Source organism: Lolium perenne, chromosome 7 (assembly GCF_019359855.2).
Source record: "Lolium perenne isolate Kyuss_39 chromosome 7, Kyuss_2.0, whole genome shotgun sequence".
Lineage (NCBI taxonomy): Eukaryota > Viridiplantae > Streptophyta > Magnoliopsida > Poales > Poaceae > Lolium > Lolium perenne.
In genome coordinates, this window is record NC_067250.2 from 247,036,598 (window position 1) to 247,097,545 (window position 60,948).

A 60,948-nucleotide genomic window follows, 5' to 3' on the forward strand; every position below is an offset into this window, starting at 1 on the left:
TAAGAATTGCCAATTCTCAAAGTTGTTTGACTCGAGTAACGGTGGAGAACCATGCGACAAGATATGCGGCATCAGTATCGGAACGTTGATGGTGTAATCATTTGGTGGTGGCACCGCATGATAACCCCCTTGATGTTCCGCTACCGGTGTGTCATCATCCTTCCCTTTTGATGAAGTGCCGATATCCCCAACCCCTTCCTTTTGTGAATCTTTTGTCGCTTCCGCGACAAAATCAACAAGAGGAAGGGAGTTAGCTTTTGGTGGCGGAACCTCGGCACTTGCTATTGGTGGAGGGTTTGGTTTTTGAACCACCAACTCCATCATCATCGCCTTCATTTGGGCAACGATGGATGACTCCAATTTCTTGAGGTCATCCAACGTAGCCGTAGTGCTATCGATGGGAGATGATGGAGCGGGTGGCTCAAGGGAAGGTGACCCATTCACAACCGTCTCTTGTTCGGCCATTTCTTAGGCGGTAAAGCCCGAGCAAGAAAACCTTGCTCTGATACCACTTGAACGGATCGTAGCGAACAAGAGGGGGGGTGAATGGCGCTACGACAATTTTTAGTCTTTTTCAAGTTTTATGCAACGGAAGGTAAAGGTGTGACTTTTAGCAATGGGGGTGATCCTACAATGAAGCTAGAGCATGTGCAACAAGTAAAGGAATCAACAAGATAGTAAAAGTAAGGAGCGAGACAACCGGGGGCGCGAGGCGAGTCGAGGTTTGTTTCCCGCAGTTCCCTCCACTAAAGGAGGTACGTCTGCGTTGAGGAGGTGCTAGTCTCACACAAGAGACTAGGCGGCCACACCACGAAGGAAGGCCTCACCCTCTTCCTCGAGAGAGCTCCACGGAGGTGCTCTCCCTCTTCCACTAAGGCACCGGTTGAGGCGGTGATTCCTTCACAAGGTTGGGGCGAGCTCCACACACACAAGGATGCTCCCAACACCATATGGAGCTAGTACATCACCAAGCTAGACTCCATAGCTGCTCATCTCCAATGCTCCACCATAGGAACCCATCACCAATGCTCCACCATAGGAACTCCTCCAATGCTCCACCAAGAAACTCTCCAAGGCTCCACCAAAGGTGGCCGGCCACCCCACCTAAGGGAAAGGTGGGAGTCCCACCTTGGGTAGGACTCCCCCCTTGAGTAGGTTTCCCACCTATGGGAGGTTTTGTTGTTGGGGTCTTATTCGAAGACTTGGACTACAACTCTTGGGGATTTCCACCTATATAATGAGGAGGAGAGGGAGGGGGCAGCCACTCTTGGCCGCACCACCTAGGGCTGCCCATGGCCGGCGCCCTAGCCACCCCCTCTCCCCAAACCCTAGCCTCTCCTCCTCCACATAATACTCCCGCAGCGCATAGGTGAAGCCCTGCCGGAGTTCTCCACCACCACCGCCACCACACCGTCGTGCTGCCGGGATTCCGAGGAGGATCTACTACTTCCGCTGCCCGCTGGAACGGGGAGAAGGATGTCGTCGTCAACACCGAACGTGTGACCGAGTACGAAGGTGCTGCCCGATTGTGGCACCGTCAAGATCTTCTACGCGCTTTTGAAAGCGGCAAGTGATCATCTACCGCAGCAACGAGAGCCTCCTCTCGTAGGCTTTGGAAATCTTCAAGGGTTAGTATCATTCATCCCCTCATTGCTCCCATCTTCTAGATTGCATCTTGGCTTGGATTGCGTTCTCGCGGTAGGAATTTTTTTGTTTTCTATGCTACGAATCCCTACAGTGGTATCAGAGCCGTGTCTATGCATAGATGGTTGCACGAGTAGAACACAATTGTTTTGTAGGCGTTGATGCTTATGTTGTCTTTAGTTTGAGTACTTTCCATCTTTATGGCATAGTGGGATAAAGCGGCTCGGGCTAAATTTACATGACCGCGTTCATGAGATTTGCTCCACGCTCGACATGCAACTTGTATTGCATAAGTGGCTTTGCGGGTGTCTGTCTCTCCTACTATAGTGAAGATTCAATTTACTCTTCTATTGACAACACTAGTATCACCGTTGTGGTTCATGTTCGTAGGTAGATTAGATCTCACTCGAAAACCCTAAACCACGTAAAATATGCAAACCAAATTAGAGACGTCTAACTTGTTTTTGCAGGGTTTGGTGATGTGATATATCCATAATGTGATGATGAATATGTATGAGATGATCATTATTGTATTGTGGCAACCGGCAGGAGCCTTATGGTTGTCTTTAAATTTCATGTTGAGTAGTATTTCAAAGTAGTTGTAATAGTTGCTACATGAGGTGAACAACCATGAAGACGACGCCATGGACCTTGACGCTACGCCGACGATGATGGAGATCATGCCCGTTGATGATGGAGATCATGTCCGTGCTTTGGAGATGAAGATCGAAGGCGCAAAGACTAAAGGGACATATCATATCACATATGAATTGCATGTGTTGTTATTCCTTTATGCATATTATTTTGCTTAGAACGCGACGGTAGCATTATAAGATGATCCCTCACATTAATATCAAGATAATAAAGTGTTCTCCCCTCGTATGCACCGTTGATATAGTTCGTCGTTTTGAAGCATCTTGTGATGATCGGATGTGATAGACTCAACGTTCACATACAACGGGTGTAAGCCATGTTGCACACGCGGAATACTTGGGTTTGCTTGACGAGCCTAGCATGTACAGACATGGCCTCGGGACAACGGAAACCGAAAGGTTGAACACGAGTCATACGGATGATATGATCAACATGTTGATGTTCACCATTGAAGCTACATCATCTCACGTGATGATCGGTTTTGGTGTAGTGGATTTGGATCGTGTACCACTTAACAACTATGAGGGATGTTGTATTAAGTGGGAGTTCATTAGTAATTAGATTAAAACATGAACTAATTATCATGAACATAGTCTGAGTAGTATTTTGAATTAATTTTGTAGTATTGGCATCCGTTTTCTACCATGCGCTAGTCTTGTAATTGAGATAGATATACTGTTGAGTCTGACAAGAAACTTTACGGACTGGTACCGTATTGTTAAAGAATCAAGAAATGTTTAAGTCCTGTTGCAAACTTTTAGTAAACCTCACATTGTTGATTCAAAGAGCTATGGTTTCAATTAGTACCTAAAGTCATCTTGTCTCCGTGAAACATGAAGTTCAAATCTGTTTGAAAAGTAAGGAGCTGAAAATTTAGTTTTCAGAAATAATCAAGGTATGATATGTATGTGATATCTAAGACCTTATTGCAAGATGATAGAATATAATTTGGTGAGACTACATAAACTCATAAGTTTTATGGGAATGTACGAAGGTTGAAGACGCAAGGCGTCCCAATCCTCCAACTATTGGGGCACTAACGATATTCGCATATCCATGAAGTGATCGTCCTTAGTATGCACCGTTGCTAAGACTCGTCGTTTCGAAGCATCTCGTGATGTTTGGGTGTTATAGATTCTACGTGTGCATACAACGGGTGCAAGCCAGATTTGCACATGCGAATACTAAGGTTAAACTTTATGAGCCTAGCATGTACAAACATGGTCTCAGAAAGTCGTCATGAATTGAAGGATAAAATTATGAGTGAAATTGTTCATCATATTACAAAGTTACTAATAGTGAAATCTAGAACACTTGTCATATGATGATCAACTTCAAAATAAGAACCTCAAGGTTATTGGTATTTGACCAACAAATCTAGAAGTTATTGATGTTGAAGTGTTTTTCTGAATAATGAGGAAAGCTAAAAGAGAAACTACAAAAAATTATTGGCAGAAAGAAAGAAAAGACTAGAAAGTCTAGCTCAGGTGTATATAAATGATATACATGTTATGGATGTATTCCTTGTTTGGTCACATAATGAAATTCTTGGGTAGAAGTACTAGGTTGGTTGGTATGAGATGTCATACAATACAACGCAATACAACAATACAATGGCCTAAGTGACTAATAAGGAATATGGCAATAATGCACGTCTGGAACATAATAAAGTGTTATCATGTTTGTCGTTGGCATTCTACCTAGCCCTTAGAATTTATAATAAAGAACTTAATAATTCTTATTTTGCTCTGGTCAAATGAAGACAACGAGTTGTTCAAATTATGACATTACTCCATGTACGATGGATAAGTTATTATAAATCTTAATGGTGAAACACACACACATAATACTGACGCTAAAATGCCATAAGGCAAATGATTTGAATTCCACTTATTTGTGGAACCGCCATTTAGGTCATGTTAGAAAGGAACACAGGAAGGAACTCCATGCAAATGGATTTTTGGAGTCATTTGATTTTTGAATCGTTTGGCACTTGCAAATCTTTTCTAAAGAGAATGACTAAAATACCGTCCATAGGCCAAGAGTTGAACGGGCAACTAACTTAGTGAAAACATACATGATGATATATGTGGTTCACTGGGCATAGTTGTGTGCGGGAGATTCTTCTACTTCATGAAAATTTCCAACAATGAATTGAGTATATATATGTGGATATATTCGATAAGGAAGAAGTTTGAAACATTTGAATGGATTCAAATAAATTTCTGCATGAAGTGGAAATCATCATAATAGAAAAGTCAAATATCTATGATTGGATCATTGGGAAAATATTTGAATTACGAGTTTTAGCAAACATCTAAGAGGGTTATGAAATTATTCCACAACTCACATTTCTTGGAGTATCATAGTGATGATATAGTATCCAAGAGATGTATCCAAACCTTGTTGGGTCAATGATGAGATAAAATATTGATGCCATTATATTTTTGTGGATTATGCTTTAGTGACTACTGCTTTTACACTGAATAGAGCATCATCATGATCCGTTGAAATGACACCATACAAGTTATGGCATGGGTATAAACCCTAATAGTCCTTTCTTTAAATTTTGGTCTAAGAGTTTACAACCAAAATCGGATGAATGTCTTTGTTGGTTATCCCAAAGAATTGATTGGGAATTCTTTCCACTATGAAGTAAAAGACAAAAGTGTTTGTTAATGTTACTTGCTTATTTCCAAGAAATTGTTTTCTAGCGAAGTATTTGAGTGGGAGGACGATAGAATTTGATAAGGTTTATGAACCTGAGCATAATGATCAGAGTAGCGCAGCATCGGAAATTGGTTCCGGAAGCGGCCACGACGATCATGGCTCCCATGACTACAAAGTGTTTTAGCCATGGAGATCGAAGTACTTATTGAACCTTGTAGGTATGGTTTACTTTGTGATCAAATAAATGATTTGTGGACAAAAGATTGGTTACGAACAATGATAAACCAACTACATACAAAGAAGTTGTGATGGGCCCTGACTCCGTTAAAATGGCCATGCGCCATGAAATCCATGATAGGTAATTACTTTTTTGAAAGTAAATGGATCTATAAAATTGATGGACTTGGATGGAATATCCTTGAAGAAGCTTGACTTGTCGAAAAGTTGTTTACGACAAAGTTCAAAGAGTTGACTACGATAAGATTAGATTTTCCGTAGCAATGCTTATAGTCTATGTGGATTATTCTAGTAATCACTACATATTTCTTTTATGAGATATGCTAGTAGGATGGCAAAATACATTTCTTATCAGAAGTGTGTATTAAAGGTGTATACAAGATAAAACCAAAAGTTTTGCTGGTCCGTGGAATACTAGATAGGTATACAAACTTCAATTGGATGAAGTGAGTATCGTGGAGTTGGAATCTTCACCGGATGAAATAGTCAAAGAGTTTTTGATTTCATCAGAAACGATGAAGATGCTTGCATTTGCAAGAAATTAAGTGGGAGCGCTGAGACATATTTATAATACTTATGTAGATGACATATAGTTGGTTATAAATGATGTAATTATATACTTGATTAAAAGTTTTCATTGAGAAATTAACTTTAATGAAAGGATGTGGACTGAAACATATTTAGTGTCAAGATCTATGAAGATAGATTGAAACACATAATAAGTTTAAGTCAAAGTACATAGAATGGATATTGAAGTAATTCAATATAGAAATATTAAGAAGGTGTACTTTTCATGCGAAGGTTTAACAAGACTTGAGTGTATTTGACACTCGATGAGTAAAAACACATGAGTGATTTTAGATCACGAATAATATGTACAAAATTAGATGTCCTATGCTCTAAAAAGTTAGAAGCATATACCAGAATGATTCATGTGATGATCATTGGACAAACAGTAAGAATATCCCTGTGTGCTTTAGAAGAACCAAGGATACATATATAGTTTTATATGGGGTAATAACAAACAAATCGCTGTAAGGTGTTGCACCGATATTTTTTTAATCATATAAAAATGAAATTCAAATCTCAATTAGGCTAAGTGTTGTTTAAAAGGTAGCACAATGCTAGATTTAGAAGAGTTCTAAATATTGTGACGGATTCTACAAACGAAGGCAGAGTATGTCATTGTTTTGACAATGACTGAGGATGTTTAAGTCAAAGAGTTCTTTGAGAACATGGTGTAGTTCCGATAGTGTCAGAACTTTTAAGCTATATTGTGTATGCCAATATTAGTGACATATTTCAGACCGCGAAATTAAGGGTCCACCAGAGGACTGAACATATATGATTATGCCGACTCATTTAGAAAATGAGTGATGCATTGAGACGCAAATGAATTGCAAAATACATACGTTTCTGAGCGTGTCAGATCCGTTGACTAAAACCTCTCCCGTGAGCAAAACATGATAAAACACTGGAAGGCCAAGGTGTTATATCTTTACAAATGTAAACTAGATTATTGACTCTAGTGCAAGTGGGAGACTGTTGGAGATATGCCCAAGAGGCAATAATAAATGGTTATTGTAATATATCTTTGTGTTTATGATAATGTTTACATACCATGCTATAATTGTATTAACCGAAACATTGATACATGTGTGTTATGTAAACAACAATGAGTCCCTAGTAAGCCTCTTAACTAGCTTGTTGATTAATAGATGATCATAGTTTCATGATCATGAACATTGGATGTTATTAATAACAAGGTTATGTCATTATATGAATGATGTAATGGACACACCCAATTAAGCGTAGCATAAGATCACGTCATTAAGTTAGTTGCTATAAGCTTTCGATACATAGTTACCTAGTCCTTTCGACCATGAGATCATGTAAATCACTTATACCGGAAAGGTACTTTGTGAAAGAACATCTCTCATATTATGTTTTGTGTGCTTGATGTCAATGTATGTGATACACTAATGTTTGTCTAAGTGATACAGGGTTTATGTAGATACATTTATATGTGTGTTGGATGTGGTCAGTTCTGTCAAAAAGAAGCAGCAAAAAGATCATCAGGCCGGATAATCCGGGCCGGATATTTCCAAAATATCCGGCCCCCAGTTTTCGGCTAAGGACTCGAGGTTTTGTGGCTCAGTATGCCTCTGGATAGGGGCCGGACATTTTCCCGGATATTGTCCTGGTTTTGTCCCAAGGCCGGATTATCCGGGCCGGACATTTCCGAAATATTCGGCCCCCTCGAAAATGGCTAAGGACCTGAAGAAAAGCAAGTCAAGATATAGGCCAGATATTTGGCCGGACATTCTCCCGGTTTTGTACCTGAGGCTGGATTATCCAGGGGGGGATTATCCGGCCCTTACTTAGGCCGGAATATCCGGCCCGCCGGAAGCCCCAACGGCTGGATTTTGGGGAGGGGTATTTATACCCCTCTTCTTCTTCCTTCCTCCTTTGCTCAATCATTGCACAAGAAATCTGCCAAGCTTCACCTCCATTAGAGCCACCTCAAGAAACACAAGATTTGCAAGATCTCCTTCCTCCCCTAACCAAAGCTCTTGATCTTTGGAGATTCGAAGGAGAAGACACCGATCTACATCCTCACCGAAGCGTTTTTCATTTCCTCCTCATTTGTTTGAGGGATCTCATGCTAGTGTTCCTATTTGGTTCCCTAGTTGATTTGTGTTGATGTGTTGTTGTTGATTGTTGTATTGTTACAGATTTGGGAGCCTCCAATTCAGTTGTGGATGTGTGCCCCAAGAACCTTGTAAAGGCCCGGTTTCCGCCTCGAGGAAATCCCTTAGTGGAAGTGGGCTAGGCCTTCGTGGCGTTGCTCACCGGAGATCTGAGTGAAGCCTTCGTGGCTGTTGGTTTGGCTTTCGTAGCAACCACACTCCTCCAAACGTAGACGTACCTTCTTGCAAAGGAAGGGAACTACGGGAATCATCTCCGTGTCATCGCGTGCTCCACTCTCGGTTACCCCTATCCTACTTTATCTCTTATATTGCGTAGCTATATCTTGCTTAGTTGCTTACCTTGTCATACAGGTAAATTCACTTAGTTGCATATCTAGAGAATTTACCTTTGTGTCAAGCCTAAATCGAAAAAGAACTAAAAATTGGTTAGCACCTATTCACCCCCCCTCTAGGTGCGTCATACGATCCTTTCAATTGGTATCAGAGCCTCGGCTCTTATTTCGGGCTTAACCGCCTAAGAGTATGCCAGACGATAGACCTACGGAAGGGGAGGCTAAGATGGTCACCATGGATGATATCAATTCGTTGAGGTCATCCATGGATGCTCAAATGGAAAGCATGAGAAAGATGATTTCCGAGCTTTTGACTCCGCCCCGTCCCGTGGCTCCCACCAAAGAGGGTAATGTCACGGATGTGTTAGAAGTGGGTGATGCTTCGGTATTACCCTCCTCTACCACACCCGTGGATGGTGATAACATAAACACTATCAAATCTACCATTGCATCTCCTAGGGGAACTAATGGAGATGAGAGCTGATACGTCTCCGACGTATCGATAATTTCTTATGTTCCATGCCACATTATTGATGATATCTACATGTTTTATGCATACTTTATGTCATATTTATGCATTTTCCGGAACTAACCTATTAACGAGATGCCGAAGAGCCAGTTGCTGTTTTCTGCTGTTTTTGGTTTCAGAAATCCTAGTAAGGAAATATTCTCGGAATTGGACGAAATCAACGCCCAGGGGCCTATTTTCACACGAAGCTTCCAGAAGACCGAAGAGTCAACGAAGTGGGGCCACGAGGTGGCCAGACCACAGGGCGGCGCGGCCCAGGTCTTGGCCGCGCCGACCTGTCTCCTGGGCCCCTCGTGTGGCCCCCTGACCTGCCCTTCCGCCTACAAATAGCCTTCGTCGCGAAACCCCCAGTACCGAGAGCCACGATACGGAAAACCTTCCAGAGACGCCGCCGCCGCCAATCCCATCTCGGGGGATTTAGGAGATCGCCTCCGGCACCCTGCCGGAGAGGGGATTCATCTCCCGGAGGACTCTACACCGCCATGGTCGCCTCCGGAGTGATGAGTGAGTAGTTCACCCCTAGACTATGGGTCCATAGCAGTAGCTAGATGGTTGTCTTCTCCTCATTATGCTTCATTGTCGGATCTTGTGAGCTGCCGAACATGATCAAGATCATCTATCTGTAATGCTATATGTTGTGTTTGTTGGGATCCGATGAATAGAGAATACTATGTTATGTTGATTATCAATTTATACCTATGTGTTGTTTATGATCTTGCATGCTCTCCGTTATTAGTAGAGGCTCTGGCCAAGTTGATGCTAGTAACTCCAAGAGGGAGTATTTATGCTCGATAGTGGGTTCATGTCTCCGTGAATCTGGGGGAGTGAGAGAAACCTCTAAGATTATGGATGTGCTGTTGCCACTAGGGATAAAACATTAATGCTATGTCCGAGGATGTAGTTATTGATTACATTACGCACCATACTTAATGCAATTGTCTGTTGTTTTCAACTTAATACTGGAAGGGGTTCGGATGATAACCTGAAGGTGGACTTTTTAGGCATAGATGCATGCTGGATAGCGGTCTATGTACTTTGTCGTAATGCCCAATTAAATCTCACAATACTCATCATATCATGTATGTGCATGGTCATGCCCTCTCTATTTGTCAATTGCCCAAGTGTAATTTGTTCACCCAACATGCTATTTATCTTATGGGAGAGACACCTCTAGTGAACTGTGGACCCCGGTCCATTCTTTACATCTGAAATACAATCTACTGCAATTGTTCTACTGTTTTCTGCAAACAATCATCATCCACACTATACATCTAATCCTTTGTTACAGCAAGCCGGTGAGATTGACAACCTCACTGTTTTGTTGGGGCAAAGTACTTGGTTTGTGTTGTGCAGGTTCCACGTTGGCGCCGGAATCCCTGGTGTTGCGCCTCACTACATCTCGCCGCCATCAACCTTCAACGTGCTTCTTGGCTCCTACTGGTTCGATTAAACCTTGGTTTCATACTGAGGGAAAACTTGCCGCTGTACGCATCACACCTTCCTCTTGGGGTTCCCAACGGACGCGTGCTGTACGCGTATCAAGAGCTACAATCGAGTACCTCCACCTTTTCAATCTCATGATATACCGGTTCCCCATCCTCATATAAACATCCGGGGCGACCCACCTAAGTTTTCCATTAATGATTACGATACTTGGCAATTTGAGTTTAGCTCTCATGTTCGCAGTGCCTCCAATGAACTTTGGAGAATCATCGTGGAAGGCTTCAAGCCTTACAACCCCGACAAGTTGACTAGAAGATAAGCGGTTGATAGTCAACTCAACAACACCGCCTTGCACATGATTCAAACTAGTGTGGGGACAAAGGAGTTGTCTCGTGTTCGGCATTTCACCACCGCCAAAGAAGCTTGGGATGGTTTGGCCGCGAGTTGCATTGGAAGTGAGAGCACAAGAAGGAACAAGTATAATGCTCTTCGGAATAAAGCCGAAGGATTCATGAGGCTACCTGATGAAGATCATGAAGACATGTATGGAAGACTTCTCACCTTTGTCGGCTCCTTTCGGAATGTTGGTGCCACTCACATTGATGACTCTTGGATCAAGGAAAAGTACATTGATTGCATGATGCCGTTTGAGCCTATTGATGTCAAGACTCTTGTCTGTAGAGAATGCTATGCCTCTCTCACCTCTCAACAAGCCGTGCACGAGATGCAAGCTCTCAAGGTGCTTGAGCAAAACTCTCACGATTCTCGCAATCGTGCCCTTGGGATGACAAAAGGGTCCAACCTTGCCTTGGCGGTCAACTCCGTGGAAGAAGTGATTCCTCAAGAATCTTATAGGGCATCTTGGAGCATGTCCTATCCGGAAGACTTGGAACACCACTACCATGACCATATGGCGTTCCATGCAAACACCTTTTGGATTGATCCATCCAAGGCCAAGGAAGACAACATCAAGAGAAACAACTCAAGGGGTCCCTCAAGAGCGGGCCCAAGAACAAGATCTTGCTACAATTGCAATGACAAGCGCCATTTCATTGCCGAATGTCCCTATGAGAATAGGGAGACTCATGGTGGAAGGCTCATCCCCAAGGACAAGAGCAAAGACTCAAAGGGCAAGTATTCAAAGCCCCCCAACAAGAAATTCTATAACAAGAACAAGAAGGGCAAAAGGCCCTCAAGGATTGTGCTAGTGACTAAAGAAGAATACTCTTCCGATGAGATTGAAAGTGCTAGTGATGATGAAGAGGAAAGCTCAAGAGAAGTGGCCGCCATTGTCACTACCAACATTCCCTCTTCCTCTCTCTTTGATTCACCCAATGAGAACCCTCAACGCAAGAATGCACATTGCTTCATGGCAAGGTCCACCTTGGACACATCTATTGTGCTATCAACTCAAGAAGAGTATACCTCCGGAGATGAAGATGTTGATGATGAAGAAGATGCAAACTCAAATGGATTGATTGCTCTTGCCTCTCTCTCCACTAACTTGTCATCAACAAGTGAATCTCCAAATGAGGTCATTCATGTGGAGGAAGAAAGTTGCCTCATGGCTAAATCTTCCGAGGAATCATCTCCTACCCCCTCTACACCTAACACTTCTAATGATTTAGGGGTTGATCTTGCTAGTCTAAAAGTGAAACAAGAAATGCTAGAGTTTGATGATTTCATTCGTAACCTACAAGGTAACACTAAGAAGCATGTTTCAAGTCTCATGGTTCGTATAGCTCAACTAAATGGTACTCTTGAGAAAAAGTGCCAAATAGAAAGAGAAGACTCTCTAGAAATACATGCTCTTAAAAATGCTCTTGAGGAATGTCAAGAAACTATAGCATATCTTGAAGAGAGGCTAGAAAATCTTGAAGAACCTCAAGATAAACTTAACAAGCTCACTAAAGCTAGAGATCTTGCTAGAGCTAAGACTAAAGTGCTTATAAAGGAAAAAGCCAAATTTGGTGTTGATCATGAGAAACTTGTGAAGGATCTAGATGAACTAGACAAGGCTCACAAAGCCTTGAAGAGTGAATACTCTCTCCTCTCCGAGTCTTATGAGAAACTTCAAATTAGGCTTGCTTCATATGACATACCTAGTACCTCTACTCCCTCATGTGATCATGCAAATATTATTGAGGAAAATGCTAGGTTGAAGGATGAACTTGCTAAGGCCTCCTCTCCCCAAAGTAAACTTTCCTTGGATGATCTTTTGAGTAAGCAAAGGTCAAACAATGGGAAGGAGGGACTTGGCTATAATGCCAAGGCTAAAAAGGGAAATAAGAAAAAGGCCAAGCCCGCACATGAGAAAGTCACCACTAATGGTGAAACCCCAAAGGGCAAAACCATTAATGATGATGGTGCGGGAATTGATAACCCTCACTATGTTCTTTTCAAAGATTATTATGGTGATGTCTATGCTAAATATGTTGGTCCATATGATGGTTATGTTGCTTGGTCTATTTGGGTCCCAAAGACCCTTGTTGCTAACAAAAGAGGACCCATTGAAAAATGGGTACCTAAATCCAAGAATTGATCTCATGTAGGACTATGCCGCCGGAGGGTCAAAATGGGTACTTGATAGTGGATGTACAAGTCATATGACCGGCGGCAAGAATCTCGTCAAGGAGTTGAGGCCCAACGTAAATAGTATCACCGTATCCTTTGGCGATAATTCTACATCCGAGGTATTGGGTTTTGGCAAGGTTGTGGTTGCACACAACATTACTCTTGTGGATGTCATGCTTGTCAAAACCCTTGGTTACAATTTGCTTTCCGTTTCCGCCCTTGGCAAGATGGGTTTCGCCGTCTTTATTGATAATGATATTGTGGTCCTCTTGTGGAGCAAGACTCTAAAAGTCGCATTCGTTGGGTATCGCGAACACAACTTGTATGTGGTGGACTTTTCGGGGACCACCACGACAAGTGCGATGTGCCTATTCGGAAAGGCGGACGTGGGTTGGTTGTGTCATCGCCGCCTAGCCCATGTCAACATGATAACTTTGCAAAGTCTTCACAAGGGGAACCATATTGTGGGACTAATGGAAAATGTGTCTTTTGCCAAAGATCGTGTTTGTAGGGCTTGTGTTGAAGGCAAACTGCATGACTCTCCGCATCCAAGCAAGACCATCATCTCTTCCAAGAGGATCTTGGAGCTCCTTCATGTGGATCTCTTTGGTCCCGTTACTCATGCAAGTCTTGGTGCGAAGAAACATTGCTTGGTGATTGTTGATGACTACTCAAGATACACTTGGGTCTACTTTCTCAAGACGAAAGATGAGACTCAACAAATATTCATTGACTTTGCTACCGAGGTGCAACGCCAACACAACCTCCTCATTATGGCAATAAGAAGTGACAACGGCTCCGAGTTCAAGAACTACACTCTCAATGATTTTCTTAGTGATGAGGGGATTCGTCATCAATATTCCGCTGCCTACACCCCTCAACAAAATGGTGTTGCGGAGAGGAAGAACCGGACTCTTATGGATATGGCAAGGTCTATGATGGCGGAGTATAAATCCCGCTATAACTTTTGGGCCGAAGCCATCTCCACCGCTTGTCACTCCTCTAACCGGCTCTATCTCCGCAAGGGCTTGAAGAAGACTCCATATGAAATACTCACCGGGAACAAGCCTAACATCTCATACTTCAAGGTGTTCGGGTGTAAGTGTTTCTACAAAATCAAAGGGGTTCGTTTATCTAAATTTGCTCCTAAAGCTTTGGAGGGTATATTTGTTGGTTACGGTGCCGAATCTCACACTTATAGACTCTTTGATATAGCCTCCGGGATTATCATCGAATCTTGTAGTGTGAAGTTCGAAGAAAATGATGGCTCCCAAGTGGGGCAAGTTGATGTATGTGCAGGTGATGTATGGGGCCATAGTAAGAATGGGTGTGGGATTTTTCCACCCCGTTGAGGGACACGGTGTGGCGTCTCGGGAAGAACTATGCTCTACCACGGTGGAGCCCTAATCTTCTCAACATCAACAAACCCCATCAAGTGAAGCAAATGATGCACCAACCCAAGAACAAGAACAAAACCCTCCCTCTTGTGTGCAAGATCAAGGACAAGATCAAGGACAAGATCAAGGTCAAGATCAACCAAGAATTCATGATGGCTCCGACGAGTATCCATTTGATACTTGCTCCGCACCAAATGATGTCCAAGATCAAGAACATGAGGTTGAGCACTCTCAAGAAATTGAAGTTGCTCAAGTTTAAGGTCAAGACGGGGACCCAAATGATCAAGTTGATCAAGTGACACCTCCAAGGCCAAGAAGAACCAAGGAGGAGATTGAGGCCCGTCGTCTAGCAAGAAGAGAAAGGCAACTTGAGCGTCTTGAACACACACATGACAAGGTTCTTGGTGATGTAAGGGCAAAGGTTTCCACAAGAAGGCAATTGGCTAACTTTAGCAATCATCATGCCTATATCTCCTTAGTGGAACCCAAGAAAGTATTTGAAGCCCTTGAAGATTCGGATTGGTTGGAAGCTATGCACGAAGAACTCAACAACTTCAAGCGCAACAAAGTGTGGACCTTAGTAGAGAAGCCAAAGGGGTGCCGCAATGTTATTGGCACTAAATGGATATTCAAGAACAAGCAAGATGAGTTTGGAAATGTTGTGAGGAACAAGGCAAGATTGGTGGCTCAAGGGTTCTCTCAAGTTGAAGGAATTGACTTTGGAGAAACCTATGCTCCCGTGGCTCGCCTTGAGTCCATCCGTATCCTTCTTGCTTATGCATCGCATCATAACTTTAAGTTACAACAAATGGATGTGAAAAGTGCATTTCTTAATGGCCCTTTGCATGAAGAGGTTTATGTTAAGCAACCTCCGGGGTTCGAGGATCTCAACTTCCCTAACCATGTCTACAAGCTTGATAAAGCGCTTTATGGTCTCAAACAAGCTCCTAGAGCTTGGTATGAGCACCTTAAAGAATTATTGGTAGACCGTGGGTTTGATGTTGGGCTAATCGATCCCACTCTTTTTACTAAGAGGGTCAATTGGGGAGCTTTTCGTTTGCCAATTATATGTTGATGATATTATCTTTGGCTATACTAACAAATCTTTCAATGATGATTTCTCAAAGCTTATGACCGATAGGTTTGAGATGTCTATGATGGGAGAGATGAAGTTCTTCCTTGGTTTTGAGATCAAGCAATTGAGGGAAGGAACCTTCATCAACCAAGCAAAATATCTCCAAGACATGCTCAAGAGGTTCAAGATGACCGAGATGAAGGGTGTAGCCACTCCTATGGTTACTAAATGTCATCTTGCACTTGATCCCAATGGTAAAGAGGTGGATCAAAAGGTATATCGCTCCATGATTGGATCCTTGCTTTACCTTTGTGCATGTAGACCGGACATAGTGTTGAGTGTTGGTGTGTGTGCAAGGTATCAAGCTTCTCCTAAGGAGAGCCACATGATGGCTCTCAAAAGAATCTTTCGGTATTTGGTTGATACCCCAAGATATGGTATTTGGTACCCCAAAGGCTCAAGCTTTATTCTCAATGGATACACCGATGCAGATTGGGCGGGAGACAAGGATGATAGGAAATCAACTTCCGGGGCTTGCCAATTTCTTGGTAGGTCCTTGGTGTGTTGGTCTTATAAGAAGCAAAATTGTATATCTCTCTCCATCGCCGAAGCCGAATATGTTGCCGCCGCAAGTGGATGCACTCAACTGTCATGGATGAGGCAAACTTTAAAGGAATACGGTGTCATTTGTGACAAAGTGCCTCTATTATGTGACAATGAAAGTGCCATCAAGATTGCCTATAATTCGGTGCAACATTCAAGAACGAATCATATTGAGATCCGGAATCATTTCATTAGGGATCATGTTGCCTGTGGTGATATTGAGCTTATCTATGTTCCTACCAAAGATCAACTTGCCGATATATTCACGAAGCCTCTTGATGAAGCAAGGTTCACTTATTTGAGGAATGAGCTAAATATCATTGATTCAAGGAGTATAGCTTGACCATCTTGCAAACACACCTTCATCTCAAAACTTTATTTGGTTTAGATGTGGGCATGGAAATAGGGGGAGTGCGGTTTAAACTATTGAGCTATCTCTCCCCCCATAATGTCAACATTAAGAAATCATTCTCTTTATATCATATGATGATATGTGAGCTTCAATGATGAGTAGTGGCTTGGACCCAAGATATATCTTCGCGGTGCCATGTCACAACACTCATATATGGTGGCCTAGGCCACCACACTCTTCTTTGTGAAGAGTTGGAGTTATTTGGGTCTTATCGCCTTTTATTTGTCAACTCCATGTTCTTATGGGAAATCACTCTAGTTTGGCCTTATTTGCTCATGTCTTGCAAACTTGAGTGATCATGTACCATTAACAGTTTGTACTCTCTAAACCTAAGCCTACACTCTCCTATAAGCCACTTCCATCTTGCTCATTTGTCATGTTTGGTAAAAACTTGGAGTTTGAGGCTTCTCAGTCGGATGATCTAGGTTGCCCCATCTTATTGGTAAATATGCATCTTATATGTGACGTGATACATTATTGCATCACATATGAGTTCACGCAAATAACCAACTAAAGATAGGCAGGATTTCCGGTGTTCTGGAATTTTCCAGAAAACCGGATAATCCGACCCCCTGGCACCCCGGAATATCCGGCCAGGCCGGATTATCCGCCCCTACTTTGGGCCGGATTATCCGGCCTGGGCGATTTGTGAGAGGATTAAGAGAGGCCGCAGGGAGAACGGTTGCCACAGCAATCACTTCACCCCACGCGCCCTCCTCTTCCTCCTCAAGCCGCCGGAGCTCCTCCTCCTCGCCGGAGTCGCCCCGTCCGCTCCCTCTCGGAGTTTTTGGGTGGATCGGGTGCCTCTCCTCCCTAGCTACCTTCTCCTCCAAGCGGCTTCCACAATGGATGCGGGTATGACTCACAATCCCTAACCCTAGGTGTTGTGATTTGTATGTGCTATTTTCTTGGTGGAGATGGTGTCTAGTTGTTCCAAATCGTGTGTAGTATACTCCTCTTGCATTCTATGAGGCCGATCTGGTCATAGACACGCTTTTGATTGGACGAACTGCAAGATTCGCAGGGCCGGATTATCCGGCCCCCGCGTAGACCGGATTATCCGGCCTGACCGGATTATCCGCCCCCAGGGGACACCGGATTATCCGGCCTGGAGCTTCATCGTCGCTGCAGTTTTTTGTTTCAATCTATCTTGTCTAGACTTGTACCGACTTATAGTATGTTTCTAGAGTACATTACTGTATCATACATGACTTATGAGCATTATCTTCTCTTTTGCTATCCATCTTTGCTTCTCACACGTGGTGCTTCTCGGGGTGGTCGGAGACGCCCTTGGCATGATCGATCAAATGACGAGTTTGCACCCAATGCACGTCGCAAGTCCTCCGCATCTGGGCAGAAGAACAAGGCTACAAGGGAAAACTACAAGACCATGGACATCATCTCTTATTCCGCTATCCGCATGAAGAACTGGTATGAAGACCTCCCAAGAGATGAAGAGACTGAGGGCAGGAAATTCTGGTGCATGGAGCAGGAGTTCATCTACAAGGACATCTATGAGCCCATGAAGAATCTGAGATCCATGCAAGCTATCGATGTGGACCTTCTGGCAGTCAACAATCATTTTGAAGATGCAATCTGGGTAGCTGGCAGGATGGTCTTGAAGGATATCATGAAGATTCAATGTGACTATAGTCCAGAGTTGGTGAAGCAATTCTTTGCCACTTTGGCCATCCAGAAAGATGAGGACCGCACTATGGTATGGATGACTGGCTCCACTCGCTGTTCGGCGACCTTGCGTCGGTTTGCTGGTATTCTTGGACTTTCTGCACGAGGAGTGATGTCTACGGGTGCTTCTATTCTTGTAGACAGTGTTGGGCCTCCAAGAGCAGAGGTTTGTAGAACAGCAGCAAGTTTCCCTTAAGTGGATCACCCAAGGTTTATCGAACTCAGGGAGGAAGACGTCAAAGATATCCCTCTCATGCAACACTGCAACCACAAAGCAAGAAGTCTCTTGTGTCCCCAACACACCTAATAGGTGCACTAGTTCGGCGAAGAGATAGTGAAAAACAGGTGGTATGAATAAGTATGAGGAGTAGTAACGACGCTAGAAAAGTGCTTTGCTGTCCAGGACTGGCGTGTGGTTGATGGTGGTAATATTGCAGACAGTACAGATGCAGTAGAACAGTAAACAAGCAGCGATAGCAGTATTGGAAACAAGGCCTAGGGATAATACTTTCACTAGTGGACACTCTCAACATTGATCACATAACAGAATAAATAGATAAATGCTATACTCTACACTCTCTTGTTGGATGATGAACACCACTAATTGTGTAGGATTACACGAACCCTCAATGCCGGAGTTAACAAGCTCCACAATATTCGATATTCATGTTTAAATAACCTTAGAGTGCACGATAGATCAACACAACTAAACCAAGTACTAACATAGCATGCACACTGTCACCTTCACACTATGAAAGGAGGAATAGATCACATCAATACTATCATAGCAATAATTAACTTCATAATCTACAAGAGATTACAATCATAACCTACGCCAAGTACTACACGATGCACACACTGTCACCTTTACACCGTGCAGGAGGAATAGACTACTTTAATAACATCACTAGAGTAGCACATACATGAATTGTGATACAAAACTCATATGAATCTCAATCATGTAAGGCAGCTCATGAGATCATTGTATTGAAGTACATAGGAGAGAGATTAACCACATAGCTACCGGTACAGCCCCTTAGCCTCGAAGGAGAACTACTCCCTCCTCATGGGAGACAACAGCGGTGATGAAGATGGCGGTGATGTCGATGGAGAAGCCTTCCGGGGGCACTTCCCCGTCCCGGCGGCGTGCCGGAACAGAGACTCCTGTCCCCCAGATCTTGGCTTCGCGATGGCGGCGGCTCTGGAAGGTTTCTCGTACCGTGGCTTTTCTGTATCGAAGACTTAGGTCAGGGGCTTCTTATAGGCGAAGAGGCGGCGTCAGAAGGGGTCTAGGGCCACCAGACACTACGGCGGCGCCCCCCCTGGGCCGCGCCGCCACCATGTGTGGGCCCCCTGTGGCCCCTCTCTGGCGGCTCTCGGGTGTTCTGGAAGCTTCATGCAATCCTAAGATGCTGGGCGTTGATTTCGTCTGATTCCGAGAATATTTCCTTACTAGGATTTCTGAAACCAAAAACAGCAGAAACAAGAATCGGCCCTTCGGCATCTCGTCAATAGGTTAGTGCCGGAAAATGCATAAATATGACATAAAGTATGCATAAAACATGTAGATATCATCAATAATGTGGCATGGAACATAAGAAATTATCGATACGTCGGAGACGTATCAGCATCCCCAAGCTTAGTTTCGGCTCGTCCCGAAAAGGTAAACGATAACAAAGATAATTTCTGGAGTGACATGCCATCATAACCTTGATCATACTATTGTAAGCACATGTAATGAATGCAGTGATCAAAACAATGGTAAATGACATGAGTAAACAAATGGATCATATAGCAAAGACTTTTCATGAATAGTACTTTCAAGACAAGCATCAATAAGTCTTGCATAAGAGTTAACTCACAAAGCAGTAAATTCATAGTAAAGGCATTGAAGCAACACAAAGGAAGATTAAGTCTCAGCGGTTGCTTTCAACTTGTAACATGTATATCTCATGGATATTGTCAAAATAAAGCGATATAATAAGTGCAATAAGCAAGCATGTAAGAATCAATGCACAGTTAACACAAGTGTTTGCTTCTAAGATAGAGAGAAATGGGTAAACTGACCCAACATAAAAGTAGAAGAAAGGCCCTTCGCAGAGGGAAGCATTGATTGCTATGTTTGTGCTAGAGCTTTTATTTTGAAAACAAGAAACAATTTTGTCAACGATAGTAATAAAGCATATGTGTTATGTAAATTATATCCTACAAGTTGCAAGCCTCATGCATAGTATACCAATAGTGCCCGCACCTTGTCCTAATTAGCTCGGATTACCTGGATTATCATTGCAATACATATGTTTTAACCAAGTGTCACAAAGGGGTACCTCCATGCCGCCTGTACAAAGGTCTAAGGAGAAAGCTCGCATTGGATTTATCGCTTTTGATTATTCTCAACTTAGACATCCATACCGGGACAACATAGACAACAGATAATGGACTCCTCTTTAATGCATAAGCATTTAGCAACAATTAATTTTCTCATATGAGATTGAGGATATTTGTCCAAAACTGAAACTTCCACCATGGATCATGGCTTTAGTTAGCGGCCCAATGTTCTTCTCTAACAGTATGCATACTCAAACCATTCAACTCATGGTAAATCGCCCTTACTTCAGACAAGACGAACATGCATAGCAACTCGCATGATATTCAACAAAGGGTAGTTGATGGCATCCCCAGGAACATGGTTATCGCTCAACAAGCAACTTATAAGAGATAAGATGCATAAGTACATATTCAATACCACAATAGTTTTTAGGCTATTTGTCCCATGAGCTATATATTGCAAAGGTAAAGGATAGAAATTTAAAGGTAGCACTCAAGCAATTTACTTTGGAATGGCGGAGAAACACCATGTACTAGGTAGGTATGGTGGACACAAGTGGCATAGTGTTTGGCTCAAGGATTTGGATGCATGAGAAGTATTCCCTCTCGATACAAGGTTTAGGCTAGCAAGGTTATTTGAAACAAACACAAGTATGAACTAGTACAAAAAACCTTACATAAGAACATATTGCAAGCATTATAAGACTATACATTGTCTTCCTTGTTGTTCAAACACCTTACTAGAAAATATCTAGACTCTAGAGAGACCAATCATGCAAACCAAATTTTAGCAAGCTCTATGTATTTCTTCACTAATAGGTGCAAAGTATATGATGCAAGAGCTTAAACATGAGCACAACAATTGCCAAGTATCACATTATTCAATACATCATACCATTTACCACATGTAGCATTTCCCGTTTCCAACCATATAACAATTAACGAAGCAGTTTCAACCTTCGCCATGAACATTAAAAGCTAAGAACACATGTGTTCATATGAACCAGCGGAGCGTGTCTCTCTCCCACATAAGCATTTATTCAAACAAAAACAAGAAACAAGAAACATACAGACGCTCCAAGTAAAGTACATAAGATGTGACCGAATAAAAATATAGTTTCAAGAGAAGTGACCTGATAATTTTGTCGATGAAGAAGGGGATGCCTTAGGCATCCCCAAGCTTAGATGCTTGAGTCTTCTTGAAATATGCAGGGATGAACCACTGGGGCATCCCCAAGCTTAGAGCTTTCACTCTCCTTGATCATATTGTATCATCTCCCTCTCTTGATCCTTGAAAACTTCCTCCACACCAAACTCAAAACAACTCATTAGAGGGTTAGTGCACAATCAAAATTTACATGTTCAGAGGTGACACAATCATTCTTAACACTTCTGGACATTGCACAAAGCTACTGAAAGTCAATGAAATCGAAAAATCCATCAAGCATAGCAAAACAGGCAATGCGAAATAAAAGGTAGAATCTGTCAAAACAGAACAGTTCGTAAAGACGAATTTTATTGAGGCACCAGACTTGCTCAAATGAAAATGCTCAAATTGAATGAAAGTTGCATACATATCTGAGGATCACTCACAAAAATTGGCAGATTTTTCTGAGTTACCTACAGAGAACTCTGCCCAAATTCGTGACAGACAGAAATCTGTTTCTGCGTAGTAATCCAAATCTAGTATGAACCTTACTATCAAAGACTTTACTTGGCACAGCAATGCAACAAAACTAAGATAAGGAGAGGTTGCTACAATAGTAACAACTTCCAAGACACAAATATAAAACAAAATTACTGTAGCAAAATAAACACATGGGTTATCTCCCAATAAGTGCTTTCTTTATAGCCATTAAGATGGGCTCAGCAGTTTTAATGATGCACTCGCAAGAAATAGTAGTTGAAGCAAAAGAGAGCATCAAGAGGCAAATTCAAAACACATTTAAGCTTAACATGCTTCCTATGAAAAGGAATCTTGTAAATAAACAAGTTCATGAAGAGCAAAGTAACAAGCATAGGAAGATAAAACAAGCGCAACTTCAAGATTCTCAACATAAAGAGGGGAAACTTAATATTATAAAGATGCATATAACCATGTTTCCCTCTCTCATAATAATTTTCAGTAGTATCATGAGAAAACTCAACAATATAACTATCACATAAAGCATTCTTATCATGAGTCTCATGCATAAAATTATTACTCTCCACATAAGCATAATCAATTTTAGTAGTTGTAGTGGGAGCAAATTAAACAAAGTAGCTAGCATTATTATTCTCATCAAGTGTAGGAGGCATAGTATAATCATCATAAAATGTACTCTCCATAATAGGTGGCACCAAAAGGCTACTATCATTATAATCATCATAAATAGGAGGCAAAGTATCATCAAAGTAAATTTTCTCCTCAATGCTTGGGGGACTAAAAAGATCATGCTCATCAAAACCAGCTTCCCCAAGCTTAGAATTTTCCATAGCATTAGCAACAATAGTGTTCAAAGCATTCATATTAACAACATTCTCATTAGCATGCATATAAAGTTCCATGGGTTTTTTAATTCTCTCTTCAAACACATCATGTCCTAATTCAAGATAAAGTTCATAAAGATCTCTCATATTTTTGTTGTTTTCCATTATGCCTAACTAGTGTAAACAAGAAACAAAAAGATGCAATTGCAGGATCTAAAGGAAATAGCTTCGAGTACTTACAACGGCGGAAAATTGCTTAGTTGGCGAGATCCGGAGTGTGAGTACCTTTTACCTTTCCTCCCCGGCAACGGCGCCAGAAAAGTGCTTGATGTCTACGGGTGCTTCTATTCTTGTAGACAGTGTTGGGCCTCCAAGAGCAGAGGTTTGTAGAACAGCAGCAAGTTTCCCTTAAGTGGATCACCCAAGGTTTATCGAACTCAGGGAGGAAGAGGTCAAAGATATCCCTCTCATGCAACCCTACAACCACAAAGCAAGAAGTCTCTTGTGTCCCCAACACACCTAATAGGTGCACTAGTTCGGCGAAGAGATAGTGAAATACATGTGGTATGAATAAGTATGAGCAGTAGTAACAGCGCCAGAAAAGTGCTTTGCTGTCCGGGACTGGCGTGTGGTTGATGGTGGTAATATTGCAGACAGTACAGATGCAGTAGAACAGTAAACAAGCAGCGATAGCAGTATTGGAAACAAGGCCTAGGGATAATACTTTCACTAGTGGACACTCTCAACATTGATCACATAACAGAATAAATAGATAAATGCTATACTCTACACTCTCTTGTTGGATGATGAACACCACTAATTGTGTAGGATTACACGAACCCTCAATGCCGGAGTTAACAAGCTCCACAATATTCGATATTCATGTTTAAATAACCTTAGAGTGCACGATAGATCAACACAACTAAACCAAGTACTAACATAGCATGCACACTGTCACCTTCACACTATGAAAGGAGGAATAGATCACATCAATACTATCATAGCAATAATTAACTTCATAATCTACAAGAGATTACAATCATAACCTACGCCAAGTACTACACGATGCACACACTGTCACCTTTACACCGTGCAGGAGGAATAGACTACTTTAATAACATCACTAGAGTAGCACATACATGAATTGTGATACAAAACTCATATGAATCTCAATCATGTAAGGCAGCTCATGAGATCATTGTATTGAAGTACATAGGAGAGAGATTAACCACATAGCTACCGGTACAGCCCCTTAGCCTCGAAGGAGAACTACTCCCTCCTCATGGGAGACAGCAGCGGTGATGAAGATGGCGGTGATGTCGATGGAGAAGCCTTCCGGGGGCACTTCCCCGTCCCGGCGGCGTGCCGGAACAGAGACTCCTGTCCCCCGGATCTTGGCTTCGCGATGGCGGCGGCTCTGGAAGGTTTCTCATACCGTGGCTTTTCCGTATCGAAGACTTAGGTCAGGGGCTTCTTATAGGCGAAGAGGCGGCGTCAGAAGGGGTCTGGGGCCACCAGACACTAGGGCGGCGCCCCCCTGGGCCGCCCCGCCACCATGTGTGGGCCCCTGTGGCCCCTCTCTGGCGGCTCTCGGGTGTTCTGGAAGCTTCATGTAATCCTAAGATGCTGGGCGTTGATTTCGTCCGATTCCGAGAATATTTCCTTACTAGGATTTCTGAAACCAAAAACAGCAGAAAACAGCAACTGGCCCTTCGGCATCTCGTCAATAGGTTAGTGCCGGAAAATGCATAAATATGACATAAAGTATGCATAAAACATGTAGATATCATCAATAATGTGGCATGGAACATAAGAAATTATCGATACGTCGGAGACGTATCAAGGAGGTCGTCGCCTCCATGGACCACAGAGGGCAGATAAGAGTGTGTTGTTTGATCTCTATACCTCAGCTGGAAAAGTTGGCTCTTCCAAGGGGCTGCTTCCCATCTATGGTCAGTTACTCAGGTTCTTTTGGGCCACCATTTCTCCAAGTGGTGGTAACAATGATGCAATCCGGGGAACCCTTGTGGATCTTATGCACCTCAGCTTTAGGTGTGCTCGTGATGTTAATGAGGAACGGAAGTACACTATTGATGTCATGGACTTCATCTTCCATGAGATTCATGATGCCATGGTCTCCCGGACTACCATACCTTATGCACCATACATCCAGCTCCTCATCAACAACTCTGTGGCCTTGGATGGTGAAGACTTGAGCGGGTACCCATTGATGAAGCACAATGTCAAGAAGGCTTACAAGCTTAAGCCAGTCTCTTCTGCTGCACCTGCACCTGACTCCTTCATGGGTGATGCTCGTTCTAGTGGTTTTGCTCCTGCTCGCCATCCTGACCTCCCGGCTATGAAGAAACAAGTGAACAGACTTAGTTAGTTTCAGCGTCACATCCTCTGCATGAACATTGAGATCCATAAGGAGAACTATGCTGCCAGCCGAGAGCGTTCTGAGATCAAGCATACTCAGGCGGTTATTCTGCACAAGCTCAGTGGTGAGCAAGGACCCCCGCCTCCGCCTCCAGTTCACCCAGGTTACAGTGGGTGGCATTATGCACAGGTTCCGTGGAGTGATCTTGATGATTGCATTCAAAGGTCCAACCTCACTCGCCGCTCTCCGGATGCCCCTGACACTGAAGATGAAGATGAGGAAGCGGCGTTTCAGTCCGATGATGATGATGCCTCCGAGTGATTCCCATGGGGCGAGTAGCATCGCGCTTGTCCCCTTTTTGGCGTCTCGATGCCAAAGGGGGAGAAGTGTTCTATTAGGACTTATCTCGGGGATTTGCATGGTTTGGGCACAAGCATATGCGTTTATCATTCTTCTATTGCTTGTGTTCCATCTTACTTGAACTATTTGGTTTGTTTGTGTTCCGTTTAAAACTATGTGCTATGTGGTGTGAGACATTGTTATGGTTTTCGGATTTCTATATGTTGAGATCAAGGCTATTATATTATGTGTGATGCTATGTCTCCGTATTATATATCTACACATGTGTATGATTTCTAGCATCCTATCTCAACTTCATATATGTCTATGTCTCTTGTTAGAGCTCATGTTGGATACCTCTTGTGTTGAGGCACCTCGCTCCTATGTGTTGTGTATTTGTATTCAAATGCAAATTACTTATATGCACACATGTAGGGGGAGTGCCTCTATGTTTTTTCCATCATGCTTGTCTCTATAGTGATTCTCTTGCAAATCCGTATATTGTCATCAAACACCAAAAAGGGGGAGATTGAAAGAACATCTCTCATATTATGTTTTGTGTGTTTGATGTCAATGTATGTGATACACTAATGTTTGTCTAAGTGATACAGGGTTTATATAGATACATTTATATGTGTGTTGGATGTGGTCAGTTCTGTCAAAAAGAAGCAGCAAAAAGATCATCAGGCCGGATAATCCGGGCCGGATATTTCCAAAATATACGGCCCCCAGTTTTCGGCTAAGGACTCGAGGTTTTGTGGCTCAGTATGCCTCTGGATAGGGGCCCGACATTTGCCCGGATATTGTCCCGGTTTTGTCCCAAGGCCGGATTATCCGGGCCGGACATTTCCGAAATATCCGGCCCCCTCGAAAATGGCTAAGGACCTGAAGAAAAGCAAGTCAGGATATAGGCCGGATATTTGGCCGGACATTCTCCCGGTTTTGTACCTGAGGCCGGATTATCCAGGGGGGGGGGGGCGGATTATCCGGCCCTTACTTAGGCCGGAATATCCAGCCCCCCGGAAGCCCCAACGGCTGGATTTTGGGGAGGGGTATTTATACCCCTCTTCTTCTTCCTTCCTCCTTTGCTCAATCATTGCACAAGAAATCTGCCAAGCTTCACCTCCATTAGAGCCACCTCAAGAAACACAAGATTTGCAAGATCTCCTTCCTCCCCCAACCAAAGCTCTTGATCTTTGGAAATTCGAAGGAGAAGACACCGATCTACATCCTCACCGAAGCGTTTTTGATTTCCTCCTCATTTGTTTGAGGGATCTCATGCTAGTGTTCCTATTTGGTTCCCTAGTTGATTTGTATTGATGTGTTGTTGTTGATTGTTGTATTGTTACAGATTTGGGAGCCTCCAATTCAGTTGTGGATGTGTGCCCCAAGAACCTTGTAAAGGCCCGGTTTCCGCCTCGAGGAAATCCCTTAGTGGAAGTGGGCTAGGCCTTCGTGGCGTTGCTCACCGGAGATCTGAGTGAAGCCTTCGTGGCTGTTGGTTTGGCTTTCGTAGCAACCACACTCCTCCAAACGTAGACGTACCTTCTTGAAGAGGAAGGTAACTACGGGAATCATCTCCGTGTCATCGCGTGCTCCACTCTCGGTTACCTCTATCCTACTTTATCTCTTATATTGCGTAGCTATATCTTGCTTAGTTTCTTACCTTGTAATATAGGTAAATTCACTTAGTTTCATATCTAGAGAATTTACCTTTGTGTCAACCCTAAATCGAAAAAGAACTAAAAATTGGTTAGCACCTATTCACCCCCCCTCTAGGTGCGGCATACGATCCTTTCACTTTGATTACATCAAACGCCACAGCGTAAATGGGTTGTTATAAAGGTGGGATTAAGTATCCGAAAAGTATGAGTTGAGGCATATGGATCAACAGTGGGATTTGTCCATCCCGAGGACGGATAGATATACTCTGGGTTCTCTCGGTGGAATATCGTCTAAATAGCTTGCAAGCATATGAATGGTTCATAAGAGACCACATACCACGGTACAAGTAAAGAGTACTTGTCATGAGACGAGGTTGAACAAGGTATAGAGATACCGATGATCAAACCTCGGACAAGTAAAATATCGCGTGACAAAGGGAATAGGTATCGTATGTGTATAATTCATTCGATCACTAAGTCATCGTTGAATATGTGGGAGCCATTATGGATCTCCAGATCCCGCTATTGGTTATTGGTCGGAGAGAAGTCTCAACCATGTCTGCATAGTTCACAAACTGTAGGGTGACACACTTAAGGTTTGATGTCGTTTAAGTAGATATGGAATATGGAATGGAGTTCGAAGTTTTTTTCGGGGTCTCGTATGGGATCCAGGACATCACGAGGAGGTCTGGAATGGTCCGGAGAATAAGATTCATATATAGGAAGTCATATTCCAAGTTTGGAAATGATCCGGTGCATTTATGGCAGGTTCTAGAAAAGTCCGGAAGAAATCACCATGGAAAGTGGAGTCCCGGAGGGACTCCACCTTGCATGGCCAGCCAAACCCTAAGGGGTGGAGTCCCAGGTGGACTCCACCATAGGTGGCCGGCCACCCCACCTAAGGGAAAGGTGGGAGTCCCACCTTGGGTAGGACTCCCCCCTTGAGTAGGTTTCCCACCTATGGGAGGTTTTGTTGTTGGGGTCTTATTCGAAGACTTGGACTACAACTCTTGGGGATTTCCACCTATATAATGAGGAGGAGAGGGAGGGGGCAGCCACTCTTGGCCGCACCACCTAGGGCTGCCCATGGCCGGCGCCCTAGCCACCCCCTCTCCCCAAACCCTAGCCTCTCCTCCTCCACATAATACTCCCGCAGCGCATAGGCGAAGCCCTGCCGGAGTTCTCCACCACCACCGCCACCACGCCGTCGTGCTGCCGGGATTCCGAGGAGGATCTACTACTTCCGCTGCCCGCTGGAACGGGGAGAAGGACGTCGTCATCAACACCGAACGTGTGACCGAGTACGGAGGTGCTGCCCGATTGTGGCACCGTCAAGATCTTCTACGCGCTTTTGAAAGCGGCAAGTGATCGTCTACCGCAGCAACGAGAGCCTCCTCTCGTAGGCTTTGGAAATCTTCAAGGGTTAGTCTCGTTCATCCCCTCATTGCTCCCATCTTCTAGATTGCATCTTGGCTTGGATTGCGTTCTCGCGGTAGGAATTTTTTTGTTTTCTATGCTACGAATCCCTACACCTTCCACCGCGCCTCCCCGCTCTCCCTCCGCTCCGCCTCCTGGCGCTGCCGCTCGCCCGCGTTGTAGGCATCTACGGTCGCTGCGCCGCCTCGTACTCTGCGAGCTGCGGGTCCACCTCCACGACTTCTATGGCCGCCTCTAGTGCCGCCTCGTCCCACGAATCGAACATTGTGCTATTTTTCTAGGGTTTTTGCACTATGAGGCAGGGGAGGAGGGATAATATAGACCGCCGACGAGGCGGGAAACCTTCCGCGCGGTGTCGCGGCGGGATAATTTCCCGCGCGGCGTCGTGGCGGGAGCGTCGTGGAGTTGAAATATCCCGCACGGCGCCCTGGCGTCACTGACAGGCGGCTCCCACGCCCAAACTTTTCAGCATCACGAGGCGCCGGCGCGCCCGATTCGCGCCCTTGGCGAAGGGACCGGCACGAGGTTACCGGCGCTTCTATTGGGCTCGGAAAATCGCCAGCACTGTTTGGGGCGCGCTGGTGCGATCCCGTTTTCACCCTCGACCCCCAAATTGCTATCAGGGCCGCTATCAGGGGCGCCGGTGGAGATGCTCTAACATCTCTTCACGATACAAAATCTAGTTGTCACCCTAATCTCATCTCTTGGTGCATTAGACCCATGCAAGTTAGTTAGTTTCTCCATAATTTATTGTTACACTCCTAAATTTACGCTTGCCCCATTAGTGAAGCGTCTTCATAACTGTAGCAAGACCACGGTTGATGCTTCCCAAGTCCAGCATGTGACCCAGATTTTTCCATGCCGAATCAATCACCTCCTTCGGAGAAGATTCTCTTTGCCAAAAAAATTCTTACCGCAAGTACTTTTTTTTTTAGGGAAAGCCCACCGCGGCAACTTTATTAATTTCAAACAATTGTCTATCAGTTTGCTCAAGATGCGCTTTTGCATTGATAGAAGGAGAGAGTTACAAGGAACTCGAGTTTACATGGAACACGGTAGGGCGACGCCCTACAGAAACACACACGGGACTACTCGAGGCATCGAATGTGGTGGCAACCAGCTAGGGCCCAAGAAGCCGCCTCGTCGAAAACCTCCCGCGTGGCCGCGTCGGGAGAGCGGTGCAAGTCCCGGAAGATGCGCGCGTTCCGCTCACGCCAAATTGACCAAATCAGTAGCAGGGCTAGGGATTTGGCTGTTTTGGCCGGAACACCCACCAAGGCGGGGATCGACGCCAGCCAGGACGGGAGCGACGCCAAAGGGAGGTTCCAAGCATCAGGTCACAGAGTTGCGACACCATACTTGTCAGCTACCCTGAACCACAAGGCCGTGGACCAAGGGCACTCCACCAACAGGTGCTCCGCCGTCTTCAAGTTATGCATACACAGCTGGCAGAAATAGGAGTTCAGCCAGCGTCTTGCCATGAGGCGGTCCGCCGTGAGGACCCGGTTTTGGACGAACAGCCACGCCAACTGCCTACACTTGGCCGATGCCCAGGCTTGCCAGATTGTAGGTAGCAGCGGCGAGAGCGTGGATCCCAGGAACTGCATCCTATAAGCGGAGGAAGCCGAGTAGGATCCAGACTCGGAGCATCGCCATGTGAAGGCGTCCGCATCTCCCAGGACAAGCTGTAACCCAGCCACGGCAATCCAGAGGCTCACAAACGCCGGAAGCAACTCAGTGGTAACGCGTCTCCGGACGTCAGCAACCCAGCGCTGCTCGTGCAGAGCCCCAGAGACCATGTGATGGTGCTAGCGGCGTCCGCACGGTCGAGCCTAACTTGCACATTGCGGTTGCCGCCTCAACGACTATCATATCTAAATGGGAGTCCGTCAGGGCTGGTCCATAGGTTTCGGAGTCCCTAGGGCGAAACGATATCAAGGACCCCTTGTTCACAATAGTGAAGTTATCATAGGGCAGGGGGCCATTGGCCCCCCTATTCTAGATTTTTTTAAAAGATATTTATTTATGCTAAATTTGTATATATTACTTAAAGTTTAAGCATGATTGGTTGTCTGGCCTCTTAACAATGTCCATCACACATGAAAGACTTAAAAAATATTAGTATTGGGCAAGAGAAATATTAGAGTAATGCAATAACAAACTAAATAATATTTAAATTTGAAAGATCCATGGTCTTCAAAATCTTGAAGAAGGCGTTTGAAAATATTTATTTCTATTGAATGAGCAAACTATGTCATGATTCTTACTTCTACCAGTAGCTACTTGTGTACACGTGTATATATAATATATATATATATTTAAGATTAATTATAAAAAAAATATGAGGGTCGGTGTTGTTCTGGATATTTGGGAAGGCTAGATAGAAATCGTATCTTCGGAAAAAAGAAATTAAATATTTTTTGTTAAAAGAAGTTGGAGTGGAGACACGGTAAGCTGCAGCTTGGACCTTGTATATTTTATAAAATTATTCTAAATGGCAATTAAAATAAATGTTTGGTAAGAGGCATGTTAAACTGTAGCTTAGGGCATCTATATTTTCTAGAATTAATTTTAACACTACTACCTTTTTTTAAAAAAAAATCACTCTATAGCCTTTTTTGAGAGAAAATGACTCTATAGCCTAAGTACAAGTATAAATATATCAAGTATGTAAAAAATCCTGGGCCAAGGGCCCTCGCTCCTGAAGGCCCGGGGCGAACACCCCCTTTGCCCCGCCCTATGGGCCAGCCTTGGAGTCCGTTGAACCAAAGATCTTTCGAACCACATACTTGCAAGCAGTCACCGAACGCAACCATCTGCGGTTCAGCTCGAGGTATTGCACATATGGCCATAAGGCTTCGTTAAAGTCGCCTATAAGGGCCCACGGGAGAGAACATGAGGCACATATATCTGTTAGAGCGGACCACATTCGATCCCTATTCTCCGACCTAGGCTTACCATATACAAAGGCAGCATGAAACATAGGATCGTCAGGTGAGATACGCATCCATATAGCAATGTATGTGCCATTAGCATCATTCACCTCTACCTCAACACTTTCATGCCAAAATAATGCCAATCCACCACTAGAACCATCAGAACTCACATCAGTAAAACCCTTCAGTCGAAGACGCGAGCGGAGATGACGCATCCGATCACAACTCTAACGAGTTTCACTTAGGAACATGACTTTAGCTTGGTGTAATCGTTAAAGAACTCCCAACTCACTAACTGTCGCAGCGTTTCCAGCTCCGCGACAGTTTAGACTGATACAATTCATTGCTGCCGTCGGACACCTTTGAGGGGTGCCGCCGTTCGTGTTGAAGTGTTATGGGCTGACGTACCCACACTACCTCTTCCTCACCGGTGGTACTCCTGTAGAAACTTGCAGACTGCCCAACCACAATACTTTGCAAACAATTCAGACTTTCTTGGACGTAACTGAAACTCTAGGCAAGAAAACCTGAACCAGACCGACGTCTGCCATGCGATTTGTTTTTCTTCCTTTGATCAACCCCAAAGATCTTGCACCAGCCCAGAACGAGTAGAACTGGCAGCCCTCAAAAGGATTACCACGCTTCAACCTACATCTGTACGGGAAACTCAGAAGAAAACTCACCGCTGGACAGATTGCAGGGGAGGAAAGGAACCCTAAGATACGAACGACCGTAAGCAAAGCACCGGAGGCGGCAGTTACACCCTAGTGCGCCCTCGAAATCGCCATCGGCTAGAAATACCGGGTTCACGTTTGGCGAATAGACGTTTCATGTCTTTATTTTTAGGTTGCAGGCCTAGTTTGACGGAACAAAAGAAAATGGTTTTGCAAAATCTCAATCAACTAATATCATTAAGTCTCAATCAACTCAGATCGTCTTCAAGTCTAATCGTACAAAAGTGCAATCACAGTTCTAGTGCAAAAATATCTTGATTAAAGGACATGCTGGTGGAAAAAAAAAACGAATTGCACTTTTAAAGTTTGCACTTTAATTTCTTAATGGATAATAAATCTCAGTCTATCGAGACAAAGAGTGCCGGCCCCTGGTTTTCGACTTCCAGGCTAAAATCCTACATCAACTCTTTGCATTGGTCAGGCGCCAAACAATTTACAGAAGACACAAGAATAATGAAATGGGAGTATGGGACCACAGTTACAAGAATGAACTACAACATTCCCAGGCAACCAACATGGTCCCACTGAATCGACTCACACAGCACTGTTGACGGCAACTCAGCTGTGTGAGATGTCAAATCTTTATGTCCTCTGAGTGAGATACCATCAAGTCTGCAAGTCTGCAGGCTGCTTGACAACTGTCAAATCAGCTCTAAGATGCAACACGCCATCGATGAAGAGGCTGTCATCAGCAATGAACGTCGACCATGGAACATCAAAAAGATCGTTGCATCCACGCATAGAATCATCGGTAACAGCATACCTTCCTTCGAACATGCTCACGAAATGTCCTGACGATTTTACCCTAGCAGCAAACTGAAGATCTATTGTTAAAGATATGGGCTTGTCTGGCTCTTCGTCAATCCCGAACCATAGACCAAAGCTGTTGTAATTACTCTGCTGGTCCAGCTCACAGCATGCCGTGAGAAAGAACTGCAGCCCTACAAGATGAAACGGGACCGAGTATTTATCTCCTGATGGGAAGAGTCGAGAGCACTCATCACGCATTAGATCCATGTAAACTATAACCTGTGGGCGAGGTCGATCAAACGAAACCACTTCCACAGGGTTGTACGTGTAAGCTCGCTCTGGCAATTGCCAACAAGTTGTTGAATCAGCTGCATGACTGGTTTGTTGCCATGATGGGTCAAGTTTGTATGCAAGTACCTCGATGATACGCTTGGTTACTGCTTGCTCATGGTCCATAATATTGTAGATGAACGTAAGGACCTTCCCCAGTTCAATCCAGCTCATATGTTCGAAGCGCACCAAAGGGAGTAAACGAGAACAAAATATCTCAGATCTATCCTCCAATTTTGGGTATTGCGTGCAAACCCACTCGAGCAAGAAGTCAAATATGAAACTTTCATCTTTCACCTGTAGGTCGCTACTGGTGAGGATGGCCGCGATACCAACAAGAGGGATGCTCATCATCTCATCTTGGAACCTGATATGAGACAACAAATGCCTTGAGTACACTTCATACATGATTTTGTGATAATAATGCTTACCTTGAAAGAAAATAAAATAAGAGGTGGGTACGTAGGATGGAATGACTCACTTATCCAAATCCTTGTATTTGTTGACAAGGAATTCCTTGGCCGCATCTGTCAAAGCTTGAACTTCAGCAGCCACTGAAATGGAGCATGGGTAGTCTAGGTAGAGCAGTGCAGATTCTGTGGTCATAGGCAAGCTTGTGAGCAACTGACTGCAGAGTCTCGTGCAAGAAACAACCTCAAATTTATCGGCAGCCATCAAGATGTCGAGCAGGTGAGCAGGCTCAGTCGTTGTCAACTTTCCACTGTACATAAAGCTTAAAAGCTCCATAACTGCATTTTCCTCTGTTCCATGTAGAACGAAAATAAGGCACTATTAAGGGGACAGTTCAATAAATAACTAAACAAAAAGAGAACAGAGTTTTGGGGGTCCAATGAGTATTTTAAGTATGAAGAGAAAAAAAAAAGAGAGAAGATATCACTGGGAGACCAACTGCTTTATTATCGTAGAAAATGAAATGAAATGGCAAACAATCGTCCCTTCACTATGTAAATATTATAAAGCATATAGAAAATGATAACATCGTCAGAATAGCAAATGAGAATAAACTATAGGATGAAGAATGTCACAGTTGAACCATCACATTACCTGAATCAGCAATTCGAAGTGTTGTATGTGTTTGATCAGATTCTTTCATGCCATTTGAGAAAAGCTAGGAAGCATGAAACTTATTAGAAACGTGGGCTGTATAGAGCAAATATATTTCACATGGTTATCAAAATTACCTTGAGGAAGAAAGGACTTCTAGCGGCAAGAACTGCTGAATTGATATAAATGGTCTTTTCTCGTAAAACTGGTGCACCCACCACGATTGAGGAAGAGCCGCTACTCTGTCCTTTATAACCTGCAAAATATCAAGATAAGTGAAATAAAGAACAAACTGGGACAAGTAAAGGTTGCAGACTTGCAGACTACAATCACTAGAATTACATTCTGCTACTAAAATACTCCGAACACTATTTTTTGTGGGTGCTGATTCAGTTTAATCAATATTCAATAATAGGGTAAAATGGCAGAATGTCCTAAAATTTTGAACAATCATTTATCTGCATCAAGCAATCTTGAATGTAGTATCTCACTGAGTAAAGTAAACATACATGTTACCCCAACGATCTGACTGAACTTCTGTATCAATCAATCTAACATGCTTGTATCTCAATGACAATGAGTAAACTAACCATAAATGTTACACCAAGGATCATGTTAGAATTTCAATATCGTATAACTTCGTCCTCATAAAGTTTTATATTTATCTAATGCATTACTATAGCTCATACCAGGCAAGCATATGGTAGCAGAATCGAGGTCAAGTAGCTAAAAGGGAGAAAAAAAGGAGGTTTAACTAAGAACCGGTGGGTTTTTTGCAATCATTGACCTGTAACTAGTATGTTACTCATATGTATAAAACAATCAACCAACATCTACCTTTGATCACTATACCGGTACCAAATTTACATGTATACTGCAGGTGTGCGTGCTACTGCAAAGTAAGTAATAACCTAGAAAAAAAAATTTGGGGGGGGGGGGGGGGGGGGGGGCGAGAGAGCTGGAAGAAAAGAGCACAGACTAGTGTTAACCTGCTATTAAGTACTCCAGTGGCTAATCTCAATTACTCCTTCATCTAAAATATATATGGGACAAAATATTTGCTGCATTCTAATCTTTGATTGGTTCGCCTGATTCAGCCGAGCGGAATTTTGATTGACAGATAGCAGGTTTTACTCCCTAATCCCTGACGAAAGGCTATTGACCCAAAATCGCTAACGATCCACAAATTCCCACCCTCACAATAGCTGTACCAGTAACTGTACGAACCTTTCTCCTTGCGGTGGTTGGCAATGGATTCTCCGCTGGCGTTTTCGCTGGACCCCGGCGCGTTTTCTCCAGCGATGATTTCCATCCGCAGCACCCTGTCGGAGAAGTTGGGCGAATTGAACGCGAACTCGAAGCTAAGCACCGCGCCGCCGCCTGAGAGATCCGCCTCCGCTGAAGCCCCCGCCGCCGCCGCTTCTTCGGGGCCCATGAGCTTCGCCGTCTCTAGAAGAGGAGTGAAGTGCGGGACGGTGCCGTAACCTAGATCTTCCCGCAGGGTTCTTCGAGAAGACTGGTCAGGCGTCGGCGGTACCAGATCTTAAAATCTTTTTATGTATTTAAGTTGGACGAGACTACCCGGCGGCGCCGCACCGAAGTAGTCCCTGTGCGACGTCTGACGTCTGACGTCAGCAGGAAAAGTCAAAAGATTCTCTAAACGAGAGCGTGAGCCGTGAGGCTGTGACCAGCTAAGCTTCCAAAACTGGATCCCCTTCTTAGCTCAACTACTCAATGGCATCACATCCAAAACTTGGACGTCAACAAAATAGTAACAAGAAGAGAAGAACAAAGAGGGAAAAACTCTAGATTTCCATAAGTAGTATCTGTTTCAATTCAGAAAAGACAAACTCAAATCATCATCTCGCTTGAAGCATCCCCTCTCTAACAATGCTATAGTAAAAAAATGATGTCCCTTCAATCAAGTATTACATGGGTAATGGGTTCAGACTTGCTTCATTCTGAGATATCATGGTGCAGATTTTTCAGGCCTTTGACTTTGCTCATTTGCTAGACATCATTGCCTACAAAAAGTTCATGGAGTTTATAAGAAGCAACTACCAGATTCTCCCTTATCGCAAAAAAAACTACCAGATTCTCCCTAACATTTATCAGATAAATTAGCCACCATTATAAGTTATTCATCAGTTAACCTGGTATCAACTATCAGATTAACTAGTTATGGTTGCCAGGTTAGATTTGTAAACAAATATAATGTTCTTTGGCAAGCACAATTACCAGATTAATTAGACATGCTTGACAAATTAGTTGTTTATATAAATAGTTAGACATACTTGCCTTGTCGACGGCAGCCTCCCGCTGCATGCTCGGCGGCGTTCTTCACGCTGCGTGCTCCTTAACGGCCTTGCTGCTGCGTGTTCGGCGACGCTCTTCCCGGTGCGTGCACGTCGGCGCCGCGCTAGCCGACGAGCACCTCGCGCGCATGACTCCCTGCCGCGTGCTCGGCCGCGGCGGCCTCCCTTCCGCATGCTCCGCATTGGCGGCCTCCCTTGCTGCTGCATGCTCGTGCGGCGGCCTCCCTGCCCGACGGTGGCCGCATCCTCCCTGGACGCGTGCTCGACGGCGCCCGCCTCCTGCCTCGACGAGTTCGCGACGGCAGCCTGCTTCCTCGATGCATGCCCGACGCCGGAGGCCTCTTCCCTCGCCTCCTCCCCCAATGCGTACCCGACGGCGGCCGCCTCCTCCCCCAATGCGTGCCCCCGCAATCCTCCCGGCGGCGGCGCTTCCCGTGGTTGGTTTGGAGAGGCAGAGAATGAGTGGTTGAGACTTGATGAGAGAGAGCACCTCCACGACCACGATGGGATGAATTTTTTCCAATCGTGACACGTCGACGCCTCTCCGTATCTTTTTTCCATTTAAGTTTTGATGATGAGGCCCCCAAATTTGAGAAAGCTCCCTCGGAACATCTCTAAATCTAAATCTGTAAAAATTGTTAAACTCTTAAAATAACCAGTTTTAAGGTTTTTGTTTGAAAAAATAGCCTATTCTAAATCTTGTGAGAAAGAGCACCGAGAATTCACGCCCGAGATCCTTATATTTTTGGAAAACAATTACGACAACCTATATACCACTCGACTCTGGTGAATTTCCGTCGCGCCAGCGCAAATTACACCCAAATTCCGATCGAATACCGCTACCTCCCCCCTCCCCACCCGAATTCTAGCCAAAAAGGAAAGTACATCAGTATTAAAAAGAAAGGTGGGCCCTTTACCAGTTGACGGGTTCTATTGTACCGAAGCTCGCGCGATACCGTAAACTAGGTTTTCGGTACACATTATATGGATTTCATGGTTCCAAAATATGAAGAATTTTTGTTAGAAGTAGGGGTGAAATAACAGGGACGGAACTTCTACTTCTAATTCTAGAACTAGTGTCGGATACCAATACAAATCAAATAAAAACACTTAATGACGAATGCTTAGCTAGATATATTACATGAAATGCGGATTTATTCCTAATTCTAAAAAAAACATGATAATCTAAAGATCAATCAACAATACAATACCTAAGAAAAACATGTATATTTACATTCCAAGTGGGCTTGTTTAAGGAATGCTAATGAACCCCTATGGTTGGGTGTGTTCTTTGCATAACCCCTATGTTTGAACCGTTATTTTATTATTTCTTTCGTACTCATGGGATTATCCATAGGATCTACTTGATGGGTGTGGGGCTCTGGATTAGTACCAGTTTTTGGAGAGAGACGAGGAAGAAGGGCAATACTTGGTATGCATAAGACATGACATCCATTACTCCACTGTCAAGAAAAATGGGACAAGGGGTGATACCTTCGATCCGAATTATGGATTGTAGTATGATAAGTTTTTTTCCTAGAAGACCTAGGTTTAATCGAACCTTCATAAGTAATGCTAAAATGGTGTAAAGGAAACGTCTACAAGACTTTGCTAGTTGATTTGATTTTATGTTTACCGGGCCTATCTAGTTTACTTTGTTTAGGTTGTGTTCAATGGATGAAAATAGGCCAGGATCAAGGATTGTCCTACAGCTATGCATACATATAGAAATGAAGCACAAATGTGTAGTAAATAAAATAGTGATAAGGCATTTGTGAGCAGCACATCCCTAAATACTCTTGCCCCTAAAGTTAGAGGTGACAAGAGTATCTTGGTACAACCATTGTTCCCACAGCCGCGAGTAACAACAATTATTAAGTAAATGAATACATACCAAAGTATTAAGCTAAATGATTGTGATGTTGATCCCAAGTGGATCACTAAACATGTACTGTTACTTTCCCCTTTCTGTCACTGAGGTTTCGCGGTAGCATGCCATTCTCCCCTCATCCCACCTCTTCCTTGATCGATCCGATAGACATGGATACCTGCAGATCATCAAATCGAGGCAAAGAGACAACCATACAAGATTGCAAAGCTCCTATTCAATTGTTAGACATATTCATGAGATTAGATGCATATAAACGCTGCGAGGATTCACCCCAACCGGTAGCCCGTGAGGACTATTGACACATGATATCAAGATCAAAGATAGAAATAATTGTTGCAAATACTTGAATTGAAATCACAATATTCTTACAATGGCCGTCAATTCTCAAGGAGATTCCTATTACAATGGTGATGGCTATGACTATGGAGGAGATGGGAGATGAAATGGATAGACTATGGTGGTGGATATCCTTCGGTGTGGTGTAGATGGATCTGATGGATGGCGGCTCTGTTTGACGATGAATGGCTCTCTTTTTGGCGTGGCTACCTTCACAAAAGTTATAGGGTTTGATCTCGGGAAGGCTGCGGCACCCCGTACGGGCGGACGGTACGGGCGGACGGGCGAGGCTTGCCCGTACCAATGTCCGCTAAACTCCCTGGAACCGACTTTCGACGTCTGGTCAACTTTTCTGCAATTGTGACGAGATTTTCTTCAGTAATTGCAGGTTCATTTGCCATTATGACTTTATTTACTGCACACCATTCAAAGATAGAAGAGATTGCACATCTTTGCAATAATTAGTCATTAGTAGCACTTTGAGAGAGAAACTTAGTCAATTCATTGACATACCTAAAGATTTAAACATGAGAAAAAGTGGCGTATTTCACAGCCATCAAGGGGCTAATGCATTTTGACAATGCAAGTCGACCATGGTCAAGTGCATGAGATGGAGAGATCAGGGCCATGGTTAGATGGTGATTAAATAAAAAAGATTGGAGAAGAAGATGGTTTAGGTAATAGATAATTGATGACCCACAAGTATAGGGGATCGCGATAGTCTTCAAGGGTAGTATAACCCAAATTTATTGATTCGACACAAGGGGAGGTAAAGAATACTTATAAGCCTTAACAACTGAGTTGTCAATTCAGCTGCACCTGGAAAAGCACTAGCAACAGGGGTGATGTGAAAGTAGCAGTAATATGAGAGCAAAGAGGTAATAAAGAATACGTGCCAGTAATAGCAATATGAGAGCAATGGCACGAGAAGATAGTTGATACTACTTCCAATGACATGTAGAACAAGTATATGATGATGAGAGATGGACCGGGGTTCCCAGCGATCTACACTAGTGGTAACTCTCCAATAAGTGACAAGTGTTGGGTGAACAAATTACAGTTGGGCAATTGATAGGAATCAAAGCATTAAGAAAGAACATCAATTCATTAATCATGTAGGCATGTTTTCCATATATAGTCGTACGTGCTCGCAATGAGAAACTTGCACAACATCTTTTGTCCTACCAGCCGGTGGCAGCCGGGCCTCAAGGGAAACTACTGGATATTAAGGTACTCCTTTTAATAGAGTACCGGAGCAAAGCATTAACACTCCGTGAAAACATGTGTCCCTCACATCACCGCCATCCCCTCCGGTTGTCCCATTTCTGTCACTTCGGGGCCTTTGGTTCCGGACAGTGACATGTGCATACAACTTGTAGATACAATCTAAGCAATAAGTATAGAGCTCAAATCTAAGATCATGCCACTCGGGCCCTAGTGACAAGCATTAAGCATAACAAGATTGCAGCAACAATAACTTCACAAACTTTATAGATAGACTAATCATAATGTATCATCCATCGGATCCCAACAAACACAACACCGATTACATCAGATGAATCTCAATCATGTAAGGCAGCTCATGAGACCATTGTATTGAAGTACATGGAGGAGAGTATACCGACATAGCTACTGCTAGAACCCGTAGTCCATGGGGGAACTACTCACGGAGCATGATGGAGGCGGTGGCGTCGATGGAGATGGCTTCCGGGGGCACTTCCCCGTCCCGGCAGGGTGCCGGGACAGAGACTTCTGTCCCCCGAATTGGAGTTTCGCGATGGCGGCGGCGCCCCTGGAGTCTTTCTGGAGTTTCGTCAATTGGTGATGCGTTTTTAGGTCGAAAGGGATTTTATAGGCGAAGAGGCGGCGCAGGGGGGGCACCTGGAGGCGCCACACCCTAGGTCGGCGCGGCCTAGGCCTGGCCCGCGCCGCCATGTGGTGTGGTGGCCCCCTGGCCCCTCTCCGACTCTTCTTCGGTGTTCTGGAGCCTTCCGGAGAAAATAGGAGGTTTGGCGTTGATTTCGTCCAATTCCGAGAATATTGCCCGAACAGCCTTTCTCGAACCAAAACAGCAGAAAACAGAACTGCACTGTGGCATCTTGTTAATACGTTAGTTCCGGAAAATGCATGAAATCATCATAAAGTGCAAGCAAAACATGTAAGTATTGTCATAAAACAAGCATGGAACGACAGAAATTATGGATACGTCGGGGACGTATCAGCATCCCCAAGCTTAGTTCCTGCTCGTCCCGAGCAGGTAAACGATAAAAATAATAATTTCTGTAGTGACATGCTACTTACATAACCTTGATCATACTATTACAAAGCATATGAAATGAATGAAGTGACTCAAGGCAATGATCTATAGTTGCTAACAAATAGATAACATATAGCAAAACTTTTCATGAACAGTACTTTCAAGACAAGCATCAAAATTCTTGCACAAAAGTTAACTCATAAAGCAATAAGTTCATAGTAAAGGCATTGAAGCAACACAAAGGAGGATATAAGTTTCAGCGGTTGCTTTCAACTTTCAACATGTATATCTCATGGATATTGTCAACATAGAGTAATATGATGAATGCAAATATGCAAGTATGTAAGAATCAATGCACAGTTAACACAAGTGTTTGCTTCTTGAGGTGGAGAGAAATAGGTGAACTGACTCAACATTAAAAGTAAAAGAATGGTCCTTCAAAGAGGAAAGCATCGATTGCTATATTTGTGCTAGAGCTTTGGTTTTGAAAACATATAGAGAGCATAAAAAGTAAAATTTTGAGAGGTGTTTGTTGTTGTCAACGAATGGTAATGGGTACACTAACTACCTCGCCAACCGGACTTTTAAGAGCGGCTCCCATTTTATTTTATTTTTGGGTGGCACTCCTTCCAACCTTTCTTTCACAAACCATGGCTAACCGAATCCTCGGGTGCCTGCCAACAATCTCATACCATGAAGGAGTGCCTTTTTATTTAGTTTTATTATGATGATGACACTCCCCCCAACCTTTGCTTACACAAGCCATGGCTAACCGAATCCTTCGGGTGCCGTCCAACAATCACAAACCATGGAGGAGTGTCTATTTTTGTTAATTAATTTGGGACTGGGAATCCCATTGCCAGCTCTTTTTGCAAAATTATTGGATAAGCGGATGTGCCACTAGTCCATATGAGAGTCCGTCAAAAGTAAATGACAAGGTTGAAAGCTAAACACCACATACTTCCTCATGAGCTATAAAACATTAACACAAATTGAGAAGCATTTTGAATTATTTAAAGGTAGCACTCAAGCAATTTACTTTGGAATGGCAGGAAATACCACATAGTAGGTAGGTATGGTGGACACAATTGGCATAGTGGTTGGCTCAAGGATTTTGGATGCATGAGAAGTATTCCCTCTCGATACAAGGCTTAGGCTAGCAAGGTTGTTTGAAGCAAACACAAGTATGAACAGGTACAGCAAAACTTACATAAGAACATATCGCAAGCATTATAATACTCTACACTGTCTTCCTTGTTGCTCAAACATTTTTACCAGAAAATATCTAGACCTTAAGAGAGATCAATTATGCAAACCAATTTTAACAAGCTTTACGGTAGTTCTCCACTAATAGGTTTAAACTACATGCAAAAACTTATGATCTACTTGAGAGCTCAAAACAATTGCCAAGTATCAAATTATCCACAACATATGAGGCTTTTTCTTTTCCCAACCAAATAAAGATAAGTATTGTAGCTTCCAACTTTTATCATTGAACATTAAAAGTAAAACGAAGAACACATGTGTTCATATGAAAAAGCGGAGCGTGTATCTCTCCCAAACAAGGATAGCTAGGATCCGATCTTATTCAATCATAAACAAAACGAAAAATAAACACACAGACGCTCCAAGTAAAGCACATATGATGTGACTGAATAAAAATATAGTTTCAGGGGAGGAACCTGATAAGTTGATGAAGAAGGGGATGCCTTGGGCATCCCCAAGCTTAGACACTTGAGTCTTCTTGAAATATGCAGGGATGAACCACGGGGGCATCCCCAAGCTTAGACTTTTCACTCTTCTTGATCATATATCATCCTCCTCTCTTGACCCTTGAAAACTTCCTTCACAACAAACTTCTCATAAACTTCATTAGAGGGGTTAGTACTCAAAAAAATTTGAATCCACCTTGGTCCTGTAGTGGCACAGTGCAAGAACTCAATAAAACATTAGCTACAGCTCTCTACGTCTAGAAAACCTCGCTTAAAGTCCACAAGAGACAATGCAAAAAACAGAGACAGAATCTGCCAAAACAGAACAGCCAGTAAAGACGAATTTTAATAAAATACTTCCGTTGCTCAAATCAGAAAACTCAAAACTAATTAAAGTTGCGTACATATCTGAGGATCGCTCACGTAAATTGGCATAATTTTCTGAGTTACCTACAGAGAATTTTGCCCAGATTCGTGACAGCAAAGAAATCTGTTTCTGCGCAGAAATCCAAATCTAGTATCAACCTTCGATTAGAGGCTTCACTTGGCACAACAAAACACAAAACTAAGATAAGGAGAGGTTGCTACAGTAGTAAACAACTTCCAAGACACAAATATAAAATAAAGTACTGTAGCAAAATAACACATGGGTTATCTCCCAAGAAGTTGCTTTCTTTATAGCCATTAAGATGGGCTCAGCAGTTTTGATGATGCACTCGCAAGAAATAGTATTTGAAGCAAAAGAGAGCATCAAGAGGCAAATCCAAAACACATTTAAGTCTAACATGCTTCCTATGCAAAGGAATCTTGTAAATAAACAAGTCCATGAAAAGCAAAGTAACAAGCATAGGAAGATAGAACAAGTGTAATTTCAACAATTTCAGCATATAGAGAGGTGTATTAGTACCATGAAAATTTCTACTACCATATTTTCCTCTCTCATAATAATTTTCAGTAGCTTCATGAATAAACTCAACAATATAACTATCACATGCAGCATACTTTTCATGATCCACAAACATATAATTTTTATCAAGTTCAAGAATAGTGGATTTAAAACTTTCAAACTTACTTTTATTAATAATATAGCAAGGTAGTTGATCAATCTCAAGAGATATGGGACACATAGATAAAGTCAATAACTCTCCAATCCCATTTTCATTAGTAGTACAATTAATATTATCAAGTAACATAGGACCATCATCTAGAGCTTTATCATAAACATTTGCCAAGCAAAATTCTTTAGTACCATGCATTTCGACATCAGGCACAAACAAAGCATTATCATAAGATTTATCAAAGTAGCATGGATTATCATATATAACAGTAGCATAATTATTCTCACAAGTTTTACTCATAGGTAATATTTCAAGAGAATCCACAGGAACATAACATTCAACCTCTTTCGGTAAGCATGGAGGACAATCAAATAGTGTAAGAGATAAAGAGTTACTCTCATTAGAAGGTTGGCATGGGTAGCTAATCCATTCTTCCTCCTTTTGTTCGTCGCTCTCCTCTTCTTTTTCATCCAATGAGCTTTCAGGTTCATCAATTTCCTCCTCTTTTTCATCCAATGAGCTTTCAGGTTCATCAGTTTCTTCTTCCACCGGTTCCTGCAAATTGTGAGTGCATTCTTGTGCATTAATGTGTCTCTCTTTATAATCAAGGATATAAGGATTCCTACTGTAGCATTCTATGCAAGAATTAAGGATAGTAGAGACATAATCTTTAAGGTCCTTACAAATAGCACAAGTTTCATAATTCTCAACCATGAAGGATTCTATCTCGGAGGCTCCCATAAATAAGACAAATTGTTCTACCTCTTCGAACCCATAATGAATATAGCAATTACGATTATAGCTCTTAATTAAAAATTCCTCACTAAAGCCACATTGAAATTTAAGATGTTTAGTGTCCTCTTTAGAGCAACAGTTTATATCATGGCGTCTAAGCAAGATTCTAGCCATCGTATTCAATTTTTCTATCATAGCACTCATTATTTTACCAGTTCTTGATTCTCTATAATTATTATAGCATTCTATAAGCTCCAAGTAGGTTGTAGGTTCTCCCATAACAACAGTTTTTAATTTTTTGGTTTTTCAAATTTTTATGGATTTTTGGGTATATCAGACAAATAAAACAAGACAAAAAGAAACTAAGCAAAAGTAAACTAAGCAAAATAAAACTAGACGGAAATAAACTAAGCACAAATAAACTAAACAAAAGTAAACTAAGCAAAACAAAATAAAATAAAACAGAGAGAGAGGTAGAGTGTACTCCCCAGGGGAACTTATGAGTAGAGCTATGCCTCCCCGGCAACGGCGCCAGAAAACAGTCTTGATGACCCACAAGTATAGGGGATCGCGATAGTCTTCGAGGGTAGTATAACCCAAATTTATTGATTCGACACAAGGGGAGGTAAAGAATACTTATAAGCCTTAACAACTGAGTTGTCAATTCAGCCGCACTGGAAAAGCACTAGCAACAGGGTGATGTGAAAGTAGCAGTAATATGAGAGCAGAGTAACAAGTAACACGCAGCAGAATAGCAATATGAGAGCAATGGCACGAGAAGATAGTTGATACTACTTCCAATGACATGTAGAACAAGTATATGATGATGAGAGATGGACCGGGGTTCCCAGCGATCTACACTAGTGGTAACTCTCCAATAAGTGACAAGTGTTGGGTGAACAAATTACAGTTGGGCAATTGATAGGAATCAAAGCATTAAGAAAGAACATCAATTCATTAATCATGTAGGCATGTTTTCCGTATATAGTCGTACGTGCTCGCAATGAGAAACTTGCACAACATCTTTTGTCCTACCAGCCGGTGGCAGCCGGGCCTCAAGGGAAACTACTGGATATTAAGGTACTCCTTTTAATAGAGTACCGGAGCAAAGCATTAACACTCCGTGAAAACATGTGTCCCTCACATCACCGCCATCCCCTCCGGTTGTCCCGATTTCTGTCACTTCGGGGCCTTTGGTTCCTGGGACAAATGGACATGTGCATACAACTTGTAGATACAATCTAAGCAATAAGTATAGAGCTCAAATCTAAGATCATGCCACTCGGGCCCTAGTGACAAGCATTAAGCATAACAAGATTGCAGCAACAATAACTTCACAAACTTTATAGATAGACTAATCATAATGTATCATCCATCGGATCCCAACAAACACAACACCGATTACATCAGATGAATCTCAATCATGTAAGGCAGCTCATGAGACCATTGTATTGAAGTACATGGAGGAGAGTATACCGACATAGCTACTGCTAGAACCCGTAGTCCATGGGGGAACTACTCACGGAGCATGATGGAGGCGGTGGCGTCGATGGAGATGGCTTCCGGGGGCACTTCCCCGTCCCGGCAGGGTGCCGGGACAGAGACTTCTGTCCCCCGAATTGGAGTTTCGCGATGGCGGCGGCGCCCCTGGAGTCTTTCTGGAGTTTCGTCAATTGGTGATGCGTTTTTAGGTCGAAAGGGATTTTATAGGCGAAGAGGCGGCGCAGGGGGGGCACCTGGAGGCGCCACACCCTAGGCCGGCGCGGCCTAGGCCTGGCCCGCGCCGCCATGTGGTGTGGTGGCCCCCTGGCCCCTCTCCGACTCTTCTTCGGTGTTCTGGAGCCTTCCGGAGAAAATAGGAGGTTTGGCGTTGATTTCGTCCAATTCCGAGAATATTGCCCGAACAGCCTTTCTGGAACCAAAAACAGCAGAAAACAGGAACTGGCACTGTGGCATCTTGTTAATAGGTTAGTTCCGGAAAATGCATGAAATCATCATAAAGTGCAAGCAAAACATGTAAGTATTGTCATAAAACAAGCATGGAACGACAGAAATTATGGATACGTCGGGGACGTATCAATAATGCATGAGTTGGTTCAAGAATTTGGTTGGTTTATAAGGTGGGGTACTCACATTAGATAAAGGATCAGAGAGGTAGTAATGATGTGGTCATGTTGCAAAAATATTTGGTGACGAAGAGGTGGACTTACATATTAATGGATGCGATGGGCATCGGTTGAATTTGATGTCATTTGGAAGTTGTTTGAATCACTTCATATGCATATGGACATTTTGAAATAAATTCATTTGAAAAATATTTAGAAAATTCTAAGGAGTAGCAAGATAGTATTTAGTGCTCAAAATGTTCTACTTTCTTAACTAAGCAAGGTAGATCTTTCTCAAATTTAAAATAAACAGAAGATGGAAAAACTGAAAGTACCATAAACATGAATTTTGTTAAAAAGAAAATAAAAATAAATAAAAAAAATTATAGAATTTTTTTTGGATGAAAATGAGATGATATAAAATACCACTCACATTTCCTATTTTATTTTAGAACATATTTTGAGGATTTTTTTAAATGGAGGAAGTTTGATAAAACTAGAAATATTTTGTGGTTAAAATAGAGAAGAAAATAACTAGGGTGTGCGTCATTTGGAGGGAGACCCAAATTTTGAAAGTTTGAATGGTTGCCATAGGGCAGTGAATTTATTTTATGAGACTTGATCTACTGGGCTTACCCAATACAAATTTCAAAGAGAAGATCATTCATACTCTCACATGCATTCACAGGATAACAGACATGCTACTAGTCAACCAAAGTCAACAATGATAAGGAATTAGAAATATTTTAGAAAAGGGATACTAATCTTTTAGATTGATCTTGGCAAGATGGTGGTAGAGATCCAAGCTATAGATGGTGGATAGAGGAAAGCTTTTAAGATATATTTTGGGATTGAGGTAATCACCCATACACAAATATTAGATCATGTTTTCGGAATAGGTTGGGACATATTCCCTATTGTAGATCGTAGATACACACAAGCAAGTCAGTTAGGGTCAAAAAGAGACCGACATAAGCAACTGATCAAACCTAGTCAAGCAAAGTTAGTACAAATAAGATGTAAGCATTTGAAGATGCGGTGTAGAATAAGTGCCAAATCATGATCATGCCCAGATAAGGTTTTGAAAAGGTCTTAAATAAAGGAGCAAAGCTTTTGCAAGATTTCTCAGAAAATAGTGGAGACATGAGCATCTCTTTAATTTTATAATTTTTTCAAAAGTGTTTGAAATATTTTGTAAAACATTTATAAAATAAAAATTCAAAGTAGTGGGATCGTACCAGAAATTCGTCTTGGCTCCCGGGAGCATTTGCTCCCGTATTTTTGGGAGCAAATTTTGTTTTTTAAAACTTTTCAAAAAATTCCGAAAAAAATCATGCACTTACCTGACCATGGCACGCACCACCTTGTGAAATTTCGCTGCGAAATGTCATCGTATGCGTCCTGGAAAAAAATGATAAATTTTCAGATCTGAGATTCAAATTTTTGGATCTCATTTCATGTCAGAAATTTGTCATTTTTGTCCAGGACGCATACGATGATATTTTGCAACGAAATTTTACACGTTGGTGTGTGTCATGGTCAGGTACGTGCATGATTTTTTTCGGAATTTTTCGATAAGTTTTTGATGTGTTATGATTATTCGAAAAAACCGGGAGCAAATGCTCCCGGGAGCCAAATCACGGCTCCCGGGATCGTACCAACTTATAAATCCCTAAAGTTTTTATAATACTTAGTTTGGAAAACCTTTTGAGTCAAAATAAACCCTGGTTTATTGTTTTAGAAAAGTAAAATCACTTGAAATGAGAGGAATTGCCAAGATAATGCTTTCGTCAAAAAGACAATAGTATTTTGAAGGACATGATCACTAAGCCACAAGGATTTTGTTGGGTCACAATTTTGTTCAACAAACATCTCAACCAGATAGGCTTACCACTTCAAACAAAATAAACATGCAAAAAAACATTGTGCCAAAAGATTAACACAAAAAAGTTTTTATTGGCCCTTATGTCAGTTGCAACTCATATGTAACTGGAAAAAATTTAGTGACGAACTCATGTGTAACTTAATTTTTTTAGTTATGACACACATGTAACTGGAATTTTTTCAGTAGCAATTCACGTGGAACCGGAGAAATCACTGTCTCGGCCCAAGCGCAACTAAAATATTACAGTTGCATCCCACCTCCGACTATTTGTTTTACATATAGGCATATGTATAAATGTACATGCATACGTATAAGTGTATATTTTCGAACCCCAACCCTAGCCTACCGCACCCCGCCTCCCAACCCTCCCGCCGCTGCCGGCAGCGCTTGATGACCCACAAGTATAGGGGATCGCAACAGTCTTCGAGGGAAGTAAAACCCAATTTATTGATTCGACACAAGGGGAGACAAAGAACACTTGGAAGCCTTAACAGCGGAGTTGTCAATTCAGCTGCACCTGGAAACAAACTTGCTCGCAAGAGTTTATCAGTAGTAACAGTTTTATAGCAGTAGCAGTAGTGAAATAACAGCAGCAGAGTAACAGAGACAGCAGTAGTGATTTTAGTAAACAGCAGGATTAAAATACTGTAGGCACGGGGACGGATGACGGGCGTTGCATGGATGAGAGAAACTCATGTAACAATCATAGCAGGGCATTTGCAGATAATAATAAAACGGTGTCCAAGTACAAAGCAATCAATAGGCATGTGTTCCATATATAGTCGTGCGTGCTCGCAATGAGAAACTTGCACAACATCTTTTGTCCTACCAGCCGGTGGCAGCCGGGCCTCAAGGGAAACTACTGGATATTAAGGTACTCCTTTTAATAAAGTACCGGAGCAAAGCATTAACACTCCGTGAACACATGTGATCCTCACATCGCTACCATTCCCTCCGGTTGTCCCGATTTCTGTCACTTCGGGGCCATCGGTTCCGGACAGCGACATGTGTATACAACTTATAGGTAAGACCATAAACAATGATTATCTTCATGAAACAATAACATGTTCAGATCTGAGATCATGGCACTCGGGCCCTAGTGACAAGCATTAAGCATAACAAGTTGCAACAATATCATCAAAGTACCAATTACGGACACTAGGCACTATGCCCTAACAATCTTATGCTATTACATGACCAATCTCATCCAATCCCTACCATCCCCTTCGGCCTACAGCGGGGGAATTACTCACACATGGATGGGGGAAACATGGCTGGTTGATGTAGAGGCGTTGGCGGTGATGATGGCGATGATCTCCTCCAATTCCCCGTCCCGGCGGAGTGCCAGAACGGAGACTTCTGGCTCCCGCGATGGAGTTTCGCGATGTGGCGGCGTTCTGGAGGGTTTCTGGCGACTTCGACTTCTCTCCGTGCGTTTTTAGGTCGAGGCCGATAAATAGTCCGAAGGAGGGCGTCGGAGGCCAGCCGAGGGGGCCACACCACAGGGCCGCGCGGGCCCCCCTGGGACGCGCCGCCCTATGGTGTGGGGCCCTCGGGCCTCCACCTGACTTCTCCTTCTGGCTCCGTTAGTTTCCTGAGAAAATAGGGCCTTCTGCATAAATTCCGAGGATTTTCCCGAAAGTTGGATTTCTGCACAAAAACGAGACACCAGAGCAATTCTGCTGAAAACAGCGTTAGTCCGTGTTAGTTGCATCCAAAATACACAAATTAGAGGCAAAACAATAGCAAAAGTGTTCGGGAAAGTAGATACGTTTTGGACGTATCAACTCCCCCCAAGCTTAGCTTATTGCTTGTCCTCAAGCAATTCAGTTAACAACTGAGCGATAAAAGAACTTTCACGAACACATTTGCTCATATGATGTATATATTCTCATGCAATGGCTAATACTTAAGCAGTTCATAATGAGATACATGCAAATAAGATCATCTAACAGCTATGTCAATCATGGAGAGGTACCAACAATTAATATGAAGCATCATGAATCATGTATATAAGCAAGATTGCAATGTTCATAAGAGAGTATGATAAAGTGGTATCTCGCTTGCCTGTATTTGATTGGCAAAACATAAATGCCCGGGCACCTCTGGAGTTCATAGAAAGACTAGAAGTAGTGATTGTCAAAAGATAAATGCATCAAAGTTATACCACAATCAATCATATTTTGAGACAAGCATATTATACTAAGAATGACAGTTGTGCTCTCAAGATAGTGCTCAAAGAAATAATGGAGACACAACATAAAAGTAAAAGATTGACCCTTCGCAGAGGGAAGCAGAGATTAACATGCGCTAGAGCTTTTCATTTTTATAAAGACAGGAGTAAAATTATTTTGAGAGGTGTTTGTTGTTGTCAACGAATGGTAATGGGTACACTAACTACCTCGCCAACCGGACTTTCAAGAGCGGCTCCCATTAATTATTGCATATTTATTTGGCACTCCTTCCAACCTTTCTTGCACAAACCATGGCTAACCGAATCCTCGGGTGCCTGCCAACAATCTCATACCATGAAGGAGTGCCTTTTTATTTTAGTTTTATTATGATGATGACACTCCCCCCAACCTTTGCTTACACAAGCCATGGCTAACCGAATCCTTCGGGTGCCGTCCAACAATCACAAACCATGGAGGAGTGTCTATTTAAGTTAATTAATTCGGGACTGGGAATCCCATTGCCAGCTCTTTTTGCAAAATTATTGGATAAGCGGATGTGCCACTAGTCCATATGAGAGTCCGTCAAAAGTAAATGACAAGGTTGAAAGCTAAACACCACATACTTCCTCATGAGCTATGAAACATAAACACAAATTGAGAAGCATTTTGAAGGTTTTAAAGGTAGCGCACGAGAATTTACTTGGAATGGTTTGAAATGCCATGCATAGGTATTTATGGTGGACACTCTGGAATAACTTGGTTTTCATGTGTTTGGAAGCACGAGCAGCATTCCCGCTCAGTACAAGTGAAGGCTAGCAATAGACTAGGGAGCGACAAATCAAGAGAGCAGTAACTGTCATAATCATGCTTGCGGCAAAATAAATTAACGGAGGCATAAAAGTGATACAAGAACTCCGAAGCAATATAGATCATCGAGGCTTAATTGACTTTTTGTTCAGTCATATGCATGCGTGAGCATGTGCCAAGTCGATATAAATGAATTATTCAGAGGAGGATACCACAATGCCATACTTACTTATGAATAAAACAATGCAAACAAACATACATGACATGCTACTCATATTAATAAATTGGAGCTAAACATGAGAGATCATGAACTACTAGACTTTCTCAAATAACATATACCTCACATGAACCAACTAAGCATGCTCACACGGATGAGTATATGTACAAAAATGAAAACAAATAGAGTTCATACCAGCCTCTCACCACAATCCAATTGTTGTAGATCGTCATTATTGCCTTTTCACTTGTGCAGCTTGGATAATATGAAATGAAAACCACGCTCAAGCCACCGAAGACCATTGAACTCATAAAGAACTTTACAAACCAAAGAAGAACAGCAAATATTTTTGGTGTTTTCAAATTGCAAACAAGAACAAAAGGAAACAAGCAAACAAAGCAAAATCTTTTTGGGTTTTCTTATAGCAAACTAGCAATAGCAAATAAAGTGAAACAAATGCAAGAAACCAAAGCAAACAAATGGTGAAGAGAAACAACAGAAATATTTTTGGTCTTTTTGTGTTTTGGGAAGGAAACAAAGCAAGAACAAGAAATAGCAAATTAAAAGAAACACAGAAAAGCGAGATGGCAGAAATCTGCCAAAACCTGACAGCAGTACAGAAATCGATTTTTACAAAAATCTTACGTTGCTCAGATCGAAAAGTGTTCAACTAATGAAAGTTAGATAACAACCTGGGGAACCTGCACAAAAATTAGCAGCTCAAAATGATGCTCTGGCTATTTTTGAGAATTTTTACGGTAACGTTCCAGAATCTGTTTTCAGGCAGCACTTCCCAAATATTATCTTCCTCTCATTAGAAAACCACTCAAACGAACAAAACAAGTATGTGCAAGTATCCAGCAACCATAATATGCAAAGAATGAGTGATGCCGGTATACCTCCCCCCAAGCTTAGGCTTTTGGCCTAAGTGGAGTTCAACCCCAACGAGGGTCGTTGTTCCTCGCCGGTGGGTAGTCCATGGAGTAGTCATAGTAAAGCTCCTGTGCAGAAGAAAAGCGTGGAGGCTCCGCATATCCACCATGTTGATGCGAGGAACTTGCTGCATCGGATGATGAGTCGAGGTGCTCCTCGACCTCTATGTCGTCTCTTGCATGATGACCTCCTCTCTCTATGTGTGCATCCAGTGCACCTTCTGTAACCGACCAATCTCCCCTGGAATCAAGGTTAGACAAAACAGGCGCAGGCAATCTTACTAATTTCTCAGTTTTCTTAGTTATTCTCCAGACTTTCTTATAAAATATCATCTTGTAATACAGGTTACCCAAGTTGGAGGAATCTGAAACAAATTCATGTTTAATCATAGAGGCTATGTCAAGTTTTTCTATGGGGAATGAAATATCAAAATGATGAGGTTCTACATTATGAAAAGCTAGTAAACGAGAGGCGATGAGACCTCCACAAATTCCACCTTTCTCACGGTTAGTAGCAAGTCTATAAGCTATCAATGCCCCCAAATTATAAGTCTTACTATTTTGCAGTGCCGCAGCATTATCCCCTAAGAAACTCCTTCCATCGCAAATCATCTTAAAGAGGTCCAAGAGTTCTTGCGGCGATCCCCTTATCTTCTCGCATGACCCCCATTGCGGTACTCTAATTGCTGCACAAAAAACACTAAATGGCAAGTTGACAGCTTTATTGTAAATTTTATACTGGACCGTGGGGTTAGATCGCGACCAATTAAACTTGAAGTCCTGCACAAAAGACATAGTTAATTTTACATATTGTCTTGGCTCTCCTTCAACAAAGTCACTCAGCCCTGCACGAGAAATTAGAGTTTGAACATCTTCAAATATCCCCGCGCTTCTCATGAAATCAGCGCACGGGTAGTAAGAGGGGTATACTCCCTCTTCACGATTGACTATCATAACTTGTTGGACTTCCAATTCTTGCTGGTTCAAGTGATATCTATTCCACTCCATTTTCGAAGAGCAAATGTGCCAAATTTCAGACAGAAATCTGGGCTGAGCAAAGAGATCGAGAAATCTGGAGCTCTGGAGCAAAAACGCGAGTGAGAGGAACTTGGTACGAGTTTTTTCGGGAGAGAGACTGTTCTGGGAGAAAGAGATGGCAAAGTGGGGCAAAGGGGGCCCACACCACATGGTGGCGCGGCCACCTCCTTGGCCGCGCCGGCCTGTGGTTTGGCGCCCTCTGGTGCCCCACAGGTCATCCTCTGGTGCTCCCAGGTGCCTCGTCGAAAAATAGGACCAACGGTATAATTTTTGTGAATTTTTGAAAACTTTGAAAAACGCACATTTCTGGGTATTTAGTTTATTATTACTGGCCAGGAAAAATTTTGAAATCTTCAAATAACTAAGGAACTTTTGCAAATTAAAAGTGCTACAGCAACTAGAGCAAGTGGAGGAAGAAAGAGATGTTGTTTACCTCCTCTATGCATATAAAAAGTATTTGTTAACAAGGTTGATCAAGTCTTGCCACCAAATAAATTTTACATAACATAAGAAGAAATAAACCTCAAATCAATCATGTTACCTTGAATTGTATTGATATGGATCCAATCACGAGAGTTTGATATTCTTCTTTAGGCTCATATATAGGACAATCAATAGTTCCCACTTTGATAGTTCTCACATTAGAAATAGTATTAACTCCACACGCTTTCTCAATCCTCTTGGGAAAATAAACGGTATGCTCCCTATCATCAACATTGAAAGTAACCTTTCCTTTGTTGCAATCAATAACAGCCCCTGCGGTGTTAAGAAAAGGTCTCCCAAGAATAATAGACATATTATCATCTTCAGGCATTTCCAACACAACAAAATCAGTTAATATCAAGCAGTTAGTAGTAACTTGAACAGGAACATTCTCACATATACCAACAGGAATAGCAGTAGATTTATCAGCCATTTGTAAAGATATATCAGTAGGTATCAACTTGTCTAAGTAAAGTCTCTTATAAAGAGAAAGAGGCATAACACTAACACCGGCTCCCAAGTCACATAGAGCAGTTTTAACATAATTATTCTTGATAAAACAAGGAATAGTAGGTATACCTGGGTCGCCCAACTTCTTTGGAATTTTGCCATTGAAAGAGTAATTAGCAAGCATAGTGGAAATTTCCTCATTGGGGATTTTCCTTTTGTTAGTAACAATATCTTTCATATACTTTGAATAAGGAGGCAATTTAATAGCATCGGTCAAAGGGATTTGCAAGAATAAAGGTTTCATCCAATCGCAAAATTTATTATAGTATTCTTCTTCCTTTGATTTTAGTTTCTTAGCAGGAAAAGGCATTTGCTTTTGCACCCAAGGTTCTCTTTCATTACCATGTTTCTCAGCAATAAAGTCTTCTTTCGTGTACTTTTTATTTTTAGCATGCTTTTCAGGTTCTTCTTCAACCTCTTCTTTATCGGGAGTATCATTCTTATCATTATCTTTATCATTGTCATGTTCATTACCACTTTCAGTTTCAGCATCAGAAATAGAAATACTATTAGGATCATTAGCAGATTCAGAGGATTCTACAACATTTTTATGTTTCTTCTTCTTTTTCTTCTTAGAATGAGCACTAGGTTCAATGCGTTGAGAATCTTGTTCAATTCTTTTGGGATGCCCTTCAGGATATAGAGGATCCTGGGTAGAGACACCACCTCTAGTTGTTACTTCATAAGCATGTTTCTCTTTAGAATTATTTCCTAACAAGTCATTTTGCAGTTTAGTGAGTTGATCAATTTGAGTTTGAATCATATGAAAATGTTTAACAAGCATCTTAACATCATTGGAGGTTCTCTCCACAATATCATGCAATTCACTAATAGCTCGAGAATTTTCCATTAAATGATTCTCTACTCTCATATTAAAATTTTCTTGCTTAACAATATAATTATCAAACTCATCTAAGCATTGTGCAGGAGGTTTCGAATACGGAATATCTTCCCTAGTAAAGCGTTGAAGGGAGTTTACCTCAATCATGGATGAAGGGGGAATTATCTCACATATATCTTCTATAGGAGGTAGATTCTTCACATCTTCAGATTTAATACCTTTCTCCTTGAGAGACTTCTTGGCTTCCCTCATATCTTCATCATTCAATTTAATTAAACCCCTCTTCTTCAATATTGGAGTTGGGGTTGGTTCAGGCGTAGTCCAATCATCATGATTCCGGCTTATTTTAGCCAATAATTCTTCAGCGTCATCCGGAGTTCTTTTCCTGAAAACACAACCAGCACAACTATCCAGGTATGCCCTAGACTCAATGGTTAGTCCACTATAGAATATATCAAGTAAATCATGCTTTTCCAAATCATGCTCAGGCCGAGCTCTAATAAGAGAGCAGAATCTCGCCCAAGCCTCAGGCAATTTCTCTTCATCTCCCTGATCAAAGTTATAAATTCTCTGCAAAGCAATATGTTGAGCACTAGCAGGAAAGTATTTGCGGAAGAAAACATCAAGCAATTCTTTCGGACTTCTAATAGAATTAGGTGGCAAATTATTATACCAAGTTTTAGCGTCATCCTTCAATGAGAATGGAAAGATTTTAGCAACAAAGTAAGTACGCATCTTGACATCATCAGAAAACAAGCTACTTAGAGTAGATAACTCAGTCATGTGTTCAACAGCACTTTCTTTTTCAATACCACAAAAGGGTGTTTTCTCAACAATAGCTATATGAGATAGATCAAGAGAAAAATCATCGGAAATACTTTTGTACACCCACGCATGGGTGTGGGTGTTTCTATCACCGTTCATTTATTCCTCGAGATTCGTGCCCACCATGGTAGATAGAAAGATTCCTTTCTCTCTCCTCTTTTTATCCGAATCTTAAAGCACAATGAACGGTGACGGAAACACCCACACCCATGCGTGGGTGTACAAAATCCACTCTCTAATCTTTATCCCTAATGTTTATAGGAGATGTGGCAAACTTAGGATCAGGAGACAGTTTATATCTAACAGCATGTTCTGCAAGCAATTTTTTAATTTTTCTTGCATCAGTAGTAGCATTGCATTTTTCAATAAAATCATCATTAAGCTCCACATAATCTTCATCAGGATCATCACTAAAATAATCAAGTTCAGGTGAACTAACAGGTGTAGTAGCATTAGGAGTTTCAGTATTTTCAATTTGTCTAGACCTAGCAATTGTAGCATCTAGAAAGGATCCCAAAGAACCACTATCATCAAGCACAGCAGAAACATTATCAATATTATGAGAGTGTTCAGATTCAGCAGATGTACCCGCATGCGAAGCATGTGGCGGTGAAACAAGTTTATCAATCACAGATGGTGAATCAAGAGCGGCAGAGGTATTCAGAATTGTACCTTTTCTTGTAGTGGATGGTAATATGGCGATCTTAGTATCGCGAGGTTTACCCATGATGGAGAATTTGCAGCGAACAATATTAATCCAAGTGAACTTCCAAATAAAGCTATGCTCCCCGGCAACGGCGCCAGAAAATAGTCTTGATGACCCACAAGTATAGGGGATCGCAATGCCTTCGAGGGAAGTAAAACCCAATTTATTGATTCGACACAAGGGGAGAGAAAGACCCCTTGGACGCCTTAATAGCGGAGTTGTCAATTCCGCTGCACCGGGAAACAGTCTTGCTCGCCAGAGTTTATCGATAGTAACAGCTTTATAGCAAGAGTAGTGAAATAACAGCAACAGAGTAACATAGACAGCAGTAGTGATTTTAGTAAACAGCAGGATTAAAATACTGTAGGCACGGGGACGGATGACGGGCGTTGCATGGATGAGAGAAACTCATGTAACAATCATAGCAGGGCATTTGCAGATAATAATAAAACGGTGTCCAAGTACAAAGCAATCAATAGGCATGTGTTCCATATATAGTCGTGCGTGCTCGCAATGAGAAACTTGCACAACATCTTTTGTCCTACCAGCCGGTGGCAGCCGGGCCTCAAGGGAAACTACTGGATATTAAGGTACTCCTTTTAATAAAGTACCGGAGCAAAGCATTAACACTCCGTGAACACATGTGATCCTCACATCGCTACCATTCCCTCCGGTTGTCCCGATTTCTGTCACTTCGGGGCCATCGGTTCCGGACAGCGACATGTGTATACAACTTATAGGTAAGACCATAAACAATGATTATCTTCATGAAACAATAACATGTTCAGATCTGAGATCATGGCACTCGGGCCCTAGTGACAAGCATTAAGCATAACAAGTTGCAACAATATCATCAAAGTACCAATTATGGACACTAGGCACTATGCCCTAACAATCTTATGCTATTACATGACCAATCTCATCCAATCCCTACCATCCCCTTCGGCCTACAGCGGGGGAATTACTCACACATGGATGGGGGAAACATGGCTGGTTGATGTAGAGGCGTTGGCGGTGATGATGGCGATGATCTCCTCCAATTCCCCGTCCCGGCGGAGTGCCAGAACGGAGACTTCTGGCTCCCGCGACGGAGTTTCGCGATGTGGCGGCGTTCTGGAGGGTTTCTGGCGACTTCGACTTCTCTCCGTGCGTTTTTAGGTCGAGGCCGATAAATAGTTCGAAGGAGGGCGTCGGAGGCCAGCCGAGGGGGCCACACCACAGGGCCGCGCGGGCCCCCCTGGGCCGCGCCGCCCTATGGTGTGGGGCCCTCGGGCCTCCACCTGACTTCTTCTTCTGGCTCCGTTAGTTTCCTGAGAAAATAGGGCCTTCTGCATAAATTCCGAGGATTTTCCCGAAAGTTGGATTTCTGCACAAAAACGAGACACCAGAGCAATTCTGCTGAAAACAGCGTTAGTCCATGTTAGTTGCATCCAAAATACACAAATTAGAGGCAAAACAATAGCAAAAGTGTTCGGGAAAGTAGATACGTTTTGGACGTATCAGCGCTGCCGGGGCAAAGATCTCGGGGCGTGGCGGCGGCAGGGGCCTTCCCTCGTGACGCATCGGGAACGGCGGCCAAGTAGTCTCTCACGCGGTGGCGGCCCTTCCGCCTCCCGGGGTGGCGGTGGTCGGACGAGGATGGAGGGGCGGCGGCCCTCCCGGGGACGATCCAGCTGCGGGCTGCGGCCTCCCCGCCTCCCATCGGCGGCATGCCGGCGGTGGTGGCTGGTGGAGGCGGACATCGCCTTTCCCTCCGCCTCTCGTCGGTGAGGGGCGATGATCTTGGGCTTCTCCCGCGGTACGAGGACGCCCGGGGCAGCAGTCTTGGGTTCGACGGTGGAGGTGACCCTCTTCTTCGCCGGAGAGGATCGGACTGCGGTTGGTGGTGGTGGATCTATTGATCTATCACCGCGTTCTGGCGGCGAGATGGAGGAGCTTGGAAGCCGGCGATGGTGTTGTCGGTGGAGGGTTGGAGTGGCCAGCCCAGGGTGGTCGCCGACGTGGGGGTCCGACCTGAATAAAGGCGGCGGTCCTAGGGCCTCTCTTGCGTGAAGAGGAGGACCTACCGGAGGCCTGGACTCGTGATCTGGCCGGAGTGTTGAGTTCCGGAAGGCTCCGCCGGCGAATGTAACAGTGCTTTTGCCTGGAGTTTGCTGGATCGGTGGTATTCGGTTGTGCGCACCTATGCTTTTATTCCGACTGATTGGTTCTGGAGGGAGCGGCGCGAAGCTCTTTTTCTATGTTGACATCAAGTGACTATGGATCCATGATGAAAGTCGGAAGAAGAGAATTTCATGAAGGCCGGAGGGGAGGAATAGCTAAGGGAGGTTCAAGTCTCCGCGCTGTTGAGGGACTTGCTTGGTGTTCCGGGCTTCACAACAGCGGTATGAAAGTGGGGGCGACAACACATGTGAAGTTCAAAGTCCTACCTTGCAGGGTGAAAACCCAAGGTCTGGTCTTAACTGGTTGTGTCTGGCAATGACCTTGTTGGAGGCATTGTTTTGAGAGCGAGGACTATCTTCAGGGTGAAAACCTAAGATCTTTGATCGGGCGACGACGGTGTTAGAGCAGTGTTCCCTTCTTGGAGGCGTCGTTTTTAGAGAGTCTGTATTTCAGGTGTTGTCTTGGCGGTGGTTGTATTGTTGTTGTTAGACCCGAGATACTGTAGTGGGACTTTTGTTTCTTAGTTTTTTTTTTTTTGGCTGTATGCATCCGTAATGCCATTAGGGTGGTGCATTGTTGCAGAGGCTGAGTGTAATTGGTATCTTTTGATATTAATATATTCCCTTTATCTAAAAAAAAGTGTATATTTTCAGAAAAATGCTATAAGCGTATAAATGTACAACACCGAAGAAATCTATGAATCGTTTCTAGCTTCAGGAACCAAGAACTCACAGAAACAAAGGGCTAATTCATTCACTTCGGTCTAGTACAAGATGGGAAAATTGCACACTGAAGACTCTGGAACTCTAACGGGTCTGAGGCTCTGAGCTATACACTCTAATTTCTATCTCTATCCTATAATTATTCTAGTTTTACATTTTCACCCTTTAACACTCCCCTTCAAAAATGGAGCAAATACATCATTTAGTTCCATCTTGCTACACAAAACTGAAAACATTTTATTCGGTAAATCGTTCGTTAAGATGTCTGCTAGTTGATTTGCTGAGTTAACATAAAGCATACAAAAGATACCTTGATCTAACTTCTTTTTGATAAAGTGTCGGTCAATTTCGACATGCTTAGTCCTATCATGGTGTATAGGATTATGAGCAATATCAAGCACTACTTTGTTGTCACAATACAACATTAACGGTTTGGACTGGTATAACCCCAATTCCAAAGTATCCGTAGCCACAATATCTCACAAATACCATGTGCCATGGCTCTAAATGTTGCTTCCGATGTAGATCTTGCCACGACATTCTGTTTTTTTTTCTTCTCCATGCAACAAGATTGCCTCCTACGAAGGCACAATATCGAGATGTTGATCTTCTATCATCTAGGGATCCTGCCCAGTCTGCATGTATATAGCATTCTACTTGTAAATTTTCATGAGTAGTATAAAGAAGGCCTCTTCCCGGATATCCTTTAAGATAATGAATGATACTGATTATAGCATCCATATGAGGTGAACGTGGATCATGCATAAACTGACTGACACCATTTACCGCAAAGGCTATATCAGGATGAGTATGAGATAGATAAATTAAGCGTCCAAC

General features: G+C 42.8%; 1 protein-coding gene across 3 annotated transcripts; it reads right to left on the minus strand.

The window, feature by feature from the left end:
- Positions 1 to 32,545: 32,545 nt before the first annotated feature.
- LOC127313197 (BTB/POZ domain-containing protein At2g46260-like) lies at positions 32,546 to 37,182 on the minus strand. Of its 3 annotated transcripts, none has more exons than XM_071823183.1 (6): positions 36,698 to 37,182; positions 35,627 to 36,423; positions 34,537 to 34,655; positions 34,400 to 34,463; positions 33,816 to 34,095; positions 32,546 to 33,701 (listed from the first exon to the last, which is right to left on the minus strand). In XM_071823183.1, exons 2-6 carry the CDS (start codon positions 35,832 to 35,834, stop codon positions 32,861 to 32,863), a joined length of 1,512 nt encoding a protein of 503 aa, XP_071679284.1. In that variant the 5' UTR covers positions 35,835 to 36,423; positions 36,698 to 37,182; the 3' UTR covers positions 32,546 to 32,860. The 3 variants fall into 3 exon arrangements, with proteins under 3 accessions (XP_071679284.1, XP_051199708.1, XP_051199709.1); XM_051343748.2 differs by having other exon boundaries at positions 36,694 to 37,182; XM_051343749.2 differs by lacking the exon at positions 35,627 to 36,423 and having other exon boundaries at positions 36,694 to 37,180.
- Positions 37,183 to 60,948: the final 23,766 nt, after the last annotated feature.

What these genes read in the sequence shown, in the direction of transcription:
- LOC127313197 (XM_071823183.1), bottom strand. Translation starts at nt 35,834, where the DNA reads ATGGGCCCCGAAGAAGCGGCGGCGGCGGGGGCTTCAGCGGAGGCGGAT. An exon ending in CAACCACCGCAAGGAGAAAG is followed by an intron (nt 34,656 to 35,626) that starts GTTCGTACAGTT and finishes GATATTTTGCAG; the next exon opens with GTTATAAAGGACAGAGTAGC. An exon ending in AAATACAAGGATTTGGATAA is followed by an intron (nt 33,702 to 33,815) that starts GTGAGTCATTCC and finishes GTCTCATATCAG; the next exon opens with GTTCCAAGATGAGATGATGA.